Source organism: Carcharodon carcharias, chromosome 11, assembly GCF_017639515.1.
Source record: "Carcharodon carcharias isolate sCarCar2 chromosome 11, sCarCar2.pri, whole genome shotgun sequence".
Classification (NCBI taxonomy): domain Eukaryota; kingdom Metazoa; phylum Chordata; class Chondrichthyes; order Lamniformes; family Lamnidae; genus Carcharodon; species Carcharodon carcharias.
In genome coordinates this window covers 89,836,075-89,908,163 of record NC_054477.1, presented here as the reverse complement: position 1 = coordinate 89,908,163, position 72,089 = coordinate 89,836,075, and the positions used below count along the sequence as shown (strand labels likewise).

At 41.1% G+C, this 72,089-nt stretch overlaps 1 protein-coding gene across 1 annotated transcript; it reads left to right on the top strand.

The window, feature by feature from the left end:
• Positions 1-28,215: 28,215 nt before the first annotated feature.
• Positions 28,216-70,060, top strand: LOC121284385 (cysteine and histidine-rich domain-containing protein 1-like). The gene is made up of 11 exons (XM_041199815.1): positions 28,216-28,421; positions 41,345-41,397; positions 44,274-44,330; positions 49,131-49,279; positions 50,614-50,717; positions 51,097-51,155; positions 54,209-54,279; positions 55,126-55,231; positions 62,965-63,084; positions 65,415-65,477; positions 69,497-70,060. Exons 1-11 carry the CDS (start codon positions 28,358-28,360, stop codon positions 69,653-69,655), a joined length of 1,005 nt encoding a protein of 334 aa, XP_041055749.1. The 5' UTR covers positions 28,216-28,357; the 3' UTR covers positions 69,656-70,060.
• Positions 70,061-72,089: the final 2,029 nt, after the last annotated feature.

Here is a 72,089-nt window from a genome sequence, read left to right as displayed (position 1 = left end):
AAAAGACGTGGTAACAGAACACTTGGAAAGTATCAACAGGATTAGACAAAGTCAGCATGGGTTTATGAAAGGGAAATCATGCTTAACTAAGCTACTGGAGCTTTTTTTTTGAGGATGTAATTAGTAGAATAGATAAGGGAGAACCAGTGGATGTGATGTATTTGGGTTTCAAGAAGGCTTTTGATAAGGTCCCACGTAAGAGGCTAATGGGCAAAATTAAAGCATATGGGAGCCAGAGTAATACACTGGCATGGATTGAGAATTGATTGACAGACCGGAAACAGAGAATGGGAATAAATGGGTCTTTTTCCGGATGGCAAGCGGTAACTAGTGGTGTATCGCAAGATCAATGCTTAGGCCCCAGCTATTCACGATATATATTTCCAAGTTTGCTGATGACACAAAATTGGGCAGGTGTTTGAGTTGTGAGGAGGATGCAAGGGGTTCCAAGGCAATTTAGACAAGTTGTGTGTGTGGGCAAACACATGGCAGATGCAGTATAGCATGGATAAATGTGAAGTTATACACTTCGGTGTGAAAAACAGAAAGGCAGAGTATTATTTAAATGGTGATATATTGGGAAATGTGGATGTACAAAGGGAGCTGGCTGTCCTTGTACACCAGTCAATGAAAGTAAACAGGCAGATGCAGCAAGCAGTTAAGAAGGCAAATGGTATGTTGGCCTTCATTGCAAGAGGATTTGAGATCAGAAGTAGGGATGTCTTACTGCAGTTATGCAAGACCTTGATGAGACCACACCTGGAGTACTGCCATACAGGGAGTGCAGCGAAGGTTCACTAGGCTGATACCAGAGATGGCAGGACCGTTGTATGAGGAGAGATTTGTACCACTGGGCCTGTATTCACTAGGGTTTAGAAGAATGAGAGGGGTTCTGATTGAAATGCATAAAATTCTAACAGGGCTAGGCAGACTAGATGCAGGGAGGATGCTTCCTATGGTTGGGGAGTCTAGAACCAGGGGCCACAGTCTCAGGATATGTAGCAGGCCATTTAAGACTGAGATGAGGGAAAATTTCTTCACTGAAAAGAAGTGGTGGTCAACCTGTGGAATTTGCTACCACAGAAGGCTGTGGAGGCTGGGTCACTGGGTATATTCAAGAAAGAAATTGATAATTTTTTGGATTTTAGGGGCATCAAGGGGTATGAAGAGAGTGCGGTAATATGGCATTGAGATAGAGGATTAGCCATGATCATATTGAATGGCAGATCACGCTCGAAGGGCTGAAGGGGCTATTCCTGCTCCTGGTTTCTATGTTTGCACCTGCTGATTCTCCTCCCTATGGGTCCCCGAGGGCGCCTGGCTGACTCCTTGAAGAGAAGGGAAAGCTGGAGTGAGAGCAAGTTGCCCTACACCCCTCTTGTGTTGACACTGCTGGAGGCCAACTATAGCGTTAGTGATGGAGTTCAGCCCATGCAGCAGTGCAGGACCAATGTGCCCATGGTGGCCGCCATCCTACCAGTGTTGACCTCAGTGCATTGGCATGCTGGCGGTATCATCCCTCAGACTGAAGACAGATAGCCTCCTCCATTGTGCCTTGCAACATGAGGAGTGCAGTAGACATCCCTTCCTGATGTTCCCGAGCTTGCCTTTGCAGCTCCAGCAACTGAGGTATGACCAAGTCTAGAGGCTACTCATCTCACTCGCACTCAGCAGATTTCTGGTCTCCAGACCCCTCTGAGTGCCAGAAACCTGGGAAGTCCCTGCCTCCACCTGCTGTGGATCAGACAGTGTGATGTGCTCACCAGATTGTAACCCCAAGGCTACTCTAGAACTAGATCCCACCGAGGCGTGTGTCTCTGTACTGGTGGAGGGTGTGGGTGAGTGCTGTGACAGGTCTTCAATTAGGGTATCATCAGATTCTTCTTCTGAGGTGTCTTCAGGACTTGAGTCAAGGACCTGGCTCATGGGCCTCCTCGGCTGCTTCACAGGTGTGCTTGCAAAAGCAAGGAGTGATTGTGCATGGCAGGGGATTGCAAAATAGGGGAACTGACTCACAGGATGGTTGTCTGATGGATGTTGCACTGCTGGATCCCACTTGGTTGAGCACCGCTGACCTCACCGTCAGCACAGGAACGGTCCAGGTCATTGTGAGCCAGCTGAATGACTCTATTCTCTAAGGTCTGTGAGGACCTTAATGTCGGACATTTCTCCACCAGTCTGCGAACTCTCCCTTGTGTTATGTGCCAGCTTGTCCTGCATGAATACAGACGGAGCGAGTGTAAGCAGAACACCTGGCAGACCAGATGAGAAGAATTCCTGCCACATGTGTGTGGTGCATGGTGCCATGCATGATCCGCAGGGTAGATGAAGGCATGTTTGAGAGAGGGGGAATGGTGATTTGCCTTGAACTGGCAACGAATGAGATCCCTTTGGATGTGTGATGGCTTGAGTGTGTGAGTCGAGATTGTGAGAAAAGTGACTTATCCTGGTGGAACAGAGGAGATCATACATCCTCTTTTGGCACTGGGTGGCTGTCCCCTTTAAATATGGTGCCCAGATTACTGAAGGCCTGAGGTGGCAGTGGGGCGGGTGAATCAGAGCCCACCCTGCCAGCAATCCGGCGTGTTCCCAGGAATGGATTATTAATGAGGCAGGACACGCCAGTAATGGGACGATACAATGTGAAAACCTGCCATTGAGGCTGGAAAAGATATGTAGGAACATATCTTTTTTCTCATACCCGCTGCCACATTTTGTGCAAAACTGGAATGATTCCGCCCAAAGTTACTGGGCCATAACTTCTGAGCTCCAGGGCAGTATAACTGGGGGAGACCCCAAAGATGTGCTGGGTACCCACCCCCCTACCCCTCATGGAACTCTCCCCCCTCCTCCCCACAAACAACTCCCCCCCCACCACCCCCCCGGCAGAACTCCCCCCTTCCTTGCCACAGGATTCTTCAGCCCCACAAGTTTGGCTAGGGTTTGTGGATGTGGTGTCAATCAAGCAGGCTGCTTTGTCCTGGACGGTGCCAAGCTACTTGAGTGTTGTGGAAGTTGCTCTCATCCAGGCAAGTGGGGATTATTCCTGACTTGTGTCTTGTAGATGGTGGACAGGCTTTACGAAGTCAGGAGGTGAGTTACTCACCACAGGATTCCTAGCCTCTGACCTGCTCTTGTAGCCACACTATTTATATGGCTAGTCCAGTTCAGTTTCTGTTCAATGGTAACCCCCAGGATGTTGGTAGTGAGGGATTTAGTGATGGTAATGCCACTGAATATCAAGGGGCAATGGATAGATTGTCTCTTTTCGGAGATGGTCATTGCTTGGCACTCATGTGGTGCAAAAGTTATTTGCCACTTGTCAGCCCAAGCTTTGATATTGTCCAGGTCTTGTTGCATTTGAACAGGGACTGCTTCAGTATCTGAGGAGTTGCGATTGTGCTGAACATTGTGCAATCATCAGCGAACATTCCAACTTCTGAAGGAAGATTATGGAGGAAGCAGCTGAAGATGGTTCCGCCGAGGATACTACCCTGAAGAACTCCTGCAGTGGTGTCCTGGAGCTGAGATGACTGACCTCCAACAACCACAACCATCTTCCTCCGTGCTATTTATGACTCCAGCCAGTGGAGAGTTTGTCCCGATTCCCATTGACTCCAGTTTATCTAGGGCTCCTTGATACCACACTGGGTCAAATGTGGCCTTGATGTCAAGTACAGTCACTCTCACCTTACCTCAAGAGTTCAGTTTTTTTGTCCATATTTGAACCAAGGCTGTATGAGGTCGGGAGCTGAGTGGCTGTTGGCGGAACCCAAACTGGGCATCAGTGAGCAAGTTATTGCTAAGCAAGTGCCTCTTGAAAGCACTATTGATGACCCCTTACCAATGATCGAGAGTAGACTGATGGGACAGTAATTGGCTGGGTTGAATTTGTCCTGCTTTTTGTGTACAGGACATACCTGGGAAATTTTCCAAATTGCCGGGTAGATGCCAGTGTTGTAGCTGTACTGGAACAGCTTGACTAGGGGTGTGGCAAGTTCTGAAGCACAAGTCTTCAGTACTATTGCTGCAATATTGTCAGGGCCCATAGCTTTTGCACTATCCAGTGCCTTCAGCCATTTCTTGATATGACATGGAGTGAATCGAATTGGCTGACAACTGGCATCTGTGATGCTGGGGATCTCCAGAGGAGGCCGAGATGGATCATCTACTTGGCACTTCTGGATGAAGATTGTAACAAATGCTTCAGCCTTATCTTTTGGACAGATGTGCTGAGCTCCTCCATCATTGAGGATGGAGATATTTATGGAGCCTCCTCCTCCAGTTGTTTAATGGTCCACCATCATTCACTTCTAGATGTGACAGGACTGCACAGCTTAGATCTGATCTGTTGGTTATGAGATCACTTAGCTCTGTCTATCACTTGCTGCTTATGCTGTTTGGCACGCAAGTAGTCCTGTGTTATAGCTTCACCAGGTTGACACCTCATTTTTTGGTATGCCTGGTGCTGCTCCTGGCATGCCCTCCTGCACTATTCATTGAACCAAGGTTGATTCCCTGGCTTGATGGTAATGGTAGATTTGGGGATATGCTGAATCATGAAGTTACAGATTGTGTTCCAGTACAATTCTGCTGCTGCAGCGACTCATGGATGCCCAGCCTTGAGTTGCTAGATCTGTTTGAAATCTATCCCATTTAGCACAGTGGTAGTGCTACACAACACGATGTTGGGTATCCTCAACGTGAAGGCGAGACTGTCTCCACAATGACTGTGGCAGGTGCTCAGGGAACCAACAAACCATGTCCTTTAGAACTTGGCCTGCTCGGTCAGTAATGGTGCTACTGAGCCAGTCTTGGTGATAGACATTTATGTCCCCCACCCAGAGTACATTCTGCACCCTTGCCACCCTCAGTGCTTCCTCCAAGTGGTGTTCAATATGGAGAAGCACTGATTCATCAGCAGAGGGAAGGCGTTCATGGCATCAGGTCAAACATGGGCAAGGAAACCTCCTGCTGATTATCATGGGGTCCGGAGTCAATGTTGAGGGATCCCATCAGGGCTCCTCTCTCGACTTTATAGCATTGTGGCCCCACCTCTGCTTGGTCTGTCCTGCCATTACCTATAAGATATGATTCCGTGAGGATGACTATGTTAGGCTGTTGCTTGATTAGTCTGTGAGAGAACTCTCCCGATTTTGGCACTAACTAGACGTTAGTAAGGAGGACTTTTCAGGGTCGACAGAGCTGAGTTTGCCATTGTTGTTTCCAGTGCCTAGGTCAATGCCAGGTGGTCTGTCCATTTCATTCGTTTTTTTCAGACTTCATAGTGGATTCATGCAACTGAGAGTCAATCACATTGCTGTGGGTCTGGAGTCCCTGAATGTCCCTAAAGGGCATTAATGAACCAGTTTTTGCAAAAATCAACAATGGTTTCATGATCATCATTAGGCTTTTAATTCCAGATTTTCATTGGATTCAAATTCCACCACCTGCCTTGGCAGGATTCAAACCTGGGTCCCCAAAGCATTACCCTGGGTCTCTGGATTACTAATCCAGTGACAATACCACTGCGCCATCACCTTGTACTATTGTGTATGTCTGACGGGACAAAGTTTAAGCCAAAGGTGATATTCAAATGGAAAACCCTCCAAAAACAGCAATTTCCAAAAGGAGTAATCCACATTTATGATAAAGGATGGATGAAGGTGGCTTGAAAGTATGGCTGATGTAAGTTTGGAGTTTCCAACTAGGAAGATTACACAAAGAAAAATCTGGGACATGTTTAGATCACACCTTGTCAATGGTGTTGCTGAAGTTAGATTGCAAACAGTGATATTGCAGTGATTCCTGGTAGTCTAACCAGCCTTGTTCGACCATTGGATGTCTCTCTACACAAGCCCTTCAAGGAGAGCATGAGTAAAAAGTAGAATGACTTGATGATTGGAGAAGTGAAAACATTCAGCACTGCCTTGGCTCCCACAGCATACAGGTCCTGACATTAGTAGCCCTGTGTGAATGGGTTGTAAAGGGCTGGGATGTAATCAGAATGAGATTGTTATCAAATCATTCAAGAAATATGAGACATGCAAGATGGCACAGATGATCATTTGTGGAATAATATGGCCAATGACAACATAATTGCTGATGGAGGTAGAGAGAGGATACAGATCATTGTTTGCCCACAAGATGTGGTGACAGCTTCTGAGATGCCATTTGGTCTCTTCACATTTTCTTTCTCGTTTCTTTATTGTTTTTCCCTTGATGCTTCTTGCAACACAATATTGTACAGCAGCATTTATATTGGGGAAGACGAAAGCAAAATACTGCAGGTACTGGAAATCTGAAAGAAAAACAGAAAACGCTGGTAGTGCTTAGTGGGTTAGGCAGCCTTTCAAGTCAATGAATGTTCCGACGAATGTACAATAAAATAATCAATTGTAATGGTAGTTGTTGTTAACAGAATTTATTTTATGCACTATGATCTATGTCAGTTTATTTCAATTTTAAATAACATGTTGATCTAAATTTTTTTGTAGCCTATAGTCATACAGCATGCATTATCAACACAAAGTACCATACTGCACCCGATGATGAACACTACAAGAAAAAGGAAAGTGAATAATGAGTGTTGGACTTTCAGCAAAGAATGACATGTAACATTTTTTTTCACAAATGTATGCCTGATTTGTCAGGAGAACATCATGGTATACACGGAGTGCAGTTTGCATTGCATTTCTCAGTGAAACATCTCAGTTGTGCCAGCAACTTAACAGTTGAGGAAAAAGCAAAGAAAGTTGAGAAAATTGCCACTAACTTAAAAGTTCAGCAAAACAATTTTGCACAACAGGCTACACCTCAGGAAGCCACTGCAAAGGCAGGTTATGCTCTGGCATTCAAAATCACTAAACAAGCCTATTGCTGAAGGGTTATTTTTGAAAGTATGCATGGTCGATTTTGCTGGTGTGTTGTGCCTCGAAGATCAAAAAAAATTCAAAAGCATTAGTTTTTCATGTAGAACTATTACTCGCCATGAAGAGGTGATTGATGTAGAGTTGGCTTCTGAGTTGCACAAGAAAGAACAGTGCTTCACAATATTCTCATTATCTTTCAATGACAGCACAGCTTTTGATTTTTGTCAAAGAAATTAATGATAAATTTAAAATCTCAGAGATAATTTTATCGATGGAATCAATGAAAGGCATTGTCATGAACACTATTCATAGAAAATGGTTCATCTTCAAGGGCTAAGGACATTCCAGAAGAATCTGTATTTTAAAAGGCACTGTCTCTTAAAGTGTTAATGAGAACTTTGTTTGTGGACCAGTGCTGAGATACTAACTGCATAACCTGGACGCCACTTCACCATCTATCCTTTGCCTTTGAACCATTGACTTTTAAACTTTGGCAGGATTCCTCCATTTCTATTTTTATTCCATTGCTTGTGAGTATATGTACGTGACTTAAGGTATCTCGAAAGAGTAATTACTATAATTTCATATTCCATACTGTATGTTGATAAGCTTTGCCTTTCTATTTGACAACTCTGATTTTATAATAACCAAATAAGTTTTTTGTTTATTGAAAGAGCCTGGTCAACGTCTCTTTTATTCTGGGTACCAGTAGTGAAGGTAAACAATTGGCCATTTTGGTGAGTAAATTAAATTTTAAACTAATGGTATGAACTGTGGAGTTGTGGGGCTAGAGCAACTACGCACTCTTCCCATCCCGGTCGTATCAGCATTACAAAGGGATCAGATTTGTATGAGAGGGGTTCTGGTTGTCTTGGATGTCTGAAGCTCCCCTGAAATAAACTGGCAATGGACCACAGGTGGATCACCAAATTTAACTCGGATAACCATGGGACTTTTAAAAAGAATTGATGACAAAGTAAAAGAAGACGACCCAGAGAAAGACACAATTTTTCTGCACTCTATTAAACATCAAGAGTCCTCTGCAAAAATGTCCTTGACATTGATCATGTTGTGCGCAGTGGTGAAAATACTGAACTACATAACATAATCATCGGCAATTCATTTCTCTTCTTGAAGACACAAAGGCCAAACATCAGGACTTGTACTAATGCCCTACAACTAAGAAGTGAGCATGGAAGTTTAGGGATTACATTCAGATTTTTTTTTGCAGGGGAAAGATGATGTATTGGGTCCAGTGCCCCTGGTTTGTTGGGGCTAAAAGATCTGGGTTGCACACTTATTTCGGGGTGACCGAGTTGGTACCAAGATGGAGAAGATCAGTAGACCGTTCTTAGAAGAAACACATTCTGTTTATTTACAAAAGGAACTCAGCAGCTACACTTGTGTGCTTACAACTCAAAACTCTGTCTTTACTCTTCAGGCTCTAACTCAAGACTACTGACTACAGAGGTAGCCCATGCAACTCTGCTATTGGGTTCCAAGCTCATGTGATCTTACATTACAACATTTTTCTTAAAGGTATCCGATTACTACAAGGTGATTTCCCTGGTTTAAGAAATTCCAACTGGGTGTGTGATCTTGATTTTGGTGTGGATAGTGTGGCACATTTAAGTGGGCTTAACGTGAAGCTGCAAAGCCAGAATGTGTTCCAGTATGAAAGCTTTCAAGGCTAAAGTAGTTTTATTCTCAAAACAAATTAATAATAGAGTTAGCTCACTTTCCAAATATTTGGAAGTGTCATCAGAGTACAGAGAAGTACAGCAAAATTTTGAGTCGCTTGCACAGAGATTTTTCTCATCAATTCTCTGGCCTTGAGAAGATGGAGAAGACACTGGAGCTGGTGTCATGCCCACTATCAATTGACTATGAGAAGCCTTGCAAGACTTGCAACTTAAGCTCTGAGTTTTATGCTTCCTTGAATGACTCTGGTTCTCAAATATCTGCAAGGTGACATGGAAAATCCTTATTTGGTTCGGCTCCACCTATGTGTGTAAACAAATATTTTTCCTATTGAAATACAACAAATCTTGCTAGATACCAGTTAACTGAACAATTCAACCTCTTACTGTGGATTTCCTTAATAAGAATGACACCAGACTTTGATGCCAATGTAAGGGGGATAAGCAACTGCATTGTTCACATTAAGCCAGAAGGTGTGAAAAAGAGGATAGTTTGGTTTCCTTACTGTATGTAATGCATTGTTATGATGGTATAATAATAAAGGCTTTGTGTTTATTTGTACCAAAATTTGTCTTTATTATAATTGTTCATTTCTTGAGAATTTATGGCTGCAACTCCCCTACTCACCCATACAATTTTCATACTTAGACATGGCCCTCCAAACCAAAAGTGAGGTTTTCAATGGAGAGCCCTCCTTTTCTTCCCCCCCTTCCTGCCTCAACCTCTCCATTCCCTATTTATGTTGCTGAACAAGTGGAACTGTTTTTCAGCTTTTTCTGTGGTCAGCAGAAATCTCCAAATTGCTCCAGGAACTTGCCACAGTGCTTCTACAAACTTTGCCTCAGCACAAGTAAGGCAAAAGTATCTCAGTTACAATTTATTGAGTGGCTCTTCAGCTTGCCTCAGAATAGGACCTTCTTGTTTCAGGAATAACTAAAATGCTGCCTGACAGTCGTTGTTAACCCGGTGTTGCATCAGCCCTTTAAAGTTAGTGACATCATTCCATGTCTTGGGGCACATGCATTGTTGTGCGTTACTCCATGGGCCATGTGGGAAGTGGCCAATGATGAATCGCTGGCATGGAAAATTTAGGCCTTGATAGCATTGCTGCTTTTTCACATCCTAGGTGGTTTGTTGTGCTTTATGAGGAAACGGGTGCATAGCATCATTTGGTGCTTATGCATACAGAGCTAAGATGGCTGTCTCAAGGCGGAATGCTTACCTATATACTTTATTTCAGGGAAGAGGTATGTAATTTCTTAGCTGGTAAGAAACCTGAACTTGTTGAGGTGCTAAACATGTGGTTGGCTAAACTCACAGACCTATTCAGTGAAATTAATAAATTGAATGAAACAATGCAAGATGAGGGAGCTGATTTATTCACCCAGCAGGAGGAATTGACCTATTTGAATGGAAACTGCAAGTTTGGAAAGTTCTTACCTGCAGGATCACTACAGATATGTTTGAGTTCCTATATTCTTTCATTCAAGTAAAAGCATTGACCTTGACATAAATAAACCACAGTTCATAGTGCACCTTTCTGGTTGATGCAAAAAATTTAATACTTCTTTCCAGAGCTCACAACAGAACAATCTGCAACACACCAGGGGTACAAATCCCTTTAGCGAGAATATCAAAGCTAAATTTCCACCCTTTGTCCCAACAAACCTATTAGAAGAGCTCATTGGCATTTCATCAAACAGTCCCCCCAGAACCAAGTTCAGTGAAATGTTACTGGAGATATTTTGGTATATATGCTCTGATGAATACAGAACTACTTCTTTTGCAGCATTGAAAATGTTGTTCCCATTTAGCACAAGCTACTTTTGTGAAGTTGGATTTTCAGCAATGACAGCAATGGAAATAAAGTACTGAGCCAAGATGAACATTGACTATGATATGCGTGTAGTTGGCGAAGACACCTCGACTCTTGATAGAATTGTGACGTAGCACCAGCAACCAGTTTCAGATTAAGTCAAAACAGTAATAATAAATATATATATAAAAACAAAAAACTGCAGATGCTGGAAATCCAAAACAAAAACAGAATTACCTGGAAAAACTCAGCAGGTCTGGCAGCATCGGTGGAGAAGAAAAGAGTTGACGTTTCGAGTCCTTATGACCCTTCAACAGAACTAGGTGAATCCAAGGAGACGGGTGAAATATAAGCTGGTTTAAGGTGGGGGGAGGGAGGGGGGGTGGGGGGCTGACCACCCCCCCGCAACACACACCCCCGCTCCCCCCTAACCCCCCACCCCCCACCTTAAACCAGCTTATATTTCACCCCTCTCCTTGGATTCACCTAGTTCTGTTGAAGGGTCATGAGGACTCGAAACGTCAACTCTTTTCTTCTCTGCCGATGCTGCCAGACCTGCTGAGTTTTTCCAGGTAATTCTGTTTTTGTTAATAATAAATATATGTTTAATTGTGTAACTAATATTTATAGACAATATACTTGTTTTGGGTTACAGGGGTTCCATGGAATTTTTATAACCTGGGGGTGGGGGGTGTTGGGCTGAGGGACCCTCAAGGTCAAAAGGATCATGAATCACTGATTTAGCACTTAGTGCCCCTTTTCATTCTTCTTTCTGAAATGCATCACTTTACATGTTTCTTCATTATATCTCATCTAGCATTTGTCTGGCTATTTCACTAGTCAATGTCCTCCTGAAGTCTGCTATCCTCCTTTCTGCTTACTACATTTCTAAGGTAGTGTTGTGCAATACACTCATCACTCGCCCCTGCCTTCTTAACAGCACTGTGAGTGTACTTACACCGCATCGGCTGCAGTGGTTCAAGAAGGCAGCTCACCAGAGCTTCCTCAGACAATTCGGGATGGTCAATAAATGCTGGCCTTACCAGCAGCACTCACATACAAGAACGACTATAAAAAAAATTGAACAAGGAAGAATCAACCACATTCCTGTTGAAAGAAATCTAATGAACGGTCATCATTGACCCAAAATGTTAACTCTTTTTCTCTCCATAGATGCCTGACCTACTGAATATTTCCAGAATTTTCTGTTTTTATTTTAAATACATAGGCCAACAGCTCAAGCTACAAAACCTAATAAAACCAATTACTTTCTCTCACACATCACTGTATTTTAAGTCAGCTTTTGCTATTTTTCTAGAGTGGTACTTTTGCAATGGAATCAGCTTCTATGGACCAAATGGACTTATCTCTAATTTGGTTTCAGGTCCTGATTGACTTCATCTTAGGATCTTAAAAGAAGTGACTGCTGAGATGCTAATGCATTGGTTTTGATTTTCCAAAATTCCTTCGATTCTGGAAAGGTCCCATCAGATTGGAAATTAGCAAGTGTAATTCCTTTATTCAAGAAAGGAAGGAGGCAGAAAGCAGGAAACTACAGACCAGTTAGCTTAACATCTGTCATAGGGAAAATGCTGGAATCTATTATTAAGGAGGTTAATAGCGGAGCATTTGGAAAATCTTAATGCAATCAGGCAGAGTCAACATGGTTTTGTAAAAGGAAAATCTTGTTTAAATAATTTATTAGAGTTCTTTGAGGAAGTAACAAGCAACATGGATAAAGGCGAATCTGTGGATGTGGTGCACTTAGATTTCCAGAACGCATTTGACAAGGTGCCACATCAAAGATTACGACACAAAATAAGAGCTCATGGTGTGGGGTAACATATTAGCACGGACAGAGGATTGGTTAGCTAATTGGAAACAGAGAGTAGGCATAAATGGGTCATTTTCAGGTTGGCAAGATGTAACGAGTGGAGTGCCACAGAGCCTCAACTATGTACAATCCGTATCAATAACTTGGATAAAGGGACCGAATGGTTAGTTGCTAAATTTGCTGATAACACATAAGGAATCTGCAAAGGGAGATACATAAGTGAGTGGGCAAAAATTTGGCAGAGTGGGAAAATGTGAACTTGTCCACTTAGCACATGGAGATAGATTGCAGAACTGAGGTACAGAGGGGTCTGGGTATCTTGGTACATGAATCAGAAAAAGTTAGTATGCAGCCAGGTGCAGTAAGTCATTAGGAAGGCAAATGGAATATTGTCGTCTATTGCAAAGGGAATATAATATAAATGTAGGGATACTTTGCTACTGTTCTACAGGGCATTGGTGAGACCACATCTGGAGTACCGCGTACAATTTTGGTCTCCTTAGTTAAGAAAGGACATAATTGCATTAGAAGCAGTTCAGAGAAGGTTTATTCAACTGATTCCTGGATGAAGGGGTTACCTTACGTGGAAAGCTTGGGCAGGTTGGGCCAACATCCATTGGAGTTTAGAAGAATGAGAGGTGGTCTTATTGAAACATTAAAAGGTCCTGAGCTGACTTGATAACATGTATGCAGAGAGGATGTTTCCCCTTGTGGGAGAGACCAGAACCAGGGATACAGTTTAAAATAAGGGATTTTCCATTTAACGTGGAGATGAGGAGAATTTTTTTTTCTCTGTCAGCAGTTCATGTGTCTGTGTAACTCTCTTCCCCAGAGTGATAGAATCAGAGTCATTGAATATTAAGGCAGAAGTAGGTAGAGTCTTGAGTAACAAGGGAGTAAAGGGATATCGAGGTTGGCAGCAAAGTGGCATTTAGGCCACAATCAGATCAGCCATGATCTTAATGAATGGCGGAGTGACTCAATGGCCTGAATGGCCTATTCTTGTTCTTAATTTGTGTGTTCATAAGTATGTTCATAGTTTCTCTGGAGCTGAGAACCCAAACTAAAAACTAATCAAATAGCACCTGTTAAGATGAAAGCAAAATATTGTGGATGCTGGAAATCTGAAACAAAAACAGAAAATGCTGGAAAAACTCAGCAGGTCGAACAGCATCTGTGGAGAGAAAAACTGAGTTAATGTTTCGAGTCCATATGACTCTTCTTCAAAACTAAAGAGAAGTAAAAATCTGATTAAATTTATACTGTTTAAGGTGGGGGGATGCGGGTGCAGCTGGATAGAAGGCCAGCAATAGATGGGGGCAAAGGAGAGATTGACAAAGATGTCATGAAGAAAAGGGAAAAAGGTGTATTAATGGTGGTGGTACTGGCTAAATGAGGTGCTGATGGTGGCATTAAGGTCAGAAAGCAGAATGTGATAATAGCAGGACAAGGGTAAGCACTCTGGAAAGAACAACATGAACAAGTGACAGATGGCCCTTGTGTGGGGTGGGGTGGGCTGGGGGGAGGGGAGGGTGGTGGGTAAAAAGATTGAAAATAGGATAAAAGGTGGGGATAAAACAATGAATAACAATGAAAATAAATAAAAAAAATGGGTGGATAAAAAATAAAAATTAAAAAATCAAAATGAATATTGAAAAAAGGGGATAAAAATGGGTTGAGGATGGAGGAGAGAGTTCATGGTCTGAAGTTGTTGAACTCAATGTTAAGTCCAGAAGGCTGTAAAGTGCCTAATTGGAACATGAGGTGCTGTTCCTCCAATTTGCGTTGGGCTTCACTGCAACATTGCAGCAGGCCAAAGATGGACATGTGGGCATGAGAGCAGGATGGTGTGTTAAAATGGCAAGTGACAGGAAGGTCTGGGTCATGCTTATGGACAGACCGAAGGTGTTCTGCCAAGCGGTCACCCAGTTTGTGTTTGGTTTCTCCAATGTAGAGGAGTCCACATTAGGAGCAGCGAATGCAGTAGACCAAATTGAAGGAGATGCAAATGAAGCACTGCCAAAGCCCTTGGACAAGGAGGAAGGAGGTAAAGGGGCAGGTGTTGCACCTTCTGTGATTGCATGGGAAGATGCCATGGGAGGGGGATGAGGTGGTGGAGGTGGTGGAGGAGTGGACCAGGGTGTGCCAGAGGGAATGGTCTCTACAGAATGCTGACGGGGTGGTGAAGAGAAGATGTGTTTGGTGGTGGCATCATACTAGAGTTGGCGGAAATGGTGGAGGATGATCCTTTGAGTGCGGAGGCTGGTGATGTGAAAAGTGAGGTGAAGGGGGACCCTATCATGGTTCTGGGAGGGAGAGGAGGGTGTGAGGGCAGAGGTGCGAGAGCAGCACTTCACTTGCACCTCCTGCAATTTGGTCTACTGTATTCGCTGCCCCCAATGCGGTGTCCTCTACATCGGGGAGACCAAACGCAGACTGGGTAACCGCTTTGTGGAACACCTTTAGTCTGTCCATAAGTATGACCCAGACCTTCCTGTCACTTGCCATTTTAACACACCATCCTGTTCTCATGCCCACATGTCCATCTTTGGCTTGCTGCAATGTTGCAGTGAAGCCCAACGCAAACTGGAGGAACAGCACCTCATCTTCCAATTAGGCACTTTACAGCCTTACAGACTTAACATTGAGTTCAACAACTTCAGACCATGAACTCTCACCTCCATCCTCACCCTTTTTTTAAATCCTTTTTTTCAATATTTATTTTAATTTTTATTTTTTATCCACCCATTTTTATTTTTATTTATTTTCATTTTATTCATTATTTTATCCCCACCTTTTATCTTATTTTCAATCCTTTCTCCCACCACTATCCCCTCCCTCCACCCCACCCCCACAAGGGGCATCTGTCACTTGTTCATTTTGTTCTTTCCAGAGTGCTTACCCTTGTCCTGCTTTTATCACATTCTGCTTTCTGACATTAATGCCACCATCAGCACCTCCTTTAATCAGTACCACCACCATTAACACCCCTTTGTCATTTTGTTCATGATATCTTTGGCAATCACTCCTTTTCCCCCACTTATTGCTGGCTTTCTATCCAGCTTCATCTGCTCCACCCCTCCCCACCTTAAACAGTGTAAATTTCATCAGATTTTTACTTCCCTTTAGCTCTGAAAAAGAGTCATATGTACTTGAAACATTAACTCTGTTTTTCTCTCCACAGATGCTGTTAGACCTGCTGAGTTCTTCCAGCATTTTGTTTTTGTTTCAGAGAACTCATTAAGAAATTAGTTCTGGAAGTCCTGCTATTTGTCACAAAGTATAACATCAGCCTTTCAATGGCTGTGCTAGACTGAGACTGAATACAAGTCCCCCTGATGAATGGATCTTTCCCGCTCGGAACCTGCTCCAGGTTCCAACACAAAGTTCTTGAACAGTGCCGGCTCTCTGTGCACGTGTGACCCTAGCCCCGACAGCATAGAACCAGCTCGAATGTTCGAGAACAAATGCGGAAGCGCCCGGGAATTTCCAGAGATTCCGAAGAGGAAACGTGGAGCGGAGGGTTGAGGCCGTGCAGGCAGTCGCTGCTCGATCAGTGAGTATTAGAGGGGTGGTCTGGCTTGTTTAAGATTTTCTCTTGCAGCTTTCTGCAGGGAAATGTCTCTCGTGTGTTACAGCAAAGGCTGCGGATAGCGTTTTGATCCTGACAGAAACAGCGATGGTAAGACGAAGGGAGCACAAGTTGTGACATTTGAGTTGTTTTAGCCAGGATCTGGACTAACTCAGGTGTGAGCTGGTGAGGGCCCAGCTCGGACAGGGACAGAAGCTGTCTCCAAATCCAAAGCACCTTCCTTTTGGTTTGCTTCCGTTCATCTTCACATTCCTTATGTTGATGATGAAGTAAATCAGAGCTGTATTTAGTTTGGTTTTAAATTACGTTTTAAATCGGGTTGCTGTGTGTGATTTATCTTGGGGTTCTGTACTCTTTATCAGTTATTAAGAATTGTCTGTCTACATCTGCATGGGAGCTGCTTATGTACACTTCCTACCCTCACAAGAATATAGTGTGTTTCATCTGTGAACTGGATACTGAAAAATAGATATTGAATTATATTCATATGCACCTGGTTCAGTTACCCCCTGGCCTCGACCCTGCTTCACTTAAATACCACACTTGGACCAGATTTCCTATTGAAGTGTTGCAAAAGATTTATGCAATGATGCTAAATGCTACTCTTCTTGTTTCTTTAATGTTGCCAGACCCGATTAATGAGTCAGAAGTAAGTAGTGGGTTCAAAAAAATAAGCCGGTGGAAAGAATCCAAAATAAGTGACTGGTTATCTAAATACTATGAATTAAATGTTGAAAATAAGACTCCGCGATTGTTATTTCTCCAAATTAACTTGACAAATGCTGTAAAAACTCAGCAGATCTGGCAGTATCTGTGGAGAGAGAAACAGAGTTAATGTTTTGAGTCTGTATGACTCTACATTTAGAGAAGTAGAAATGTGATGGATGTGATACTGTTTAAGAGAGGTAGAGCAAATTAGAAGTTCAGCGATAGGTGGGAACTAAGGAGAAATTTGACAAAGATGTGATGGACACAGGGTAAAGGGAGTATTAATGTAGTATTTAAGACTAAAGAAGGTGCTGATAGTGGCATGAAGGTAAGATAGCAGAATGTGTTAATAGCAGAACAAGATTAGTGCTCTAGAAAGCAAAATATAAAAACAAGTGACAGATTGCCCAAAGATAAAAAGTAAAATACCGAGGATGCTGGAAATCCAAAAGAAAAACAGAAAATGTTGGAAAAGCTCAGCAGGTCTGGCAACATCTGTGGAGAGAGAAAGAGTTAACTTTTTGCTTCAGTATGACTTTTCTTCAGAGCTCTTTTCCAGCATTTTCTGTTTTTATTTCAGATTTCCAGCATCCGCAATATTTTGCTTTTATCTTGCTTTGATAAATTTAAAGGCTGATTGGTGAAAGTAAACTGTTTTCCTTAGCAGAGTGAACCTCACTGATTTAAGGGGACCAGTATAGTCTTGCCAATTAAGTCAAGATAGTAGGAGGCCATTGATAAACCAACTGAAGCTGGCTGGTCTAAAGATGCGGTCATGAGGAACTCACAGTTATGTTTGCTGCAATGATTGGTCCGTGGCAGCCACAGCCATATTTTTTGGTATTAGGTATGACACCAATCACTCTTAACCCCACATTGACTTCAAATTTGCCAGAGCTACATGATGCCATCCTGGGCTGAATGCTGCCTTGATGGTGCAGATACTTACTTGCACCTCTGCTTTGACATTCAGATTTTGAGTACACTTCTGCGATTAGATCAAGAGTTGAGCATCGCTCTGCATCATTGAGCAGATTGAGTAGGTGTTGCTTGCTCATAGAAATTCATGGTGCAGGAGGACATTCAGCTCGTTATGTCCCTGCCAGGTACAAAACAAAGCTAATCAGCCTAATTCCACTTTCCAGCTCTTAGTCTGTAGCCTTGTAGGTTAGGGCACTTCAAGTGCAAATGCAAATGCATTTTAGTTGGAATGAGGTTTCTGATTCCACCATCCTCTAGGGTAGTGAGTTCCAGACCTCCTCCCACCCTCTGGGTGAAAAAAATTCTCCTTAACTTCCCTCTAATCTTTCTGCCACTTACTTAAAATATGCCTGCTGGTATTGACCTCTAACAGAAATAGACCGTCCCTGTCCACTCTAAATGGGCACCTCATAATTTCATACACCTCAATTAAATGTCCTCTCAGCTTCCTCTGCTCTAAAGAAAACAACCCAAGCCTATCTTTTTTTCCTCAAAGCTAAAATTCTCTAGTCCTAGTAGCATCCTAGTAACTTTCTTCTGTACTTTCCAGCATCCTAGTAAATTTCCTCTTCACTCTCACTAGTTCAATCACGTTTCCTGCAATGTGATGACCAGAACTGTGTGCAATGCTCTAGTTGTAGCCTAACTAGTGTTTTATATTGGTCTAGCATAACCTTCCTGCTCTTATATTTTATGCCTTGATCAATAAAGGAAAGTATCCCATACCTTTCTGACCAGGCTGCCATGTGTAAGCTTGTCAAAAGTCTTGCTAAAATCCATATGAACTACATCAAACATTATATCCGCATTGCCCTTTTTTACCTCCTCAAAAAATTCAATCATGTTAATCAGACTCAATCTTCCCTTAATGAATCCAGGCTGATGTTCTTGATTAATCCATGCTATGCTAAATGGCAATACTGCCCCTTGGAATTTTTCCCAATTATTTGCCCACTGCAAAGTTTAGGCTGACTGGCCTATAAATTATAGGATCTATCCTTCGCTCTCTTTCTAACAAAGGTGCAACTTTAGTTCTCCAGCCCTCTGGCACTGGACCTGTAGCGAAAGAGGGTTAGAAAATGATGGCCAGAGCATCTGCTATTTTCACCCATGGCTTCTTTTAACAACCTGGAACGCATTTAATTTGGGCCTGATTTATAAAACATCTATGGATTTTACCTGCCATTTTTTATACTCTCTCTTTGCTTTCCTAATTTTCTTTTTAATTTCACCCCATCACTCTATATTCGTCCAGGCTTTCTACAGTATTGTGCTCTCGATATCCAACATAAGCTTCCCCATTTTTTTGCCTTATCCTACACTGTATGCTGCTTGAGTCCAAGGGGCTTTAGATTTGTGGGAAAGTATTTGTTATGAACTTATTATCTCCTCCTTGAATACCTCCCACTCGTATGCCACTTAATTACCTTCAATTAGATGTAGATAAGATGGTTCCCCTAGCTGGTGAGTCTAAAACTAGGGGACATATCTCAGGATAAGGGGTAAGCCATTTAAGATTGAAATGAGGAGGAATTTCTTCACTCAGAATCTTTGGAGTTCTCTATCTCAGAGGGCTGTGGAAGCTCAATCATTGAGACAGAAATCAATAGATTTCTGGAGACAAATGACATCAAGGCATATAGAGAAAGTGCAGGAAAGTAGCATTGAGGCAAGGGCAGATAAAGTGGCATTGAGGCAGGTGTGGAGAAAGTGGCATTGAGGCAGGTGTGGGGAAAGTGGCATTGAGGCAGGTGTGGGGAAAGGGGCATTGAGGCAAGGGTGGGGAAAGTGGCATTGAGGCAGGTGTGGGGAAAGTGGCATTGAGGTAGATGTGGGGAAAGTGGCATTGAGGCAAAGGCGAAGAAAGTGGCATTGAAGCAGGTGCAGAGAAAGTGGCATTGAGGCAAGTGCGGAGAAAGTGGCATTGAGGCAAGGGTGGGGAAAGTGGCATTGAGGCAGGTGTGGGGAAAGTGGCATTGAGGCAGGTGTGGGGAAAGGGGCATTGAGGTGGGTGTGGGGAAAGTGGCATTGAGGCAGGTGTGGGGAAAGTGGCATTGAGGCAGGTGTGGGGAAAGGGGCATTGAGGTGGGTGTGGGGAAAGTGGCATTGAGGCAAAGGCGAAGAAAGTGGCATTGAAGCAGGTGCAGAGAAAGTGGCATTGAGGCAGGTGTGGGGAAAGTGGCATTGAGGCAGGTGTGGGGAAAGTGGCATTGAAGCAAGGGCAGGGAAAGTGGCATTGAGGTAGGTGTGGGGAAAGTGCCATTGAGGCAAAGGCAAAGAAAGTGGCATTGAGGCAGGTGCAGAGAAAATGGCATTGAGGCAGGTGCGGAGAAAATGGCATTGAGACAAGTGTGGAGAAAGTAGCATTGAGGCAGGTGATCAGCCATGATGGGCTGAATGGCCTACTATTGTTCCTATGTTCTTAACAGTTTACCTCAATGCCTCTTAATAGCTGTTTCCAGTCCATTTTTGTTAAATCACATGTTAGCTTAGTAAAATTGGACATTCTCCAATTATAAACTTTTGCTCGTGGTCTGTCTTTTTGTCCAATTCCATTACTGTGTTAAATATAACTTAATTAAGATCCCTATCATCAAAATGCTCCCTCACTGAAACTCCATGCACCTACCCAGTTTAATTTCTTAAAGCTAAGTCTAGAACTGCCCCTCCCCCTTCTGGGTTTGCTTGGTAGAATCATACAGTCACAGAATGTTTACATCACAGAAGGAAGTTGTTTGGTTTGCCATGTCCATGTCTGTTCTCTGCAACAGCAACTCACCTAATTCCACTCCTTTGCCCTTTTCCCCCATAACACTGCAAATGTTTCTATTCAGATAATTGTCTTGTTCCCTTTTGGCAGCCACAATTGAATCTGCCTCCAGTGCACTCTCAGGTAATGCCTTTCAGATTGCAACCACTCATTTAATACCAAAAAAAGCTTTTGCTTCACGTAATCTTTAATTTTTTTTTGCCATCTTGATTTGGTTTTCCCTATCTGCTCGGTCCAGATCCCTCATGATTTTGAACACTTCTATTAAATCTCCCCTCAACCTTCTCTAGCAGTCTAGCCCCAGTTTCTCCAGTCTGTTTACATAACTGAAGTTCCTTATCCTGGAGCCATTCTTGTAAATCTTTTCTTCACCTTGTCTAATGCCATCATGTCCTTCTTAAAGTGTGCTGCCCAGAATTGGACACAGTTGAGGCCAAACCAGCATTTTATAAAATTTCAACATAATCTCCTTGCTTTTGCACTCTATGCCCCTATTTATAAAGCCCTAGATCCTGTATGCCTTATTAAACACTTTCTCAACCTTCAGTAATTTATGCATGCTTACCCCACCCTCCAGTCCCCTTGCTTCTGCACCTTATTTTTAGAATTGTACCCTTTATTTTATATTTCCTCTCCTCACTCTTCCAGCCAAAAAAGTATCACTTCATACTTCTCTGCATAAAAATTTCGCTTGCTACATGTGTAACATTTGCAATTCTAAAGTCCTCAACCACTACACCATTACCTATTGGAAGATAATGGCCAGTGACTCTGTAAATTCCACCTTTACTTCTCTCAGTATCCTCAGATCATCTGATCCGGTCCAGATGACTTTTCAACTTAAAGTACAGCCAGCCTTTCTAATACCTCCTTTGAGTTAATTTTAGCCCACCCTGTGTCTCACGAGGGTTTGACAGCATCCTCTTTCTTGGTAAAGACAGGTGAGAAATACTATGTGTGAAATACATCTGGCTGTATCTTCTGCACCTTATTTTTAGAATTGTACCCTTTATTTTATATTTCCTCTCCTCACTCTTCCAGCCAAAAAAGTATCACTTCATACTTCTCTGCATAAAAATTTCTCTATCTTCATGCATAAATTGCCTTTTGGGTCTCTAATCACCCTACTCTTCTTACCATCCTTTAACTATTCATATGTCTATAGAAGACTTTTGAATTCCTTTTTTATGTTAGCTGCCAGTCCCTTTTCAAACTCTGCTTCTCATTTCTTTTTGCAATTCTCATCTGAACTTTCTACATTCAGCTGGTTCTTTATTATCAAGTTGACATCTGTCATACATATCCTTTTTCTGCTTCATCTTACTGTCTATTGCTTTTGTCATCTAGGGAGCTCTGGCTTTGTTTGTCTTACCTTTCCCCCTCGTAGGAACGTACGCAAACCATGTGCAACCTATTATTCTGTTACAGTTTTGCCTGCCAATTTTAGCTTCTAGTTTACCTGGGCCAAATTTGTCCTCACCCCTGTTATGAAAGTATAATAATTTTCATATTTTTCTGGTTTATTGTAAAGTAGGTTTATGGGTCATTTGGGGTCAGACTGCAATCTTGGAATTATTAAAAGACATTATGTGTAGAAATATGCTTGAAATGCTAATGAGTAAACATGGATGCTGGTTTAGCATGTAAGGTGTGAAGGAAGTTGCATTTTCAGATAAGTGAAGGGATTGTTTGGATTGCAAAGGGGTGTTAATCTGTTTACAATTAGCCAGATCAGCAAGGCTAAGGAATGTGTTTATCTTTCCCAAAGGTTACTGACAATATTGGCAACATGAAAAGATTTTATATTATGGGAAAGGTACCATTCTAAAGACATATGGAACAATAGAATTTACATATTAAAGTACAGCAAATAATTAAGAAGGCTAATAGAATGCTATCCTTTATTACGAGAGGGATTGAGTATAAAAGTAAGGATGTTATGCTTCAGTTATACAGGTCATTGGTGAGACCGCACCTCGAATACTGTGTGCAGTTTTGGTCTCCTTATTTAAGGGAGGGTGTGAATGCTTTGGAGGTGGTTCAAAGGAAATTTACTGGATTGATACCTGGAATGAGTGGGTTGTCTTATGAGGAAAGGTTAGACAGACTGGGCTTTTTTCCACTGGAGTTTAGAAGAGTGAGGGGTGATTTGATTGAAGTATACAAGATCCTGAACGACCTTGACAAGGTGGACGTCAACTGGATGTTTCCTCTTGTGGGTGAGTACAGAACTAGGGAGCACCCTTTTAGGACAGAGATAAGGAGAAATTTTTTCTGAGAGTTGTGCAATTTTGGAATTCTCTGCCTCAGAAGGTGGTGGAGGCGGGGTCATTGAATATTTTTAAGGCAGAGTTAGATAGATTCTTGTTAGGCAAGGGAATCAAAGGTTATCGGGGTTAGATGGGAATGTGGAAATCAAAACACAAGGAGATCAGCCATGATCGTATTGAATGGCGGAGCAGGCTGAAGGGGCCAAATGGTCTACTGCTGTTCCTATTTCTTATGTTCTTATGAGAAATATATACGAAGGAGAATTTAAGGCAATGTGGGGTGAGGGCCATGTAAGATCTAACAGGAGTGTGTGAAACAACCTTCAAGGAGCCTCCAGCCATTTGTGCATAAGTCAGCTGTGTCCAGTAACTGAAGTTGGAAAAGGCCATTTGGAATTCCACTGTGTTAAGTTGCTGGTTTTGTTTTAAATCTAAAATCTATTTTGGACTGTTGCCTCAAAGGGGGTGTGTAACTTGTGGTCAGGTTAATTAGGAATTTTAGGAGTTATAGTAGTAAGTAATTGTAGTCTTATGTATGTGCTTGAAATCTTTTATTTTGTTGATAAATATTTTAAAACCTCTAAAGGTCTTGGTGGACTCATTACTTCTGAATTCAGTGCACACATCTTCTCGTAATAAATACAAATTGCAAAACTGTTGTGACGACCAAGTATCCCTTGTGGATTTGGTCCGCCTGGCACACATCATCTGCCACGTCATAACACCCCACTGAAATTGGGCTTCCTGCAATTAGGTATTGTCACTCTGGATTGCTCCTTGTCCTTTTCTATAGCTAACCTAAACCTTATGATAATGTAATTACTGTCCCATAAATATTCCCCTTCTGACACTTGATCCACTTGACCCACTTAATTCCCCAGCACCATATCTAAGCTAGACCACCTTCCTCATTGGGCTGGGCATATCCACAAAATTTTGCTGAACACATATCAACAATGCTTCTTCCTCTCTGCCCTTCTGCACTATTATTGTCCCAGCCTATATTAGGATAATTAAAGTCTCCGATATAACTACTCTATAGTTGTTGCACCTCTCCCATTAGTTGTGGCCTATAGAATACACCCGATAGTATAATGGTATCTCTTCTGTTTCTTAGCTATACCATCTCTCTAGTCACACATTTATTTGCTCTGTTCTGTTTCTATACTCATGACTGGCACTGGGAATGCTGTTAGGACAGGAGTACCAGGATTTTAAACCAGTGACAGTAAAGGAATGACTTCCAAGTCAGGGTGGTGTTTGCCTTGGGGGGCACTTGTAGGGGATAGTGTTCCCATGCATCCGCAGCTCTTTCCTCCTAGGCAATAGAGGTCATGGGTTTGGAAGGTGCTATCGAAGGAGCCTTTGCGAGTTGCCGCAATGCACATTGTAGATTGTGCACACTGCCACTATGCATTTGTGATGGAGGGGGAGAATGTTGAAGGTGGTGGATGGAGTGCCAATCCAGCAGGCTGCTTTGTCCTGGATGATGTCAGCTTCTTGAGTGTTATTGGAGCTGCACTCATTCAGATCAGTAGAGAGTATTCCATCACACACCTGACTTGTATCTTGTAGATGGTGGACAAGTTTGGGGAGTCACTTTCTGCAGGTTTTGACCTGCCTCTGAGTGCCTCTGACCTGCTCTTGTAGCCACAGTATTTATATGGCTGGTCCAGTTCATTTCTAGTCAACAGTAACCCCCATTATTAATAGTGGGGAATTCAGTGATAGTAATGTCATTGAATGTCAAGGAGAGCTGTTTAAATTTTCTCTTGTTGGAGATGGTCATTGCCTGGCACTTGTGTGATGTGAACGTTACTTGCCACTTACTAGTCCAACCCTGAATATTGTCCAGGTCTTAGTTTCTTTCTTAGCCTAAAGTAGGCCTGCAGGACCTCATCCCTTTTTTTACCTTTGTCGTTGGTACTGATATGGACTGTGACTACTGGATGTTTGCTCTGCACATCAGCCCATCACCGCCCCTTCCCCCTAGATTGCTCTACAGCCGTTCAGTTATATTGTTGAGCCTGGCTTCAGGGTTGAGTAATGAAACTACCATCTTGGATTCATGTCTGTGTCCTGTCTGTTCCCCTAACTATAGAATCCCCTGTCACCAATGCTTTCTCAATGTTCTTCCTGCATGCCGTGGACTTGCTCCTGCTGCACTCCCTAGAGAAGCCATCACGCTAGAATTCATAACTGAATACTGGTTGGAGAACAAATTGCACTCTGGGGACAACATGCCTGGTCATCATTGAATGCCTGGTGTTCACCCGTTCCCTCTCTGCCTGCACTCTCTTAATGTGTAGGTTAGCCACATCCAGGAACATGCTATTCATGTAGCTCTCAGTTTCGTGGATGTGCTACAGCAACTGCAACTCGAGTTCTGAAAACCAGAGCTCCAGCTCTTCCAGCTAACATTTTCTGCACTTATGTTTGTCCAAGATATGGGGAGTGTCTTGGAGTTCTCAGGTGGCAGAAGATGGAAGGTCTACCCTGTCGTGCCTCTATTTATTAGGCTACTATTTAAACTTACAGAAATAAACCTACGACTTAACAATGATCTAGTTGAAAAAAAGCTTACCAGCTCTTTCTCTTTTGCTGATGCCACTTCGTGTTTTTTTTTTAATTTCTCTACTCTCACGACTCCCTTAAATATTACAGTCTAAGGAAAATAATATTTTTCACTTTTAGGATAGTTGATTATTTAGGTAACACCAAAGACAAACCCTAACCAATAAATTTATTTGTAACTTAATCTGTGTCACTGCACACCCTGCTGACTGTAACATCACTTTTTGAGTTTTCCCTATGTTTCTTTGCTGTCTGTGGCTCTATTCCCGATAGGACCAGCTGCAGCTCTTCTGAGCTTTTTAAATCTGCCGCTCTGCTCCTGAAAATCTCCTGCTGTCGGCCCTCATGTGCTATTTAAATCTGCTGTTCTGCGCCCAATAGGTTCTGCTCTGATATCTTTTAATTGTCATGCTTCATAATAGGTCACGTTGTTAAACAGAAGTGAATACTTGCTCTCAGAGTTCTTTTTGGCACATCTGTGCATTTGGCTATGATTACGTTCAGTAGCAAAGTCTAAACAAAATTATGCATTAAGCTTCAATGGGTATATTAAAAGTCCTAAAATAATATGCTGTAATCTGATTTTGGAGTTTAGATGGTTAGTTTATAATACTAATTGTAATTACCCTGATCTGTCTATATTCTTCAATACCGTGAACTGCTGTTCACCCAGTGAGGTAACATCAAAGAAATAAAATGATGGGGCGCAATGTCTCTGTGGTCAAGGACCAAGGCTTAGAGCACCTTTACGGGACCAACACTTTCAATGCTGTAGAAAAATCAGAGATGTATTATTAGGGCTTTCACACAAAGTATCTCTAGTGGTGGTTCACGAAACTCAGTTGAGGGAGCTAACTGGTGAAATGCCAACAAGCTCCTCCAAAAGCTTTAATGAGACAGGGTGTGTCAGTTTAGCTTCAATATTCTCAATATATAGAATTGCTAAAGATTAAACAGAATGTACCTGTTCAATGTAATTATCAAGAGCAGCATGCCCATGTCCCTCTAGATATACACCAACAATTTTATGTCACCAATGTATCAATTTTTTTTTGTCTTCATGCTTCATTAATGTCGTTCATGATTTTTTGTCCTATACAAGTACATTTTCTTATTATTTCACAGTTTGTGGGCTTCCTGGCTAGGCCAACTTTTATTGCCCATCCCTATTTGTCCTTGAGAAGGTGGTGGTGAGCTGCCTTCTTGGACTGCTGTAGTCCATGTGGTGTAGGTATACCCACAATGCTGTTAGGGAGTTTCAGGATTTTGATCCAGCAACAGTGAAGGAACAGCAATATAGTTCTAAGTCAGGGTGGTATGACTTGGAAGGGAGCTTGCAGGTGGTGGTGTTCCTGTGAATTTGCTGCCCTTATCCTTCTAGGTGGTAGAGGTCGCAGGTTTGGAAGGTGCTTTTGAAGGAGCTTTGGTGAGTTCTGTAATGCACCTTGTAGATGGTACACACTGCTGCCACTGTGCGCCAGTAGTGGAGGGAATGAATGTTTAAGGTGGTGGATAGGGTGCCAATCAAGCGGGCTCTTTGTCATCATTTTCACAATGCCTGTTTCTCCTGTTCATTCACTTGCCTTTTTGTTTCTCTTGCCTTTCTGGTATGTTTTCATTGAGCATGTTTTTGTAAGTTTTATCTCATTATCACCTCACTTTTAATAATTTATAGAATCATGCAGCAAGAATGGGACAATTTGATCCATTGTGCTTGAACTGGCTCTTTAAAAGTGATGTCCAATTAGCTGCACTTTCCTATTTCCCCATAGCCTTACTAATTTTTCTTTTGTCAGTAAATATCCAATTCCCTTTTGAAAATTACTACTTAATCTGCTTCCATCAACTGTCAAGGAATGGAGAATAATCCCAGGTTATCTAATCTCTCTACAGAACTATATCCCTACAACCCTTGTATCATTCTAGTAGGTCTCCTATGCACCTTTAAGTGTTTAACATCCTTCCTGAAATATGAAGTCAGAATTGAACATTACACCACCCGAGGTCTAACCAGTGATTTACAAAAGTTTAGCATAACTTCCTTGTCTGTGTAATGTGTTATAAAGCTCAGAATTTTGTATGCTGCTTTAACACCCATATCAACTCGTTCTGTAACCTTTAAAGATTTGTGTATGTGAACTCCTCGATTGCAGTTTCTGCATTCCCTTCTAAATTATACCATTTCATGTTTCTCTTCATTCTTCTTTCCGTAATGCAGCACTTCACAATTGTCTGCATTAATTTCATCTGCCATGTATCTGTCCATTTCACCAGCTGATGTCGTTTCAGAGTCCATTACACTTTTAAATTCAGTAGTTTAACCCAATAACACCATGTGTTCCAAACTCCCACCCCATCTCTTAATTTTTCCTACCCTTACCGAAATCCATGTTCACACTTGTTTTCAATTCTGTTCGCAGTTGTTAACTGAGCTACTGTGCTCTGCTGGCATGTTGCCCTTTAAAACAAGAAATGCATAAGCCCACAGTTCGTTACAAAACCCAATAACCAACTACTAGCTCTCACACAGCATTTCCATTTAACTCAGAACCATTCTTATCAGTTTTTGCTATTTTTCTGAGGTGTCACTTTTGCAATGTGATCAGTCTCTATTAACCGGAAGGGCTTAGCCCTAATTTAGTTGCTCCAAAGCTGAGAACCCAAACTAAAAACTAAACAAACAGCACCCATTAAGAAATTAGTTGTGGACGTCCCGCTATTTGTCACAAAGTACAATTGGCCCATCATTGGCAGTGCCAGGGCTTGGCCTAAATAGCCAAGTGGTTATGGTACTGGGTTTGTAACCCCAAGATCAAGAGTTCAAATCTCACAATGGCAAACTATGGAACAATGTAACTTCATCTGAAACAGATGGAAACGGATTTACTCAAAAGAGTATCAAGAGTTCAAATTTCACAATGGCAAACTATGAAAAATTGGCAGTGCCAGACTGAGACTGAATACGCGTCCCACTGATAAATGGATCTTTCCCGCTCGGAACCTAAAGTTCTTGCACAGTGCCGGCTCTCTGCGCACGCGCGGCCCTCGCCCCCACAGCAGAGAACCTGCTCGAATGTTCGAGAACGAATGCGGAAGCGCCCGGGAATTTCCGGAAATTGCCGAAGAGGAAGCGTGGAGCGGCGGGTTGAGGCCGTGCAGGCGGTTGCTGCTCGATCAGCGAGAGTTAAGGGGGTGTCTGGGTTTGTTTAAGATTTTCTCTTGCAGCTTTCTGCAGGGAAATGTCTCTCTTGTGTTACAACAAAGGCTGCGGACAGCGTTTTGATCCTGACAGAAACAGCGATGGTAAGGCGATGGGAGCACGAGTTGTGATGTTTGAGTTGTTTTAGCCAGGACCCGGACTTAACCCGGGCGTGAGCTGGTGCGGGCCCAGCTCGGACAGGGACGGAATCCGTCTCCAACTCCAAAGCACCTTCCTTTCGTTTGCTTCCGTTCATCTTCACATTCCTTATGTTGACGATGAAGTAAATCAGAGCTGTATTTGGTGTTGGTTGTAAATCGGGTTGCTGTGTGTGTGATTTATCTTGGGGTTCTGTTCTCTTTGTCAGTCATTAAGAATTCTATGTCTACGTTTGCATGGGAGCTGCTTATGTACACTTCCTACCCTCACGAGAATATAGTGTGTTTCATTTGTGAAGTGGATACTGAAAAATAGATACTGAATTACATCCATACGCACTTGGTTCAGTTACCCACTGGCCTCGACCTTGCTTCACTTAAATACCACACTTGGCCCAAATTTCCTGTAGGAGTGCTGCAGAAAAATTATGCAGTGATACAGCAACGGTTAAAGACACTGACAACACCCTGAAGACTTTTGCTCCACAACTTGCCATACACTTAGCCAAGCTGTTCCAGTGCAGCTACAACACTGGTATTTACCAGATAGTGTGGAAAGTTGTCTAGATATGTCCTGTCCACAAAAGGCAGGAGAAATATAATCTGGCCAATTACTGTTTTATCAGTCACCCTCCGTCATCAGCAAAGTGACTCCCACAGCTACCTTGACTACAGCTCCTCAGACCCTACTTCCTGTAAGGACTCCATTCCTTCTCTTAGCTCTTTCGCCTCCGTTGCATCTGATTCAATGTTGCCACTTTCCAAAATGGCACTTCTGGCATGTCTTCCTTAACAGGGGGTTTCTTCCCCCCATCTCCCCCGTGGTTGAGAGGGCCCTCAACTGTGTCCGACCCAGTTCCTGCGCCTCTGCCCTCACACCTTCCCCTCCCTCCCAGAGCCACGATAGGGTACCCCTTGTTCTCACTTTTTACCCCACCAGCCTCCGCATTCAAAAGAACATCCTTTGCCATTTCCACCAACTTCAGCATGATGCCACCATCAAACACATCTTCCCCCTCCTCACTCCCCACCACCCCGTCAGCATTCCGTAGGGGTGGTTCCCTGTGGGGCACCCTGGTCCACCCCTCCATCATCCCCAACGCCTCAAAGGCACCTTCCCACACAATTGCAGAAGGTGCAACAACACCTCCCTCATCACGTTCAAGGGCCCAAACACTCCTTTCAGGTGAAGCAGCACTTCACTTGCACTTCCTTTAATTTGATCTACTGCATCCGCTGCTCCCAATATGGTCTTCTGTACATTGGGGAGACCAAATGCAGTCTGGGTGACTGCTTTGCAGAACACCTCTGGTCTGTCAGCAAGCATAACTCATACCTTCTGGTCATTTGCCATTTCAACACACCATCCTGCTCTCATGCCCACATGTCCGTCCTTGGCTTGCTGCAATGTTCCAGTAAAGCCCAACACAAACTGGAGGAACAGCACCTTATCTTCCAGGAAGGCACCTTACAGCCTTCTGAACTTAACATTGAGTTCAACAACTTCAGACCACTCATCCTCACCCCCTTTTTTAATCCCCTTTTTTTCTACATTCTTTTTAATTTTTTATCCACTTATTTTATTTTTATTCTCTTATCCGTGGTTTTATCCCCTTTTTTAATCCCATTTTTTTATCCTTATTTCTCCACCACCACCTCATCCTCCTACCCCATCCCCCACAGGGCCACCTGTTACTTGTTCCATGTTGATCTTTCACACAATGCTAGGCTTGTCCTGCTACAATCACATTCTGAGCTTGGCCTAAATAGCCAAGTGGTTATGGTATTGGGTTTGTAACCCCCAGATCAAGTGTTCAAATCTCACAATGGCAAACTATGGAACAATGTGACTTCATCTGAAACAGATGGAAACAGGTTTGTACTCGAAAGAGTATCAAGTGTTCAAATCTCACAATGGCAAACTATGGAACAATGTGACTTCATCTGAAACAGATGGAAACAGGTTTGTACTCGAAAGAGTATCAAGAGATCAAATCTCCCAATAGCAAAACTATGAAATGGAAGAGACATTGAACAAATATTTAAAAATAGGCTTGGCCTAAATAGCCAAGTGGTTATGGTACTGGGTTTGTAACCCCAAGATCAAGAGTTCAAATCTCCCAATAGCAAAACTATGAAATGGAAGAGACATTGAACAAATATTTAAAAATAGGCTTGGCCTAAATAGCCAAGTGGTTATGGTACTGGGTTTGTAACCCCAAGATCAAGAGTTCAAATCTCACAATGACAAAACTATGAAATATCATCAAGAGTTCAGGATTGTTCAGCAGGTGCTACCCAATCACAGAATCACATCCAACAGCAGATGTTTGAAGGGGGTCGGGAAGGAGGAGGACCTCCTCATGAACCTGCTCCTGGGCCTGGCCAAGTTGGCCATTAACAGGTCCAGGCAGCGGGCGATCGACGGGGGAGTCCCGCCCGATTGTTTGTCCCTCTTCCGCGGCTACGTTCGCTGCCGGATGTCCCTGGAGAAGGAGCACGCGGTGTCTGCTGGCACTCTCGAGGCCTTCCGTGCTCGGTGGGCACCGCGGGGACTGGGGTGTTTTGTTGACCCCTTTAATCACATTTTGATTTAAAGTTTGTAAGTTTCCTTTAAACTTTGTTCTTGGTTTTACAGCTGACCTGAATTAGGGGCTGTGCCTGATTTATCCCAATTTTGTTGATTTGGTTTTCATTTAAAAGATTATCAAGAGATCAAATCTCACAACGGCAAACTATGAAACAATGTAACTTCATCTGAAAACAGATGGAAACGGGTTTGTACGCGAAAGAGTTACAATCACATTCTGCTTTCTTACCCTTATGCCACAATTAGCACGTTTTTTAGCACTAACCACTACTATCAACACTCTCTTTCTCCTTCAGTTCATGACATATTTGTCAATCCCTCCTTTGTTCCAACCTGTTGCTGGCCTTCTATCCAGCTCCACTTGTCCCACTACCCTTGAACAATATAAATTTCATCACATTTCCACTTCTCTTCAGCTCTGAAGAAGTCATATGGACTTGCAGCATTAACTCTGTTTTTCTCTCTCCACAGATGTTGTCGGACCTGCGTTTTTCCAGCATTTTCTGTTTTTCTTTCAGATTTCCAGCATCTGCAGTGTTTTGCTTTTATGTTATGATAGAAAGTGTCATTGACCTTGCTATTAAACAACACCTCTAACTGTTATGACATGGCAGATGATGTGTGCCAGGCATACCAAATCCACAAGGGAAACTTGGTCGCGCTATCACAACGGTTTTGCAATTTATTTATTAAGAGATGTGTGCACTGATTCAGAAGTAATGAGTCCACCAAGACTTTCAGAGATTTTTAAAATTAAATTATTTATTAAAACAAAAGATTTCAAGCACATGCGTAAGACTACATTTATTACTAGAACAAATCCTAAAATTCTTAATTGACCTGACCCCCAGTTACAGTAGTCCAAAATAATTTTTTAGATTTAAAACAGAACCAAGTTAACACAAAAACAAAAATTGCTGGAAAAACTCAGCAGGTTTGACAGCATCTGTGGAGAGGAAGACAGAGTTAATGTTTCGAGTCTGCATGACTCTTCATCAGAACTAAAGAGAAATAGAAATGTGGTGAAATATAAGCTGTTTAAGGCAGGGGGGAAACAGGTGGAGCTGGATAGTGAGCCAGTGTTAGGTGGAGACAAAGGAGAGATTGCCAAAGAAGTCAAACAAAAGGTCAAAGGGGTGTTGACGGTGGTGTCATTAGCTAAAGGATGTGCTAATGGTAACAAGGGTAGAAAGCAAGATGAGCAAGTGACAGATGGCCCTAGTGGGGGTGGGGTGGGGGGGAAGGGATTGAAATAGGCTAAAAGGTGGAGATAAAACAATGGATGGAAATACATTTTTTAAAAATAATAGAAATAGGTGGGAAAAGAAAGTTATACATATTAAAAAAATAATAATTATTACAAAAAAGGGGGTGAGGATGGAGGAGAGAGTTCATGACCTGAAGTTGTTGAACTCGATGTTAAGTCCGTAAGGCTGTAAAGTGCCTAATCGGAAGATGAGGTGCTGTTCCTCCAGTTTGCGTTGAGCTTCACTGGAACATTGCAGCAGGCCAAGGACGGACATGTGGGCATGAGAGCAGGATGGTGTGTTGAAATGGTAAGCAACAGGAAGGTCTGAATCATGCTTGCAGACAGACAAGGTGTTCCGCAAAGCGGTCACCCAGTCTGCGCTTGGTCTCTCCAATGTAGAGGAGACCACATTGGGAGCAGCGATTGCAGTAGACTAAATTGAGGGAAGTGCATGTGAAGTGCTGCTTCTGTTGAAAGGAGTGTTTGGGCACTTGGATTGTGAGGAGGGGGGAAGTAAAGGGGCAGGTTTCGAACCTTCTGAGGTTGCATGGGAAGGTGCCGTGGGAAGGGGGTGATGGAGGAGTGGACCGGGGTGTCCTGGAGGGAGCGATCCCCACGGAATGCTGGGGATGGGGGGGTGGTTGGTGGTGGCATCAAGCTGGATTGGCGGCAATGCTGGAGGATGATCCTTTGAATGCGGAGGCTGGTGGGGTGATAAGTGAGGAAAAGGGCCCTATCATGGTTCTAGGAGGGAGAAGAAGGTGTGAGGGCGGATGCGCGGGAGATGGGCTGGACACGGTTGAGGGCCCTGTCAACCACCATGAGTGGAATACCAAAGTTAAGGAAGACATGTCAGAGGAACTGTTTTGGAAAGTGGCATCAACGGAACAGATGCGACGGAGGCGAAGGAACTGAGAGATTGGGATGGAGTCCATACAGGAAGCATGGTGTAAGGAGCTGTAGTTGAGGTAGCTGTGGGTGTGGGTGGACTTGTAATGAACATTGGTGGATAGCCTGTCACCAGAAATTGAGACCAAAAGGTCAAGGAAGGGAAGTGTGAGTGATGGACCACGTGAAAATGATGGAGAGGTGGAAATTGGAAGCAAAATTAACCAATTTTTCCAGATCCAGATGAGAGCATGAAGTGGCACCGAAGCAGTCATCAATGCACCAGAGAAAGAGTTGTGGGAGGGGGCCTGAGTAGGACTGGAACGAGAAATGTTCCACATACCCCAAAAAGAGACAGGCATCAGCGGGGCCCACGCGGGTACCCATGACCACACCGTTTATCTGGAGGAAGTGAGACGAGTTTAAGGAGAAATTGTTCAGTGAGAGAACAAGTTCCTCCAGGTGGAGGAGAGTGGTGGTGGATGGGTATTGTTCGGGCCTCTGTTCAAGGAAGAAGTGGAGAGCCCTCAGACCATCCTGGTGGGGGATGAAGGTGTAGAGGGATTGGATGTCCATGGTGAAGAGGAGGCAGTTGGGGCCAGGGAACTGGAAATTGTTGATATGATGTAGAGCATCAGAGGAATCATGGATGTAGGTGGAAAGAGACTGGACAAGGGGAGGGAGAATGGAGTCAAAATAGCAAGAAATGAGTTCCATGGGGCAGGAACAGTTAACACAATACCTACTTGACAGTGGAATTCCAAATTTCTTCCCCACCTTCAGTTACTTTACATAGCAGACTTATGCACAAATGGCTGGAGGCTTCTTAAGGCTGTTTCACACACTCCTCTTAGATCTTTCATGGCCCTCTCCCCACATTGTCTTTCTTCTTTTATGTATGTTTCTCTCTTTAATATGTGAATTTATTTTTCCATATGTCTTTGAAACTTATGTTCCTCATAATATAAAAACTTATATGTTGCCAATATTGTCAGTAACCTTTGGGAAAAATAAACACATTCTTCAGCCTTGCTTTTTTGGTGAATTGTAAATGGACTAACATCCCTTTGAAATCCAACAATCCCTTCATTTATCTCAAAATGCAAATCCTCTTCACACCTTACGTGCTAAGCCAGCATCAATATTTACTCATTTCCATCTCGGGCACATTTCAACACCTAGCTTCTTTTGGTGATTTCAATCTTGCAGTCTACTTGACTCCAAATGTAATTAAATCATACAGACAGAACCTTCTGTACTTACACCCATAAACCTACTTAACAACAAAAAAAATTATTATACTTTCCTCACATAACACAGCAATAACTTGTTCACTAGTCCTTAATTTGAATTTTATTAGGCCACTCGGTTCCTGATACATTACAGCCTTGGATAAATCATATTTCAAGAGAGGAGTTGAAATTGACTGCCCTTGATATCAAGGAAACGTTTGACCAAGTGAGGCATCAAGGAGCCCTAGCAAAATTGGAGTCAGTGGGAATCGAGGGGGTAAATTCTCCACAGGTTGGAGTCGTAGACAGCACAAAGGAAGTTCTTTGTGATTGTTGGAGGTCAATTGTCCTCAGTTCCCGAACATTGCTGCGGAAGTTCCTCAGGGTAGTGTCCCAGGCCCAATCATCTTCACCTGCTTCATTAATGACTTTCCCTTCATCATAAGGTTAGAAGTGGAGATATTTGCTGCTAATTGTGCAATGTTCAGTACCATTTACGACTCTTCATTGAAGCAGTCCATATCCACTTGCAGCAAGACCTAGACAACATTCGGATTTGGGCTGATGAGTAATATTCCTGCCACACAAGTACCAGGCGTTGCCATTTCCAACAAGAGAGAATCTAATCATCTCCCCATGACATTCAGTGGCTTTACTATCGCTGAATCTCCCACCATCTACAACCTGGGGGTTACTATGGACCAGAAACTTAACTGGATTAGTCATAGAAATACTGTAGCTGCAAGTGTAGGTCAGAGCCTGAGAATTCTGTGGTGAGTAACTCACCTGACTTCCCAAGGCACCTCCACAATCTACACAGCACAATCAGGAGTGTGATGGAATATTCTCGATTTGGAGGTATTCCACAGGCCAACAAATAGAGATGTAGAGATGGAGGAGCAAATATACAGAGAAATCACAGATGTGCAAGATGTATAGAATGGTAATATTGGTGACTTAAATAATCCAAACATTAATTGGGATAGTGTTGAAGTAAAGGGTAAGTCAAAGGGGGAATTTCTGTAATGTGTTCAGGAGAATTTCTTTCATTAGTGTGTTCTTGCTCCAACTAGGAAAGAGATATTGCTGGATTAGGTGCTGTGGAATGAGGTGGGCCAAGTGTCTGGGAGAGTACTTGGGTAAGAGTGATAATATTAAGGTTTAGGTTAATAATGGAAGAGCAAGGAGCAATCTAAAGTAGAACTTCTAAGTTAGAAGAAACTAACTGCAATTAGATGAGAGGGGGTTTAATCAAGGTAAAATGTAACCAAAGTTTCACAGTAAAAGCTGATGAAGAAATGTTTCAGGTAAAGGCTAAGTACATTCCATTAAGGTGGAAAAGCAGGGGAACCAAAGCTAGGGCTTCTTGGAAGATAGAGAATATAATGAGTCAAAAAAAGAGTGTAGGATACGTGCCGGGTGGATTATTCAAGTGAGAACCAGGCCAGAGAGTATGAAAATAGACTATTTAACATAAAAGGTAATCCAAAAATCTTCCACATGCTACTATTTACATGCTGGCAGTAAGAGGTGTGGTTCGGCTTATAGGGGACAAAGAAGGTGATATGTGCTTGGAGGCACAAGGCAAGGCTAGAATACTTTGTGTAGGCATTTTTTATTTGAAGAAGAGAATGCTGACAAAGTATCAATAAAAGTCGAGATGATAGAAGTAATAGATGGGGTGAAAATTGATGGACAGCATGTACTTGAAAGACTGACTGCGCTTAGACTGGAGAAATCACCTAGACTGGATGGTTTGTATCCCAAGTTGCTAAGGAAAGTACCACATAAAAGGCTGATTGGTGTTCCCCAAGGGTCATTTCTGGGACCACTGCTTTTTTTGATATGACTTGGATATTGGAATACAGAGTAAAATTTTAAAATTTGCTGATATTGTTGCAATCCCCTTAGAGACCAATAACTTTTAAAACGAATTTCCCAGTGACTAGCTTAAAGGATCGCATGACAAGATTTCATGTTTTAAGACTTGTACTATAACAAACTAAAATCCACATTGACTAAATAGAGGAATGATGTCAAAGCTTCTCATCTTGCATTCATCAGGACAGGTGCAAGAATACCAAACCTCAAAGGGAACAACAATTTTCGCTTAGCAATTAACTGTTCCCTGGTGCTTTCTCTGTGGCAATGCCTCTACAAATCAGAGTCCTCTTGTCAAACAATCAGCACCCTCTTCTCATGCAGTATAAATTGTTGTTCCTCTTGAGATTTACTATTCTTGCATCTGTCCTGATGAGTGCAAGAGCAAAAGCTTTGACAGTATGTCTCTTTAATCAGCAATATTCAAGTTTTGTACTGCCAAGTGACAATTGACTAAACGTCACTTAGTAAGCAACTAATATATTAAACCACAGAAAGAGTATCTTCCCAGAAAGAGTACCTTCCCTTTATCTTAACAGAAAACCCCACACCATGGTTATACGTTATACTGGACTCTCCATAGATATGAAATCTTAATGTTGAGAGGAGCTTTAAATTTATCAGTATACCTTCTCCATGCTTCGTCCAGGGGAATTTTCCAGTGGCCTTTTAATCCAAGTCGTCACTCAAATAAAAACAGAAAATGCTGGAAATACTCAAGTTAGGCAGCATCTATGGAGCGAGACCTCCTGTGGCTAAATTCGTCCGGCATTTGCAGTATTCTGCTTTTTGATTAGTGTCCTCTTCACTCAACCCTTTGAGCATAATCAAATGGACCTCCCATTGTAAGATTCTATGCTCTCTTAACATTTCACGATCCTTGTTTCCTCGAACGTGGGTTCCTTCTTCACCAGCCCTTCAGTGGGCGGTTAACCCAAAAGCAGCCCTTGTCTGCTGCCTAGCATAGCAGCAACTGTTGAGAGTTCTCTCACCCCAACTCCATTAGTCTGACTGAATTTGAGAGTCTGCAGTAGCAAGGCCAGCTGCCTTTTCTTTCATGGCCAGGTGTAAAGCTGCACCTGCCTTTAAATAAGTTTTGAACTGGGCCCCCTATACCCATGGCAACCAAGTCACATGGGTTTACACTGAGCAGAGTTCACAACATTCTCCCCGTTCCAAGGCACTCTGCTTTACCTTGAATTAAAGGAGACAGTTTAGAACATATCCTTATAAAGCCTAATGGTCATAACAATACCAAAAACAAATGGCAAGTAGAATTTAATGGAGAAGTGTGAGGTGGTGCATTTTGGCCAAAGGGATGAGGAGAGGCAAAATAGGCTAAATTGCACCATCCTAAAGAGAATGCAGGGGTAGAGGGGACCTTGGAGTGCATGTTCATGGATCTTTGAAGGTGGCAGGACATATTGAGAGGGTGTTTAGCCTAGCATATGGGACCTTAGGCTTCATAAGTAGAAGCATTGAACACAAAAGCAGGGAAGTTATGCAAACCTTCATAAAGTTTTTGTTAGGTCTTTAAGTATATTCAAGGCTGAGATAGACATTTTTAATCAGTAAGGCACTCAAGGGTTATGGGGAAAAGGCAGGAAAGTGGACTTGAGGATTATCAGATTAGCCATGATCTCATTGAATGGTGGAGCAGACTCGATGGGCCAAATGGCCTACTTCTGCTCCTACGTCTTATGGTCTTATAGCTTATAGGTCACAACTAGAGTCTTGTGTCCAGTTCTAGTCATCACACTTTAGGAAGGATGTCGGGCTCTTTGAGAGGGTGCAGAGGAGATTTATCAGAATGGTTCCAGGGATGAGAGATTTTAGCTACAAGGTTAGGTTTGAGAAGCTGCGTTGTTTTCTTTGGAGTGAAGGAAATTGAGGAGAAATCTAATTGAGGTGTACGAGATTGTGACAGGTTTAGGTAAAGTAGCCAAGGAAAATTTCTTCCTATTAGCTGATGGTACAGAGACGAGACAACACACATTTAAGGTTTTGGGCAAGAGATATGGGAGGGATGTGCCTAGGAGATTGGCGGAAATGGAGATTATGAATGAATTTGAAATGAAGTTAGATAGGTACTTGCAGGGCTTGGGGTGGGGACCGTTGGGTGTTTAAAAACAGGAGATGGACTAGATTTCTCTACATTGCATGGACTCAATTGGCCACCTCTGCTGTAGTGACCCAGACTCTGATCCTTGCTTTATTATATGTGAAAAATCACATTTGTCACTCATTATAGTGCTTTTTGACATCAAAGCATAAACCCATTAAACAAAAATAATGCTGACATGTTTTATGGATATACACTAATCTATCATCCATAACGCTTGGGACAAAGGCATTTCTGGATTTCAGAATTTTCTGTATTGTAGAATAATGTCAGAATTCCTGATAAATGTGTGAACTGAATATAAATATGTACCTGAGACATAAAGCAATGATAAAATATTATGAAGCACTAACTAAAATTATTTTATTTATCCAAATACTGTCTTCCATGTTTCCAAAGCACTGCATTATACTAAAATGCTAATTAGCTAGTATACCCTCAGCCTTTATGCCATAATAGGGGGAGGATAGGACATGAAAAAGGATAGATTGGAGGCCCTATCACCTTAGGTATCCCACACACAAGTACCCACTAACCAGGGTCTACCTGGTTAGAATGACCAAGAAGTCATTAAACTTTGACCATTGCTGCTTCAGAAAACTGTACTTCTGCCAGATCCTATTGGGGGGAAAATTACCAGCAGTCTGAAGGGCTGCTGCTCGCTTATCACAGGAAATATTTTTGCCTCTATCACCTAAGGTTACCACTGTCTTAATTTCTTGATGGCTAATTCATAACTTTCCCAGTTGAACCATCGAAATAAAAAAAATCACTTGACTGAGTGGAAAATAGCTCCCTGCATTAAAATGAATTCAAGCCTTTAAGCATAAATGTGGCATTTCACAAGAGTGCCGCAAGGTTCTTATTTTGGTAATAATTGATTCTTAGTGAAAATGAAACTGAGTCAATCTGAATAACTTATTAAGAGCGAGATACCGTACAGAGATTTTACTTTCACAAAGTTAGTTTTGAATGTTAGGAGGAAGGGGAATGCTAGCCACCTGGATTCTTTTTTTCCTTCAAAATGTTTCCTACATAAATGCCCCAGAGTTAATTATCATCAGAACCTGACTGTAACATGGGAAAATGTGAGGTTGCAGTTGAATTATTCATTGCACTCTAAGAGTTGTGAGAGCTGCTTAAAAAAATTCCAGACAATATGTTTCTGGATTTGGAGTTCTTGGCTCCAGAAGTTGCTGTGTAGGTGTTTGGAAAATAAGTTTAAAAATTAGACATGGGCATTTGATGGAATACACCAGCTGCCTCCCTGCATGCTTTTTTTTCTTGCTTAATCAAGTTTCATTTTCTCGATTATTTGCATAGTGCAAAGTAGTAACATAAGCCTTGCTGTTAGTCCATTTCATTGTAAGTGATGACAGTCTGTGTATTGTTTGAATGCATTTGTGAATACAGGAGAATATTGGCTTGCGGAGAAATAATGCATTTCTATTACATTCTTGTTTGCATGGAATTGTGAGAAATGGCATGTTCTATATTATTGTGTGTGTAATAATATGATTTAGAATATTAATTATAAAATTTGATTAATATTACAGTCTAGAATCTTTCTCATCTAAGAAATAAATTGTGGTATGTGTCATACAATTGTAAAAAAATAGTCTCTTTGCCTATTTCATCTGCTATAAAACAAATAATGCTAAATATTATTCAAAAGTTATCCTGTAGGAACTAATAGTGTAGGCTGAGCAGACATATGCAACTCTTCCTAGCTCCTTCTGGTCGGCAGCAGGAGTTAGTGTTACTTAGTTCTGTTGAAAGGTCATTCGGACTCTCCGCAGATGCTGCCAGACCTACTGAGTTTTTCCAGGTATTTTTGTTTTTGTTTTGGATTTCCAGCATCCGCAGTTTTTTTGCTTTATTTTAGTGTTTCTTTATTCCCTCTCCTTTCCACAAGCAGATCTTTAGAAAGTTCATAGATTAAAATGTAACCTACATAACTTCCTATAGAGGTGTTGACTGATGGTCATGAGGGTGATATCAGAGAAATGATTCTCTGTAGATGGGGAAGTCCTGAAATAGTAGGTTTACATCCAAAAGAGAATATTTAGTTGTGACAGAGTACTGAGTTTCCTGTTTGCAGACTTCTAGACAGGCTGAAATATATTCAATTTTATGTATTAAGGCTGGAAATACAGTTCCATTGAAACTTTAGCAATGTTTAGTATGAGCATAAATGTTTTACAGCAGTAACAAAAATGTTAAAATGCTTGATGCTTCTGAGGTGCAACTTCTCAAAGTAGCTTGTTTTAATCTTTTAAGTTCCCTACCTAAAATAACATTAGAGGTTCCATCTGAGCCCATTTACTCAACCAAGTTTGTACTTTTGACTTGACGTAACACAGCTGCATTGTAGCAGAATACTGCATTATGGATTAGATGGTATAACACTCTTACACCACCTTGTACTCCGATTTAGGTTGTTGGCTACAAGTCTGGCAATGCCTCAATTATGTGATATCCTCCTTGTTTTCAAGTTCTTCTTTTTCCTCTCCTACAGCCCTACAATATTCCAAGATCTCTGCACTCCTCTGACATCTTGCCCATTCCCAGTTTCCACTGCTTCACCGTTGGCAGCCATACCTTTTGTTGCCTAGCCCTTAATCTCTAGATTCCCCCTCTAAACCTTTACAGCTTCTACCGCTCTCTTTTCATGAAAATACACTAAGCTTAGCAGTTTGACTTGTCCTAATATCTCCTTGTGTGATTTGCAGTTTCAAACAAAAATTGATATTTTCTGTAATGCATTTTACTATATTAAAAGTGCTATATAAATGCAAGTCATTAGTGAATTACCACAATCAATGACATGGGAGTTCCACTAGTTCAGCAATAATTATTTTCCTTAAAATAGCTCCATTAAATGATTGATATTTTTCTTTTTTTCAGAAAATGCTTGTACATACCACCCCGGTGTACCTGTGTTTCATGATGCATTGAAGGTAGGAAATCTGTTTTCTAAAATGTTCAGTTTTAAGAATGAATGGTTTGTGTACAGCTGTTGGCTGCCGAAGTTGAAATGTTGACTACATGATGGTGCAGGATCACTTGCATGAGATGTTTTAATTATCTTTGAAAGGTTGACTGAAGTGATAAATATCAATGTTAGTACCTGGAAAATTGTGTTACACCGGTTGTCCAAATCAGGCAGTGCATCTATTAGAAATGCTAGTCATGGCATGGCAGCAGGAGTGCCACTTTAAACTTTTGGCTTACCCCAATAGTGTAGTGTGTAAAGTCACCACCTATCTAATGTCAAAGCATACAAAAATATAATGACAGCAACCATAAAACTAAATTTCACAATAATGGCACCAATTTTCCATAAGACAATATAAAGATGAGAAATGGTGGATTCAAAATTCAAAGCTGAGAGGTGATGTGGCTATGTAGGGTCTCTTCTCATGGCAGATAACTCCTGGAAAGGAGATACTTTTACCTGCTTCTCAGGAGGGAGATCTGATCCTGCCTGCTGTGTCTGGGTGGGATCATACTTGCTGCTGGAAGGTTTGATTCCAGTCTAAAACTGCTCCTGCAGATGTGGAAAGCATTTTGCCCGCACCCGTGGTCCTTCCAATTGGTTTTAGATCCACAGTCTCACTCAACGACAGGAGCCAAATCCTGCAAAGCCTCAGTTATCCTTTTTGATGAGACTGACAGCCATGATTTGGGCTGCCCTCTGATCTTTTAGCCTGAGAGCTGCAGTCTTGATTTGTCCTTCTTTGTCTCCTATTTGGAGATTTGTTGCAGGGCAAATTCAGCCACCACCTGCTGCATTGGTTGACACAATTCCAACATTCATTGCTTGATGCTTGCATTTAACATCATTGCAGACCTGAAACCAGATCTGTAAAAAGCTTCAAGTTGCTGTTGAGGGATCTCAGGGCTCCAATAATATGTGAGGCTTATACCTGTCAGCTTGGAGCCCCATGACTCAATAGTCCAAGACTACCTTCTAAGCCAGTTTCTCTTTGAGAAGTGGTAAGAATCAATCCAGTTACAGTCTCCCTTGTCCCCAGAATTAGCATATTGAACTGGTGAGTTCACTGACCTTTAGTTCCTGGCTTAACTCAGGGCTATGCCTCCACGTTGATGCTTGCAGTGAGTAAGCTGGGTGACTCTGATTCTGTTTTGGTGGAGCCTGATGGTGACGAGGCGAATGCACTGTGCAGCACGAAGGGAGGAAGGTGGTTTTAGCCTTTCTTTTCCCCTCGTCTGCCAGCTTAGTAGGGGAAGGTGATTGAAAATGGCAAGATGCTCTTCCTTCTCCTCAGCCACCTGCTCCCACTCTTTCACCTATGTCCCACGATCCACCGCCTCTTGGGCCACGGTCTTACTGAACCTGGACCTCTTGGATTGCAGTCTCATTGTGAGGAATGCGGGGATGGCTGGGCTCCTGTCACAGCGTATGGAATGATAACATTCAGCAAAACTCCTTTAAAGTAGCAATAGCTTGTCTCCACTATCTTGACATGCACAGTACAAAAATGATGAGACATTCTTTTGAAAACTCCGCTGTCTTCAGCAAATTGCTTTTCAAACTGTTCTGTATGGAGAACCCTGCAGATTATTCCTTTTTATAAAAATTACATCCTAATTTCTGAGAAAAATTAAGAATTTGTCAAGCTACTGAATGAAACAGCACTGCCATTGCAGAAAGTTTTTTTTTAAAGTAGTAAACAACTGTGCTGTCCTGAAGACAGTGGAGGTGCTCCACCTGGCTTCGTTGGTTACTTTAAATCATGTGGGTTTATCACACACAGCTTGCATTCCAGCATCATCTGATTTTCCATGTGCATTTTGCCACAGGCAGTACATATTACTTTCCCATGTAATTTTGGTATAACTTGGAAATTTAATGCTATGATTCTGATACCTGGAATTAGCACTCGTGAAAATGTAGTTTTGTGCTGAAGTATAATTCCTCCCAAAAAATTCAAACTAAAGGATGCAATGCAAGTTGAAGATGCCAGTGAGTGGATATATTTAAAATATTTAGGATCAAAGGTAATTCATTGGACAGTAGTTACTTTAAAAGCTATTCTGCCTCATTGCAGTTATGTTTGAAAGATCAATGTGACTTGATATAGTAAAAGTCAAATTTATCATATATGGTTTAAGATTTTTCCACCTGGGATCAATATTTTGCATGTCTATTTAAATCCGACATTCTTCTGAAACCAATTCCTTATTTTGTGTTACGAAAGGAAAGTCAAAAGATTTTGATCAAAGACAGCGTGGTGAAAATTTTGATCGTGTGGAATGCTACTATGCCAAGAATAAATTTAGGTAGACTATCAGTTTAAGTTGTACACTTGATAAAGGATAGTTAATGTTTGTGCTGTCAACTTTTGTATCTCTCTCTTCATGTTGCATCCTCAGTTGTCCATAGGTGTTAATCATGGCTCTCCACATATCTCTTATCCCTAGCAACCTTTCTATGATGCCATGATATCGCAATGGGGCAGGTAGAAGAGGAAGGCCCCAAGAATTACCTCAGCCTGTATGGGGAGTGAACCTGCACCATTGGGTTATTGAGCACAACCTTTAACCAACTGAGCTAACTGACCCTGTTTTTGTATCTGCCTTCCCATATGGCAAAGCTAGAGACTTGGGTGGGTGGGGGTGTATGTGGCAGTCAGCAGGGGAAGGAATGAACCAGTTGTTTCAACAGCCTCTGTGTTTGTCATAACATTTTATATGATAGTGGCAGAAGTTTGTGATCATTATGGAAATGTTTTTCAAGTAAATTTAGCAGACAAAAATAACTGTTTTTCACGTTCTGTTATGTAACTTACAAGTTTTTTTTGCCCCATAGGGTTGGTCTTGCTGTAAGAGACGCACTACAGATTTCTCAGATTTCTTAAATATTGCGGTAAGATTCTTTTTGATGCTGCTGAAATCATTTCATTCCTTTGCTGTTTGATTTGAAGTAATTTACTCCTTGACCTCATGACAGTCTGGAAATATGATACTGATAAACTTGTGGGGCAAAATGTAGCTCTGCTGATGTATTCTTAAATATTCTTAAAGGAGAAATTAAATGCAGGGACACGATTTTCAGCATGAAACCTGGTCCTAGTTTGTGGCTTAACACAATTAACAATTAAGTATGTTAGTACAAAATTAAACTCCTATCTGATTTCACTTTATTCAAAAACTACTTGATTCACTTCTCCCTCTCCTGATTCCTGAGAGCCTGTAGTGGGGGCTCTCAGCAGAGATCCAAACTTACCAAGTGCTACTTCGTGTTGACAACAGCACAACGTTGCCCACTAAAACTTTGTATTTTATTGTGTTCCAATTTAAATATGTTTATGATCATTGGTCTAGAGTGACTAATTACTTTCACTTTATTGAGTCTAAGCATTGCTATTTGATTATTTCTGCTTTGCCAAAAATTAGGTGAATTTTATCAGTAGTGGTTTCATGACATTGGGGGAGAAATTTTACTTTTAGCTCTGGTTTATAGCAAAAATATATTTTGCATTGGTTGATCCTTGCATAAGAATGCAAACTTCAGTTTGAGACTGAAATTTGCATTCTAATGCATGGTGTGAATTGGATAGCGTACTACAGGGCAAACAATTAATCTTTCACTGCCATTTCAAACACCCCAGAACATGCACAGGGTAAAACTAATGTCAATTTTATTTGCAGGTAATACAGTTGTAGATATGTAAAATAAAAAATCACGACACAGTGCAATATTTTACATGATGGATAAACTGTTGCAAAATTATTAAGAATCTTGAGCCATTGACAGTTTTTTTCAAGACCTTTTTGAAAAGAGTCCCTGACAAAAGTTCCAGAGAAGCACCTTTTGACTTGACTGCTGGAAATAAACAGTGCAAACCAGGACATTGAAGCATACAATTTTCTGGTACTTTCAAAGACTGATTATAAACACTCAAGATTAAAGTGTTCTTTTCCAATAGTCTTTCAGTTAGCATGTTAGTCATTTCCACCGCTAAGGATGAACAAAAGATGCTTGTGGTCATTTGTTCTGGGCTAACTGTAATCAAAATAGTTCTAAGTGTCTCATGTTTTCAGATATTAATGTTTCTAAGAACTAATTTTAACTAATAGATATCTCTAGACAGTGTTATGTATGTGTGTTTACCCCAAACAATGAGACAAAAGAATCACAGAGAATCACAGTCACACAGTGCAGAAGAGGCCATTCGGCCCATCAAATCTGCACCAACATGTGAAAACCACCTGACCTATCTACCTAATCCCATTTAACAGCACTTGGCTCATAGCCTTGAATGTTATGACATGCCAAGTGCTCATCCAGGTACTTTTTAAAGGATGTGAGGCAACCCGCCTCCACCACCCCCCCAGGCAGCGCATTCCAGACCGTCACCACCCTCTGGGTAAAAAAGTTTTCCCTCACATCCCCCCTAAACCTCCTGCCCCTCACCTTGAACTTGTGTCCCCTCATGACTGACCCTTCAACTAAGGGGAACAGCTGCTCCCTATCCATTCTGTCCATACCTCTCATAATCTTGCACACCTTGATCAGATCACCCCTCAGTCTTCTCTGCTCCATCAAAAACATCCCAAGTCTATACAACCTCTCTTCATAACTTAAATGTTTCATCCCAGGCAACATCCTGGTGAATCTCCTCTGCACCCCCTCCAGTGCAATCGCATCCTTCCTATAATGTGGCGATCAGAACTGCACACAGTACTCCAGCTGTGGCCTCACCAAGGTTCTACACAACTCCAACATGACCTCCCTACTTTTGTAATCTATACCTCGATTGATAAAGGCAAGTGTCCCATATGCCTTTTTCACCAACCCACTAACATATGTCCCTCTGCCTTCAGAGATCTATGGACACACTCGCCAAGGTCCCTTTGTTCCTCAGAACTTCCTTCTGACATACTGGTCATTAAACACTTCCTTGTCAAATTACTCCTTCCAAAGTGTATCACCTCACACTTTTCAAGGTTAAATTCCATCTGCCACTTACCTGCCCATTTGACCATCCTGTCTATATCTTCCTGTAGCCCAAGACATTCAACCTCACTGTTAACCACATGAACCTATATGAATTCACAGGATGTGGGTATTGATGGCAATTAATTGCCCATCCCTAATTGCTTTGAAAAGGTGGTGATTAATAGTGACATTGACTGGATGCAGAAAGGTGGAGTGATGATATATGGATCTGAAATAGTGAGGGTGACAGAATAAAAGGGGAAATCAGAGGCAGGATCAATTATTCTAGTAATATGAGAGGTAGTTGATCTGAAGAGAAGATTGCATTCTTTTCCTCCATCTGTGACATTATAACAGTGAGTCAACTCTGACTTAGTTTGAATTGTCACCACCTGGGATTGCATTACATCAAGGAACTATGTCCCATTGACGCACTAAAGGGGGCATTTGTTGTGTTTTGGAGATTTGAAATTTCAACACTGAGCTGCTAGTGTTTACTAATATTAGTATTGCATTATGGGAGTATGAAGGCACAACATTCAGACATATTGTCTGCCTGTAGAGGGGAAAGCTTTCAGGCCAGATGCTAAATAATCTTAAAACAATTATGGACAACTTAGAATGTAGTTCTTTTAAAGCTTGAACAGCTGTAGTGCAAGCAAAACAATAATTATGTGTGTGAGTGGCTATACTTTTGGGGGATTTTAGACTATTTTTCCATAGAAAGATTTTGGAATAGAATGACATTTCAATGTTGGATTTTTACATAAAAGATTGTTCGCAAGTTTTTAATGCATCAGAGATGAAAGGTAGTTAAGATAGTATTGAGCTAGGTATTGAAGTTGTTTTCCCAAATATGAAAAACACTTTTTATTATCCTATCTCCATAATTGATTTACACTTCATACCTCCTGTTGGGATGTCGCTGCCACTAGGTGCTTGGCAGGGGATTTTCTGGTATACACCTTGCCTTTTGTTTGTGAACTCAGAGGTAAGGTAAGGACTTACATGTATTATCAGTTTTATTTAAAAGGACAGCTACTAGGGCAGGTTTTCCCAGAAGGTTGTAGATTGTAGGAGGACCGTTCAAAGTTATATTGTTCAAATCAAGCAAGGCACTGATGTGGGAGAATGTGGGATGTTCATTTGTTTTATTATTACCAAGAATCTGTACTGATTAACTAAGAGTCCAGTCGGAACTATCACGGTATTTCTCATCTGTACTGAGAAATTAACCAACTTTGTGATTTGTATCTGGAATTGTCTTACTAAGTGTTTTCTTGATTTATTTTTAAATATATTGGAGATGCAAAAGTGTAAAAGACTTAAGTATCCAATTCAGATCTCAGAATTGCAAGAATAAAAACCTTTTGAGTTATCAAATTGTATAGTTAGATATTAGGTAGTATTAAGCACAGCTTTAAATATAAGCTGCTCAGACTGCTTACAGAAGTGATCAGCACCGCTATATGAAGAAGCTATCCAGGATAAGGCCTGAATTAGTAATATTGCCATTACGTTTTACCGGAACGGTTTGCCACTTAGACTATAGCCTGGAATTTAGGGTTGCAACAACAGCAAACATTGGCAGTTCCCTTTTTTTTGGTTCTTTCATGGGATGTGGGCATCATTGGCAAGGCCAGTATTCTTGTCCATCTCTGAATGCCCTGGAACTGAGTGGCTTGCCAGGTCATTTCAGAGAGCAGTCAACCGCATTGCTGAGAGTCTGGAGTCGCATGTAGGCCAGACAGAGTAAGGATTACAGATTTCCTTTCCTAAAGGAAATTAGTGAACCAGATGGGTTTTTAGGACAATCGGTGATAGTTTCATTGTCACCACCACTGAGACTAGCTTTCAATTCCAGATTTATTTTTATTAATTAGCTGAACTTAAATTCCACCAACTGCCACATGGTGTGATCTGAACTTGCATATCCATGGAATTTGCCTGGCTCTCTGGATTATTAGTCCAGTGACATTAACACTTCTCTCCCATGTCTCACGCTCATTACTGTGTAAGACTGTCAGCAGCTTCAGACATCTGCAAATACAAGGTTAGACATGGGAATGTGTAAATTGTTGTTAGTGATATCCTGCTCCTTCACAGGGTACACCCTGGTTATCTCAGCTACCATCAGCACAGAATCAGTGACTTGTCATGAACGTCAACTTCTTGTGCACTATTTTCACTATTGAATGATGTATGATTGAATTTTTAAGAGTGTACTAAGTCAAAATTACTGATGAACAACCACTCTGGTCCTGGAAAACTAATGTTAGAAGTCTGGACTGTCATTCTCTTCGTTCTATAATAGCTTCCATAGATTTTTAAAGATATTTATTTTTTCTAGTTTGATATTTCAGTTTCTACTTTAATTCCATGTGTATGTCCTGATCTTTATTTTGCCCTCTGTAAATGATTAAAAAGTGAATGGTAATCAGTGCTTTTTACTTCCTGGTTTGAAAGCTCTGAGAATTCATGTCAATTAGCTGCTCAGCCTGCTTGACTTCCCTGCCGTAGATACCAGAGATCCCCTGTAGCTGGAGCCAGGTTGAAATTAACATCAACATATGGGAAGTCCATAAAATGAGCTAATTCTTTGTGGCCAGTTCTCTTTGAGGTCAGCACCATCCCTTTTGTTACTGACTGCAACATCTGAGCCAGTGTTTTGAGGAAAACCAAATAACTTTTATGCTTGAAAGCCAGTATTTGTTACTTTTTTAGGGTTGTACAAAAGGAAAGCACTGCGATGAAAAGCCTCCTGAGCCTGTCAAACCTGAAGTGAAGACCTCATCAGAACCACAACTAAAATCTAATAGTAATGAATATGTTATGCAGAGCCGAAAACCAGTTGAAGCAGTTATAAGGCCAAGGTAAACCTTTTACCTAAAATAGAAAAAAATAAATACAATCCTACTCTGTTAGTTTGGGAACGATATCCTTTTAACCAAAATTATAATTGAATCAAATCAGTGTGAGCAATTGAAATCTGTAATTGAGTTTTATTGTATTTATACAGTTAAGTTTATGCTCCTTCCCAAAATTCTTCAGTCATGCTCTGTACAAATACCACCTCCATAGGCCAGTTTGTGCTTCCAATGAACTGAAACTTGTACCAAATTTCTTGTATAGTGAGCCGTAGGGTGAACAATAAATTCTTCTACTATTGGAATATGCATTAGAAATGGTATGAAATACCAGCTTATACTCCTGATCTCTCCAAATCAAAAGAAACTTTATAAAATTCATAAACAACAACTGAACTAATTTGATTACTGACTTCATACACCGTGAAGTGGCCTTATTTTTACTTAACCAGGTTTTCTGAAGGCCTTCTAACTTTTTTTATTTTTATTTTTGCAGTCACTTTTTTCTTCTCCAACTATATTTAGACTTACCTACTAAAATCTGCAGCTGCAGTGTTGTGACACCGAAGCAACTCTTTTTTAGTAGCTTTATTAACATAATATTAATCAGGAATTTTGTTCACTGTAATATTAGTTGTATTTTTCTTGTGTTGGGATAGGGGCAGGAAAAGTTAGTCAAATTTCCTGTTTCTGCCTGTTGGCATTGCTGGTAGGCTGTACATGGAGGTTGAATAGGACAGAATAGACCTTTTCTGCAACATCCTCTGATATTCTGCAAACAGCTCTAAGCTGAAGAGTAGCAGATTTTCTATCTGATGGAACAATCCTTTTGCCTCAGGACAAGAGCAGGAAAATCTAAGACAGGAATAGATAATACATTTGCTCACTTTTTTGTATTGTTTTAATCTGTATTCGGAATAAAATATGCTCACTTTAAAACAAAAAAGAATACTATATATTTTCCTTGTTTCCTCTTGTGTTGGCTGTCTATTTTGAATGTGAGTGCCATGTTCCAAATTGGCCTCTGGCTGTAAACCAGGAGGATTAAAAAGTATGATCACTTTTGACTGGCTCTTGAACCTTTTAAGATGAGCCTGTTGCTGCTTGAGGGTTTATTATGCCAATGCCCTTGGTGGTGCAATTATACTTGGGAAAGCTTGCCACAGGTTTTTACTGAGAAAGGAACACAGGGGTGGTGGTGATGGGGGGGGGGGGGGGGGGGGGGGGGGTGGGGGGGGGGGTGCGGCGGGCAGGTGAAATGGATTCAGTTTGCATTTTTAAAAAACTGAATGTACTCAAGTAACAACCAAAAAAAAAAATTCTTTTTTTGTTCCGAATAGCCCAGATGCCCCTTTGGTAAGACTGGAACAAAAGGTTTCTTCTTCATTGAAGCAAGCGCTAGAAAAACTCAAGTTAACTGCTGACAATGGACCCACAAATAAAGGTGAAACATTTTGGAGATTGCAAGCTGCAGTACAAAGTTTTAAAGTTGTTCCTTGCACCTTTTAACTTGTATTATGGGTTGGTAGAAATGTTTAATCACGATTGTCACTGATGTGGTTTCTTTTGAAAAAGAAAAATTAATCCTATTTTTATTGGCTGTCACATAAAATGTCATGGTGGCAACAATTGATATAAAATCAAGTTTTTATTATTTGTTTAGAATTCAGTGTTTGCTGTTGACATGAAAGGCAGGAGTAGCAGCATAATGAAAATTACAATATTGAAATGCCCATAATGAATTACAAAAATGTAATTTTCCTTGCTACCCATTCCCTCAATATCGAATAGTTGTATACTAAAATAAAAATTCTCTTTTATAGAAGAGGATAGTAATGAAGTGAAGGTTGGGACCACATGTAAAAATGCAGGTTGTAACAAGGTAAGCAAATTCAAGGGAAACTAAACCCTGCTGTCAAATGTATTGCTTTTTTGGTATATGCTACCTTTTCTGATTTAAAGGGTACAGTAAAGAATGAGTGAAAGAAATAATTTGAAACCAGGTCACTATCAAAATGGCAGTGTAGCAGTCTGAATTTCTTGAATAGTTCTCGAGGTGATCCTGTTCTCTGTGAATTATGTTAAATTCCTTTACTGAATTAAGATTGCTAATTTTTTAATAAATGCAGATCATAACTACAGCTGATATGAGTTAATATTAGTTGGTTAGCGTTGTGATATTGCACACAAATCAGGAAATGGATGACATAGAGGGAAGAAAATAATTGAATATGGTGCACAGATATAATTCAGTCTTTAAAGTCATATAATCAGTCATTTTAAATATAATTTTGCTAAGAAGCAACAACTTGAAAAGCAGAGAAATGGAATTGGTGAAAAAGAACCTTCTGAAGTAAAGACTGAGGAGCTGAGAGATACGAAACTGACTTGCTACAGTGTCAGTTTTGGAGGGATGATGAATTGGTGTGGTGTCATAACTGAAAACCTAGAAATTTATAAAACCTGATAGAAAATGTGCACAGATATAAGCTTTCATTATATTAATACGGACTTAAGGAATATTTCAGTTCTGACTGACAGTTAGTTTTTGAATCTGAGAGATCAGCTATCTAAAATAAAGGATGTCCTATAATTTTCTGTGGTTTAAAAGAGCCTGTTTTGATTCTTGACGTTCTGTGTTTTCTGAAAGAAAATAGTTGGCCGTTTGACTGCATGATAGCAATATTCAAGTCTTGTATTAGAAATGTGGGCAGCTTAAAAGTGCTTGACACTAAGGGAAATGTTGTATATAGTTGTAAATACCTAGTTTGTGGTTCATAGTAAGATTTTAGATGTAAATTTTAGTTCTGGGGAGATTCTAGTTTAACTGTAGAACATGAAATAAATGCAACTAAAGCAACTTGAAGACTATCTTTTATACTTAAAAGATTGGGGCTATGTTGGCTTCAGGGGTTAACAGCTAGAAAGGTAAGATCATAAAAGAGCAGGTGGGCTTACTTAGCTGGAGAATTGGAGACAGGAAAAGTGTTGCTGTTAGCTATCTCTGTGTAGTTGGGGCTCAGGAGGAATCCCAGGAGCCAGCTGATAGCTCTGTGCAGTTCGGACTGACGAAAAGTCCTGGGAAGTGGAGAAGGTGGCAGAACGTCACCGGCTCTGTGCTGGAAAGGATTAGGGCTCAGAAGATGCCCTGGGAACTATTCATAACTTTGTGTAACTGGGCAGATTGGAGCTTGGTGAAATCCAGGGATAGTGCCAGCCTACTGAAGCTAGCCAGCTAGTCAAGAGTTGAAATTGCACCAGTAAGTAAGAGGCTGAAGTGCAGACGTCCAGGGGAACGGAGTCTTGGGAGATGAGATTGAAGCCCTGGGAGGCATGCAATTGTTGAGGCATTCTGAGTTGGAGTGGCTGTGAGGGGATTCAGAGGCTTGATCTTCGAAACTGAAACATTTGGAGTCCTTTGTGAGGGCTACAGAGTTTCACCGAGATTGGTTGACTCCGTGTTTATTGACATCCGGGTAGGTTGCTGAGAAAATGTCTTGGTTGCGTTTGCTATTTATTGTGCAGTGTTGTGTATTCGACCACAGTTTGCCTGTTAATTCACATGCACCTCATATTAACCCTGAATGATAGAGTACAAGAGATATTGTAAATTGTTTTATCTTTCTGACCTTGTATAGTGAAGTTTGTTTTTGTTTGTTCAAAAACCCATGGAATCTTGTGGCTTTATTTTCTTAGCAAGTGTCTAAAATCTCAATCTTTGTCTACTTTGAACAGAAAATTACTGGTCCCTAACCAGATCATACCAGAACTTGGGGGACTGGTCCAGGACCACAACAAAATGTTTGAAAGCCATATGTAGAAGATTATTTATTAGAGCAGCATACCTTTCTTTATTCTGTTTACTTGAGTGAGGCAAGACAGCCCACTGTAAATTAACTTGTGTATCACTTACATTATTCACTTCTATATTTAATACATCTGGTTCATACTTTAAGCAAAGCCTGCTCTACCACTTTTGAAGATTGAAAGAAGGCCGTTTGAAGGCATGATGCTCCAGTGCCTAGGATTTTGTAGTTGAACCAGAGGAAAGTGTATTTCATATATGGCTATAGTGAAAAAAGTTCTTCTTTACCCTTGTTGATGAAGGGAAAAAAGATCTTCAGTAATTTACTTTCACTTACCTTCTACATTCTTCCCCAGTCTTGTAGTGAGAATATTTTAACTTGTGAGCTATCACTTTTCGGAAATTATCAAAATATTTTTATTTTAAAAAGCTTTTATTGTGGTTGTTATTAAGAAGGAATAGATGAATTAACAATACCATTGTACCAGCCTAATGGGGGTTCGGTTGACATTTTGCTGTTAGATATTTTACTTACAGTATTTTGGCACATATTGACACCAGTGTGATTTGTCCATTGTCACTCTCTCTGCTATCAAACTTGTAAAGGGGTTTACTCTTTCTGGGTTATGGAGGATTCTTTAATGTAAGAAATGGGGAATCTTCACTTAGAAAGTGGTGTGATTTTTATTGTTTTGCATACTGAGCACTGATTCCAGTTGAACCTCTGATGTTTATGCACTTCTACCTCTGTTTGAATCTAGTAGTATTTTCTCTAGAATCCTGGTAGTATGAAATAATTGTGGCCTTGATTTCTCTTTAGATGCCAATATAAATTAAAAGCAATCAGAATTACTATAATTTAAAAATGAATTCAAATGTGTTTATTCACTGCATAGTTTTTAATGGGTGATTCGAGAATAGTGAAATTGCCACATTCAAATGTAATTTGATGTAGTATATTCTGTTAATTTGCTGTTTAGCCAATGTAATGGCGAACTTAAATTTCTAATAGTCAAAGCGAGAACCAGTTTGGAGGAATAAATTTTCAAATATGTTTTTTACTAGCTCAGTCTGAGGTTTTTTCTGGTTTATCTTCTTCTTTAAATTTTGCCCTCATTTACCCTCTGAAGACTTTTCTAGATGCAGGCAGCAATGAAGAGGTATGTGTTTATCACTCTGGAGTGCCCATTTTCCACGAAGGGTATGTATGGTTTCTCTTTGCTGTGTTCCACATCAATAATACAGTAGGGGCTATGATTATGGGAGCAGAAAATCATCAATAGAAGCATTGTACGTGATTTTCTGGGTGAGAATGAGGCTTATACTGTTCCATGAAAGAAACCTGATTAGAAGCTGGGATTTTAAGCATTTGGGGACATGGTGAGGTGGTTTCAACATGCTGTGAAACTTCTGATTTGCAAGATCATTGTTGGATGCTTGTACAGCCTGGAGCACAGCACTCAATAGGTACAGTGTCTCCAGAAATGCTTTCTTGTACCAATTAAAGCCAGATCTCTCTCAGCCAGGTAAATATTAGTGTTAGTATTTTATTTTTTCATTTTCTTTTGTTAGATTTATTTTTGTTCACTTTTTAAAATTCTGTTCCAGAGTCAGTCATTTTTGTTTATCACTGCAATGCACAGAACCTCCTACTTGTAGGTTTGGCATTCTTTGGGCAATGTTGGCCAGCCCTTACCAGCAATGCCTGCCTTCCATTCGAATACATTTTGAGTAAATACTTAAATAATTCACACTAAAATAAACAGATAAGGGAATAGATAATTGCACTCAAGTGATACAAATGTTTTAGGGAACTTGTGTATTAATTGTCTGCTGTCAGACTGTCTCCAGCAAGTGGTTTCAGAGTTTAAATGTGAAAGCTGCTGATAACTGTACAGCTATCAAATATCAAGTATCTTGTGCCAATTCGGTAGAAAAAAACATGTAATTGCATTCAAATTTAATATTCTTTCTTGACTGATGAAGTTTTTAGTCTCAATTTTTCAATTCATTCTTTAAATATCTACCACTAACCATTTTCTCCCAGAATGAAATATTGGAGCTGTTGTAAGAGAAAAACTTCCGATTTCAATTCTTTCATAGCCCAAGGGGGCTGTACACAGAGCAAGCATATGTGGACCAAAGCAACTGCAGTAAGTTTGGTTCAGTTTTTTACTTTGACGGACTATTTAGAAGCACTTCCTTATAAAGGGAAAAGTGCTTCATTCTCCAATGTGATTATTCACAATAAGTATAAAATCAGAATATATAAAGATCTTCAAACTATTACAGTATCTAGTTACTTTCTTTGCCATATGATACAAAGGTGAACAAAATACTTTTGATCAACTCATTTGTATAGCATCTTCAAGCATCTAAAGGGGAGTAGAAAAACTAACTAGAATTAAACAAGGGTGCATACATCAAGAAATTAGTGAATGACAGTTTTTTGAAAAGATTTGTTTTAAGAAGGCCTTTGAAGGTGGACCGAGAAGATGTGACATGGCTCTAGGGATGGAATTCAAGATTCTGCTATTAACATGATGAATTAAAAGGAGGGGTTCCAGAGTTGGAGGATGGTACGGTGCAGGAGTTAAATACAATTCTGGAGGAAATTGCTGAGGTTCGATGGGGCGAGGTCATGGAGGGATTGGAGTACTTTAAATTGAATGCACTGGGAGTCAGCCAGCCAATGTAGATTAACAAAGATGGAGGTGATGGGTCAGCACTTTAATGCCTGATCGATGCAGGTGGCTGTATTTTGGATGAATTGAAGTTCAATGATGATGGAAGCCATAATAGAGAACATTAGAGAAATTGAGCCTAAAGGTGATACAGGTATGGGTAAGGTTATCAGTAGCAGTTGGACTGAGGTGGAAGTAAGCAGGATGTATGATTTAAAGCTTATCTCGAAGTCGAACAGGGCACCAATATTTTGCATGGTCTTATTCAGTCTGAGCAAATGGTCAGAGTAAGGGATGGAGTTAGTGATAAGGGAAGGTGCAAAGTGTGTACCAGAGACCAAAAGTAATGAGTTTGTTTTCATTCTGGTAATCAATTGAATAAAACAGAATAACTAGTGTGTAAATTTGGGATCTCATGTTTAAGTAGTACTCTTAATACTGCATATTGAGACTCTAGTATGCTGTGCCACAGATATTGAGACTCTGATTTTCTACCTCAAGAGTGTTGATAAGTACTCAGTGGTGGGGAAGCTTCTAGAAATGATAGCTCAGGACAAAATTAATAGTCACATGGCTAAATGTTGGTTAATTAAGGAAAACCAGCGTGGATTTATTAAGGGCAAGTTGTGTTTAACTAACTTGCTGGAGTTTTTTGAGGTAACGAGAGGATTGATGAGCATAATGCTGTTGATGTGGGTGTACATGGACTTTTAAAAGGTATTTGATACAGTGCCACACAACAGATTTGTGGGCAAAGCGAAAAAGAGTTCATGGAATAAAAAGGATTGTAGCAACATGAATATGAAATTGGTTGAGTGACAGAAAACAGTAGTGGCTAATGGATTGTTTTCAGACTGGAGGAAGGTTTATAGTGGAGTTCCCTAGGGGTTTATATCAGGAAGACCAAGGGTCCTGACACAGGTGTTAAACATAGACTTTGGTGCATCAGGCACAATTTCAAAATTTGCAGATGACATAAAACTCAAAGCGTCGTGAACTGAGGAGAATAGTATAGAACTTCCAAAGGACATAAATAGGTTGGTGGAATGGGCTGGCAAGTGGTGGGGGAAATTTAATGCTCAGTGTTAAATGAATTGGTAGAAAGAATGCGGAGAAAAGATATAAAACAAAGGGTACAATTCTAAAGCGGTATAAGAACATAGACACCTGGGTGTACATGTGCATAAGTCATTAAAGTTGGCAGGACAAGTTGAGTGAGTGATTAATAAAACATACAGCCTCCTAAGCTTTATTAATAGGGACATAAAGTGCAAAAGCAAGGAGGTGATGTTAAACTCATATAGGACACTGGTTTGGCCTCGACTGGAGTATTGTGCCCAGTTTGGGGTACCATGCTTTTAAGAAAGATATGAAGGTATTAGAGTGCAGAAAAGATTCACGCAAATGGTTCCGGGAATGAAGAACTTCACTTCCCTAGATAGATTAAAGAGGTTGGGAGGAGATTTGATAGAGGATTTAAAGTCATGAGGGGTCTGGACAGAGTAGATGAGGAAAACTGTTCCCATTGGTAGAAGGATTGAGAACAAGAGGGCAACTATTTAAGGAAATTTGCAAAGAAAACAATGGAGGCATGAGGAAAAACCTGCAGCAAGTGGTTGGGATCTGGAATGCGCTGCCTGAGAATGCAGTGGAGGCAGATCCAATCGAGATATTTGAGGAGGAATTGGATTTTTATCTGATAAAAGAATGTGCAGGGCTGCAGGGAGAAGGCTGTGGAGTGACACAAGGTAAACTGCTCTTTCGGAGAGCCAGTACACACATGATGGACTAAATGGCCTCTGTGCTGTAACTATTCTGTGAAGTGTTCCTCAAGGGAGAATTACCTTGGTTTGCTGTTGCACAATTCTCAAGGCAACATTGGCAGAGGTTTAGGAGAATGTTTTTCATACTCTGACCTAATGCAGTTGTGTGACAGGGAACTAAAGGGAATGATCAAATCTACCTTTTAACAAAGCAAAACCACGCATGATGATTGCTTTAATTTTTGTAATAGTGAGTATTGAATTTGGAGGTTGTCAGCATCCTTGTTTAGAAACTATGTTGATGCTAACTATCAAGACAGATTGGTAGATTTATTATGTAAGGGATACAAATGAAAGCAGGTAAATGGAGTTAAAAGTACAGATCAGCCATGATCTAATAAAATAGTGAAATAACAGGTTCAAGAGACTGAATAATCCAAACCAATTTCTATTGTATAATACTGAGTAAGATGTATGGATCTGATGATTTAACATTAGTTTTGTATGAACATGTGGAACTAGATAATGTTGCCTGTAAAAGCTTGTGCTATTAATATTACTTAAAAGTAACGTTATGCTAAATAGTATAACTAAACATGATTTGTAAAATTGGGATTGAAAATTTCCATTACAATAAATAAAGTTTTTTTTCAGGGGTTTAAAAAAAGAGAAGCTTCTTTCACAGAACTACTGATGGCACCACTGCATGCAATTTTTAAGTGTTAGTAGTTCAATTAATTTTTCAATTATCTAATTAAAGGAGAAGTCTGGATTGGTACTTAAAATCCTGAGGGAGACCAGTAACTTTAAAAAAAACTCAAACTCAGTTGTTTACTAAAAGAACTATGTTACAAAGGTTCATGTTTTAACAAAATTCTTTACAATAGTTAAACAAAGGAAGTACTAATACAATTGTATTTTAAACTGGAAAATCTCAACAGACCACTAGCCATTCTACTTTTATTTCCACCCAAGAGGTGCCCTATACTTTATAGGACCTTGTGGGTGCCTTTGCATCTCGTGGGGCCAAACCAAGGTGTGCCACATGCAGCTCTCAGAAATTCACTTTGATTCTCCTCTGAGGGATAAGATTTCTTGCAGTCCTTCCACTAGTATCTGGCTAGGCAACACTGCTTAAGCACCTCCTGGTTATGGACACTCAAGCTCAAGTATGGGCCTTGCTGCTTTCTTACTCAGTGACTCCAAAATCAGAAAATCCTCCTTGTTTCTGATAGCCCTCTGCTTCTCTTTACAGCTTTTGGCAAATTCTTTCTGCTTCTCAAAGTTACTGTCAGGCTCCAACTGCAACTGTTGGCAACTTTCTCTTTCTTTGCCTGTTTCCAAGCTATTCCAGTTCTAGATATAACTGCCTGTTTTCAATGAAAAATCTATCAGATAAACCCAAATCAAAAGGGGACCTCCCTGCAACCTATCTCTATGGCAACATGGCACACTTGGGATGTGCAAGATAGAGATTTCAACTAATGAACTTTAATTCCCAAACCTGTCCTTTGATCTGAAAAATATATGGGTACTTCAAGAATTACTGTTTTTCATCAGTTGCTTTCCAGCCTTATTTTGATCTTGGAAATTAGATGAATAATTTGTATCTCTAATAGGAACAGCTGCAATCCCTATAGGCTCCACTACAAAGCTAAGAGAGGATCAGCTATTGTTTATTGTTTTCATATCTCTAACCCCTAACCCCTTGGGACTGAATTTGGAACTGTAATTATCCCAGTCTCCCAAATCAGCTGCTTCAGTTAGCTTACCTTTAAAACTTCAACCCCAAACTAAAAGTTATATCGTGAAGGGGAGGTGGTGGTGTAATGATATTGTCACTGGACTGGTAATCCAGACCCTCCCAGGGTAATGCTCTAGGGGACCCGGGATCAAATCCCACCATGGCAGGTGGTGGAATTTGAACTCAATAAAAATCTGGAATTAAAAACTCACCTGGTTCACTGATGTCCTTTAGGGAAAGAAATCTGTCATCTTTACCTGGTCTGGCCAGACGCACAGCAATATGGTTGACTCTTAATACCCTACTCAGTTGTATCAAACCGCTAAAGGGTACATAAGGATTGAAACTGGACGGACCACCTGGCATCAACCAAAGCACCGGAAATGACAGCAGCAAAGTCAGCCCTGTCAATTCTGCAGAATCCTCCTTACTAATATCTGGGGGCTAGTCCCAAACTGGGAGAGCTGTGCCTCAGTCTAGTCAAGCAACAGCCTGCCATAGTCATACTCAGGGGATAATACCTTACAGATAATGCCCCAGACACCAATATCACCATCCCTGGGAATGTCCTGTTCCACCGGCAGAACAGATCCAACAGAGGTGGCAGCACAGTGGTGTACAGTCGGAAAGGAGTTGCCCTGGGAGCCCTCAACATCGTCTCCGGATCACATCAAGTCTCATGGCATCAGATCAAACATGGGCAAGGAACCTCCTGTTGATTACCACGTACCATACCCCCCTCAGCTGATGAATCAGTACTCCTCCATGTTTAACACCACTTGGAGGAAGCACTGAGGGTGGCAAGGACACAGAATGTACTACTGAGTGGGCTACTTCAATGTCCATCACCAAGTGTGGCTCGGTAGCACTAGTACAGACTAAACTGGCCGAGTCCTAAAGGGCATGGCTGCTAGACTGAGCCTGCGGCAGGCAGTGAGGGAGAAACATACTTGACCTCGTCCTCACCAATCTACCTGTCCGTGATAGTATCAGTAGCAGTGACCACTGCACAGTGCTTGTGGAGACGAAATCCCATCTCCAAATTAAGGATACTCTCCATAGTGTTACGTGGCACTGCCGCCTTGCTAAACGTGATAGATTTTGAATAGATCTGGCAACTCAAGACTGGGCATCTATAAGGAACTGTGGGCCATCAGCAACAGAAAGAATTGTACTCAACTACAATCTACAACCTCATGGCCCAGCATATCCCTATTCTACCATTGCCACCAAGCCAAGGGATCAGCCCTGGTTCAATGAGAATGCAAGAGGGCATGCCAGGACCAACACGAGCATACCTAAAAATGAAGTCCTAACCTGGTGATGCTACAACACAGGACTACTTGCGTACCAAACAGCATATATGCAGCAAGCAATAGACAGAGCTAAGCAATTCCACAACCAACAGATCAAATCTAAGCTCTGCAATCCTGCCACATCCAGTTGTGAATGGTGGTGGATAATTCAACAACTCACTGGAGAAGGAGGCTCTACAAATATCCCTATTCTCAATCATGGGGGAGCCCAGCACATCCGTGCAAAAGATAAGGCTGAAGCATTTGCTACAATATTCAGCCAGAAGTGCTGAGTGGATGATCCAACCTCACCTCCTCCAGAGGTCCCCAGCATCACTGATGCCAGTCTTCAGCCAATTCGATTCACTCCTCATGATATTGACAAATGGTTGAAGGCACTGGATATTGCACATTCCAACCCAGCCAATTACCACCCCATAAGTTTACTATCCACCAGTAAAAGGATGGAATCGATCATCAAAGTGCTATCAAGTGGCACTTACTCAGCAATAATGTGCTCACTAACACTCAGTTTGAGTTCTGCCAAATCCGTTCAGTTCCTGACCTCATTACAGCCTTGATTCAGACATGGACAAAAGAGCTGAACTCCAGAGGTGAAGTGAGAGTGACTGCCCTTGATATCAAGGCAGCATTTGATCAAGTGTAGCATCAAGGAGCCCTAGCAAAACTGGGGTCAATGGGAATCAGGGGAAAACGCTCCGCTAGTTGGGAGTCATACTTGCACAAAGGGAGATGGGTGTGGTTGTTGGAGGTCAAACATCTCCGTTCCAGGACATCACTGCAGGAGTTTCTCAGGATAGTGTCCTAGGCCCAATCATCAGGTGCTTCATCCATCCTTCCTTCAATCATAAGGTCAGATGTGGGGATGTTTGCACAATGTTCTACACTTGTTCGCAATTCCTCACATACTGAAGCAGTCCATGTCCAAATGCAGCAGGACCTGGACAATATCCAGGCTTGGGCTGACAAATGGTAAGTAACATTTGCACCGCACAAGTGCCAGGCATTGACCATCTCCAGCAAAAGAGAATCTAACCATTGCCCCTTGATGTTCAGTGGCATTACCATTGCTGAACCCCCCACTATCAGCATTCTGGGGGTTACCATTGACCAGAAACTGAACTGGACTTGCCAGATAAATACTGTGGCTACAAGAGCAGGTCAGAGGCTAGGAGTGCTGTGGTGAGTAACTCACCTCTTGACTCCCCGAAGCCTATCCACCATCTAAAGGGATAAGTCAGGAGCGTGATGGAACACTGTCCACTTGCCTGGATGAGTGCAGCTCCAACAACATTCAAGAAGCTTGATACCATCCAGGACAAAGCAGCCCGCTTGATTGGCACCTCATGCACGAATAATCATTACCTTCACCACCAATGCACAGTAGCAGCAGTGTATACCATCTACAAGGTGCACTGTAGGAACTCACCAAGGCTCCTTCGACAGCACCTTCCAAACCCACGACCTCTCCCATGTAGAAGGAGAAGGGCAGCAGACAGATGGCAAAACTACTACCTGGAAGTTCCCCTCCAAGCCACTCACCATCCTGACTTGGAAATATATCACCGTTCCTTCACTGTCGCTGAGTCAAAATCCTGGAACAAACTCAGCAGTAGTACTGTGGGTGTACCTACACCACATGGACTGCAGCGGTTCGAGAAGGCAGCTCACCACCACCTTCTCAAGGGCAACTAGGGATGGGCAACAAATGCTGGCCCAGCCAGCGATGCCCCTATCCCATGAACAAATTTAAAAATAAGTCCAAAAACATAGTATTCATGAAGTTAGACATTTTCACAACAGGGTGCTCCTTTTCTGAATATAAAATTAATGAGACATATAGGCATCTGATTTTTGAGCTACTAAAGCCTCCTTACGGTGCGTCCACGCTAAGTCACTGATGGCATGAAATGGAACATCAAGAAATACCCCCTCCCCACATGAGTGCAAAAAGTGGGGAGCGGGCTGTATCCTCTAACCGATTTGAGTACAGATGCAGAGGCACCCAGCTCTGACAAACCAGCCTTCCAACTAGGGACACTGGATTGCCAGCCAATAACATGGTTTCCCAAGTTCGGATGCCATTGAGCTGACTCTCCACGACTGCTGTCATGTCATGTTCGCTATTTTTAGTAGAATTGTTCCAAGGTGCATGTAGTGATTCCCTACTGTTGGCATTATCTCACAGCTGACTAGCGGGAGCCTGACTAGTAGGTCCCAAGCCTACTAAGTTTGTGATTTTTAATAAAATAAAACCAGTTCTTGTAAGTAGGTCTATTCTCACTATAAAATGGGGGAGTTCTTTGATCTTTAAGCTGCATATTTGTTGGACTTTTATATGCAGTTAGTAGATTCATTATATGATTTTTATTTTAACAGGTCAATAAAGTTGTACCATGCCGGCATGATTGGCATCAAACTGGAGGACAAGTCATAATTACTATTTATGCCAAAAACTCGATCCCAGAGCTGAGTTATGTTGAAGCTAACAGCACAGTGGTATGTGTAACTCTGCTTTAGCTTTTACAATGAAATGATTTAAGTAAAAAAAAATTGAAAATAGTTTGTCTACATAATTTAAGCTATTTTATTTTCTACATTGTTGTGTTTCATGAAAAATGTTCTTAAATATTCTGCAATGTTGATCCGTGTCAGTGTACTCAATTTTTAATTACAGCAAATTCAAGTGTTTATACAATCAACTTTAGGACTGGCATGTTAGATACCAGACCTGTATAAGGAGCCAATGCATAAGGCGATTTACCTCTTAAGAATAGCTATTTTATTGCAAGAGTAATAATAGCTCTTTTGCAAGTTGAGCTAGAATTAATAAGGAACATTCAAATTTCCTTATTGCAGGCTCTTAAATGCATAGCTTAACATGAGTTACGTGAAGATCTTAGTGAATATCCTGTACATGTAGTATGCTTATATTAAATAAAAGTTGCTTCACTATTTAGGGTCATTTAGCACCTCAGCTTTTCACTATAGTAATTATCAGAGTGTAAGTCTTTTTAAAAGGTATGCATCTCGTCGTGGACCACTTGCATTATCTTTGATGCATGCTGTGACCTCTTGCAATTAAAGCATGAAGTGAATAGCCTTCTTGAAGATTATTGGCTACCCCTGATGCATTGCAAGAGAGCCCTAAAGGATAATGCCCATCAGTTTCTCCTATCCCTACCCATTCTGGGTGTGAAGTCAGTTTTGTTTCTGTGCAGCAGCATGGCTGAAGACAGAATTGTAGAAAGTGGAGAAATCAAAGCAGCATTCTGTGGGGGTGGGGTGCGGAAAAGCTGCTTCCATAATGATAATGGCAAACTGGAGTTGAGTGGCATTGGTTTGCAGATCTAAACAATATAAGTGCTTGAGCTATGCAGCTGTCTTTCCGGCGACTTTCCTAAAGTTAACAACACAGGTAGGTATTGAACTGTATTGGCAGAATATAAAATGCCTAGCAAGGTTTTTTTTTCAATGTACACGGAAACTGTTTTGTGCAGTAATTGGACTGTGTCCGGATTAATACTTTTTAGCTGAGCTAACTATATTCCATTAGATAGAAAAACTGCCAGTAAATATTGAACCAACTTAATTTATGATAATAAGATCATAGAATGATGTAACAGAGGAGGCCATTCAGCTTATTGTGTCTGTGAGCTGTTCAGTTAGTCTCACCCCCCCCTGCTGTTTCTGTGTAGCCTTGCAAATTTTCACCCTTAAAATATTTATCCAGTTCTCTTTTGAAAGTTGTTATTGAATCTGCTTCCACCACTCTTTCATTCTTGATTATCATAACTTGCTGAGTAAAATGTTTTCCTAATGTTGCCTCTGGTTCCTTTGGCCAATTATCTTAAATTTGTTTCCTGTAGTTTCTGACTTGTTTTGTCAGTGGAAACACTTTCTCCTAATGATGTAAGGTAGGCAGCAGGCATATGTTTCTGACATGAGGTTTTAAGTAGGGAAAGAAAATTTAACTTTGATTGTCTGATCTGGAATTGAGTTGAAATGAGTTTTTTGATAAACTTTATTGAAATTTAAACCTTAAAAAATACATTTTTCAATAAATTGATTCTCAATTTAATGTATAAATGGCTATACCAATATGGCAATAAATTTAATAAATAGAAGTCATAATAATTAAAATTATCTAGCAGATTCAGATTTTCTATTTGTACAAGTGAGGCATCTTTGCTTGAAGTAATTTATTTTTCCATCTGTTAGGTTATACCTTTTAAACAAAATGAATCTGAAAATACAGTAACAAATAATATTTTTAATCATCTGCAACCAATTTTAATTTATCTGTGCATAGGTGCAACTAGTTGCCTGTTTTGCAGGCCCATGCAAATGTTTCTCTAAGGACACCATGAGGTAGAAGTGCCTGATCCAATAGCTCTTTAAGCACAGCTGAGATATGGCACTCTGATTTGGAATCAAATTTCTATTTCAGTGCTTCCTGCATTGATGCTAGTTTCTTTTTTGCCTGTTATCAGCCGATAATTGCAGAGCCTGTTCTTTGCTAAGCATAGTTCTTTGGCATTCTCAATACCTAAATTCAGCACACTTAAATTGGATTTTATTAAATATAATTGTTCACCTAAGAACATTTTGACAAGTCTTGTGTGTTGCTAACAAATGTGCTTTACTTGACGATGCAGCACTTTGTTTATATTGACTATCACTACAGAGTTGCACTGTCACAGTTGCAACACTGTGAAGCAGAAGTATGACTGCACTTTCAATGACCTTTTGAAAAATAATTTCTTTTTGTGTGTACATTCCAATGTGTTCTAATACTACAAATCAATATTATCTTTTAAATGTTGCAGCTGAATATCCACATTTTATTTGAAAGGGAAAAAGAATTTGAACACAAAGTGAACTTGTGGGGTGTAAGTATAGATCCTATTATAAGTTTTTCATGAGTGATTGGTGCACTAACTTTGATTAAGAAATGCCACTATCATAACTTCCTTTGTGTAAGGTTGTTTCCTTAAAATTAGGACTGAGGTTAATTCAGTTGTGGTTCTCTGCTCGTTATTGATTGAATTTTTCAAACTTGGCTGCAACACTAGAACCTGTTTCATGTAATAATTACTGAAAATCTATGCAGTCTGCTTGATTTGAGTTAATACCTTTCATGCTGTTCATTACAGTTGCTTAATTTAAGCAATTGGATACTGGGGTGGTATTTCCACCTGTTCTGAAGCTCTGGATTCTAGCTAGATATCTAATCGTGGGGCCATTTACATGCAGGAGCTGGGCTCCAGGAAGTATTGGTTGTTTAGCGATAGGCATTTGTTTTTGCATCAACGGCATCTGTTCCACCAAAAATCTGAACATTGAATGAAGGGGCTAAGAAGCAGCCCTTGTGTCCAGTGTTCAGAGAGTGGGGAGGTTTACAGTTTGTAGTTTTCTCTAACAGGTCTATTCTCCCAGGATATTGTGGTAAGGTGAAACTGTAATGAGTTGTTTTCTGCCTTTGTCCCAGAACCACCAAAAAATTGGTGGCAGAAAACCTAGACCACGATGTTTTGGGGAAGTGGTTTTATTCTGCAAGCGAGTTGTAAGGAGCTTGAGCTAAATTTGCAGTAAATTGGGTTCAGACAAGAGGTTGGTGATCGTATGTTTTAATTAAATCCACTGAAGCTTTTGCCTTCAAAATTGTGTTCTGGGATGATGCTATCCTAATACTTGCTTTGCCTGCAGTAATCTGAGTAACCCTGATACTTCTTTCTCTCTATTTTGCTCTGAGACCGTTTTGAACAGTATGTCCCATCTCTGCCCTTCCTGTCACCCAATCATTTTACCATTCATTTCTTTCCTCAGTATGTTTGCATTAGTCCCCACCTCAACCCATCACTATTCCTTCACTTTCTTGCTCTTGCCGTCGTCCTAATCTTTAATTTTCCTTGACGTTTTTTTATTCATTCATGGGATATGGGTGTTGCTGGCTAGGCCAGCATTTATTGCCCATCCCTAACTGCCCTTGAGAAGGTGATGGTGAGCTGCCTTCTTGAACTACTGTAGACCATGCGGTGTAGGTACACCCCACAATGCTGTTGGGAAGAGAGTTCCAGGATTTTGACCCAGTGACAGTGAAAGAACGATGCTATAGTTCCAGGTCAGGATGGTGTGTGCCTTGGAGTGGAGCTTGTATGTGTTGGTGTTCCCATGCATCTGCTGCCCTAGTCCTTCTAGGTGGGAGAGGTCGTGGGTTTGGAAGGTGCTTTGGTGAGTTAGTGCAGTGCCCTTCGGACTAAGCCCATAGTTACCCTTGTGTCTCTTGGCATTCTCTGAAGGGCTTATCAAGGCATTTTTTGCTGTCTCCTTAAAAGCAGCAATCCTCACTACCCTACCCTGTCCTCTCTGACTGACCTTCCAGTCCGATGTACTTGTTGGAGGCCAGTTTCGTCAACCTTCTGCCCATCCCATTTATCACCCAGCACTGCCTCTTGGATTTTGTAAGCAGGCCAGTAACCACCTTTTTCCTGTTTCTTTCCAAAATGTCCATGCAAAGAAGCCTATGACTTCATTGTGGTTGATTACATTGACATCATGGAACTTTGGCTTGAGGGTAGTGACACCTTCCCTTTACTGAAGCCTCCTTACCTGGCTATACTTTCCACCACCTTATGAACTTCACTCACTCCCACCCTGGTCAGTGGACCCCGTTTAGCCCCCATCTTTGCTCTGCAGATCCAGGGATGCAGACTTGAATGAATCTGGATCAGAACTACTTCATCGCTAGGCCTAGCTGGACCACTGTAAGTACTGTCAGACCATACTGTTCTCCGCCAAAGTTACTTGCCACTCCACAATCATTTTGGAATAGAATGTAACCTCAAGCATTTTTTTCCACTGTTTCCTTAAACTCCTTTTCTTTGCCCCTTCTCCTTTAGCCAGAGTAAGTGCAAGGTGCTCATGAACTTTGTCACTGAGATTGAGACCAGCTGGTTATCTGCTTCTGCTGCGTTCTACTTCCCCATTCCCACCAAGCCCTTAAGCTGCGTCTTTCTCTACCTTCTCTCCTGTCTTCATTCATGTTGCCTTCAAGCTGATCTTGGATATCAGACTCATCTCTCTCGAGTCCATTCCTGTCAAACTGCTGATGCTGAATTCCTTTCCTGGTCCCCATGCTATATTTATAACTGGTGCATATGGTTTCCTGTGCTCTAGTACTGCCTGCTCCCATTTTCATAATCCACTTACTACACCCAACTACCCTTCCACAACCTCTGTCCCTTTAAGAGAAGTCCCTGATGGCAATTTCCAACCTCCCTTTTTCAGTCATTGATCACATTGCCTCTCAAATCTCTTCCCATCTTTCTTGGAACTCGATGCTTTCATCTCTCCAATCAGGTTTTTACCCTTGCCACAGCACTGAGACAATCCTAATCAAGGTCAGACATGCACTATCCCTCCCCATCACTGTCTCCCTTCACCTCTATACAGTCTTTGAACTGGCTACCATTTTTTCTAATGCTCTCCACCTTTGGCCAGTTGAGAGGGACTGACTGCACTTAGTTCCATTCTCACCTATCCAATCATGTTCAGAGAATCTTCTGCCATGTCTTCCCTTCCTACTGTTCTCAAGTGTTCCATGAATCCAGACTTAGCCCCCTCCTCTTCCTCGTATGCATGCTACTCTTGTTGATGTCATCCAAAGCCATGCACCAAGTTTCACATGTATGTTGACAGTTCTCACTGTCCACGACCTATCTTGACCCATTCCACTACATGTAGTGTCAGACTACTTATCCAGAATTGAATTCTGAATGAGCCACAGTATCCTCCAGTAAACAATGGGGACATTAGTATCATCTTTGGCCCAAACCACAAATTGGTCACCTTCAAATCTCTTTCCCCTACCCAACCACTGTCCTGGGAGGAAACTGATTCTTAACAGCCTCAACATTCTAATTGACCCCAAGCTGAGCTACCAACCCCATAGACTCTCTCAAAAACCATTTTGACCCCTTCTGAAACCATCCTGCATTTCTTTATCGCTTCCAGGTTTGGTCATTCTAATGTTCTCCTAGCTGGCTTTCTATCTTCCACCTAAGCTCATACGAGCTGTGCATATCCTAACCCATACCAAATCCTGCTCTCATATCACTCAGTGCCTCTAATGTAAAATGATCATTATCACGTTCAAGTTACTTCATGACTACACCTCCGTTCCAGCCTCTTCTAGTGCTCCAAGACTTTTGCGTTCTTTCAACTTACGCCTTCTACATACCCCTCACACCCTTTGCCTGACCATTGTTGGCCATGCCTTAAAAGATGCGGTTAGATCTAAGATCTGGAATATCTGCCAAAAACTCCTCTGCCTCACTACCACACTCTCCTCCTTTAAACCCCTTCTTAAAACCTACCTCTGACCATGCTTTTAGTAACCTTTCCTAATATCTTGTATTAGTTCAGTGAAAATATTAGACTGCCCACTCTTCTGTGAAAAGCCTTGAGATATCCTACATTAGAAGCATTAAATGTAAGTTGTTTCTCACTTTAACAAAAAAATAATTTCTACATCAACTCCATGGGTAAGAAGTCCTTTCTAATGAAAGCCTGATCTTGGTTTGATTAATGCTAGTTAGTACTAACATTTATAGTTTGCATGTTTTGTTGGGTACATCACTGTCGCTGAGTGAAAACCCTGGAACTCCCTAACAGCACTGTGGATGTACCTACACCACTTGGACTGCAGCGGTTCAAGAAGGCAGCTCACCATCACCTTAAGGGCAATTAGGGATGTGCAGTAAATGCTGGCCTAGCCTGTGATACCCACATCCCAAGATTGAATTTAAAAAACTTGGTGTTCTGTATGTTGTGCTTGTTTAGAAACTATTTTTTATTTTTTAATTAGATAAAAGCAATGAAATAATTTTTTTCTCTCTCCTCCCTGAAGGTCATTGATGTTAGTAAAAGCCAAATGAGTATGACACCCGCTAAGATTGAGATTACTATGAAGAAAGCTGAACCAATATTATGGGCTCGGCTTGAACTACCTCCACCGCAGCCTGAGAAAAAAGATCAAGCTCCAGATTCAAATGATGAAGACGATTAAAAGAAACTGGACCAATTTAAGAATGTGAAGTGGGTGATGGGAGGGAGTAAATACCGTTTACTGTTCAAATTAATCAATCGTGTAATGCGTCTACATTCTGTATCCTTGTTTTACAATTTTCATAAAATGACTGCTTACTGTATTTTGATGCACAGCTTTAAGATATTTATGAACAAGCTGTACTACATCTTGCATAGATTTATTTGTGTAACAAATGAACTGTATTATCCAGAACATTGATAACATGCCCAAAAGCATTGCAGCATCCTCACTGTTTCATTGAAATTGAATAAAGTCCACTTTTTCCAGTGTCTGGAACACTTACCTATTAGAATTCTATTTACATGACCTTGATAAAATCACATTTTATTCCTATTTTGAAAATAAAAGTGGTTAAGTAATGCATTGAAACTGCCTGTATATTTTAATATTTGAACTATCTCATGTATGAAGTTCCTAATTTGTTTTTCATTGAACAGCTAAGGGAAGATGTTGGTATATTTGAAATAAAACCCACAATTTTAGTTGCATGTATTTCTCTTGGAGGTATGGTATTCCCTCCAAGCTGTGCAGGAGGATTTCCTACTGCATGTTTCTTTTAGCCAGGATTCAATCACTTGCTTGTAACTTGTCTAGGAATCAACTAATAAATCATCTGTGGAAGGGATAGTGTTACATCTTGAAGTCAGCTTGTCTCCAACATGACACCTGACAATGAAAGATTGAAATCAAATCAATTTGGCACTCAGTAATCCAAAACATGAGCAAGCCTGCAGGCTGCAGCTGAACAGCTTATTGTCAGCTAGACTTGTCAGCACCTGAGGGGAGAAGCTTAAAGGATTTATTTTTAAATGGTAATTCAGTAAATAATGGGACTTAAGATCTTGGAAATTTGTCTATTCTGGAATTTCCATTCCAGATATTTAGTAGTACCCGACAGAGTGCATCATAAACAGTGCAAAAATTGGAAATTTGGTGCAGAGGGGGATGGAGGTGTTGCTTTTTGTCTTCCAGACTTGTGGTTCATGAAAGCTTGAGATGGCATTGTTAGGATCCAATTAGCATTAACATTTAAAGAAATCTGAGCACCCATTAATTAATCAACAGAACTATGGCACTCAAACTTTACTGTACATGAAAGAAATTTAAACAAAACAAGCAGTCTTAACACTAATTGTATAATATGCACTCAGTATTACTCCTTTCCCCCAGTCTTTTCATTCTAAGATACATCAGTCTTGAGGTTAAAGCAAAATACTGTGGGTGCTGGAAATCTGAAACAAAAATAGAAAATGCTGGATAAACTCAGCAAGTCTAGCAGCATCTGTGGAGAGAAACGGTTGAGTGTATATGACCCATCTTCAGAAGTTTCAATCTTAAGGTTATTTACTTCTGATTACCACAGTCCTATCTGTTCTGAGGTAAGACTTTTTCATTAATTCATTGGATGTACCCATCCCTATTGCCCTTGTTGAGAGGGCATTTAAAAATCAACCACATTGCTGTGGGTCTGGAGTCACATGTAGGCCTGACCAGCTAAGGACGGCAGATTTCCTTCCCTAAAGAGCATTAGTGAACCATTAATCGACAATGGTTTCACGGTCATCATTAGACTTTTAATTCCAGATTTTATTGAATTCAAAATTCCACCATCTGCCATGGCAAGATTTGAGCCTGGGTCCCCAGAGCAGCACCCTGGGTCTCTGAATTACTAGAACAGTGACAAATCCACTGCACTATTGCCTCCCCTTTGCCACCTCTGGTCTGTGGATGCCTGAATCCCTTATTCTGGTTGCCTCCTTAATACTTCCAATCTAATCTGCTTGTTGTTTTCTTTCCCCGCAAGAATGAGGACCCTGTATATTTCTCCTTTAGTTTCAAACTAGACAATTTTCCCGCTTCAGTTCTTTTACTTAATCTAAATGGAGATTAAGCCTCACCTGTATTATGAATTTAGGATATTCTCTGCTTAAACTGCAGGTCTAACTAACTGACATTTGCTTTGGCTATCCTCTGAGCTGCACCACAAAAAAAATCCAGGTTGCAACTAAAACACTCAACAAATCGTAAATAAATTGAAACCAGAGAACCTCCCTAAGCTCCAGCCATCTACAATAACATTCTTTGGAGAAATAAATGGACTTTGCAACCCTTCAGGGTTTACTAAATGTTTTTAAACTAATTTAACTCTCAAATCCCAAAGTAAAAACTCTTTGGTCTGCCCTCACTGAAATGATTGCAGATGTCGTGTTTCCACCAAAAGGCCCAAAGATAGGTCATCCATTATTTAAGTTTCTCCACCTGCTGTTTTATGATCCTACCCTTCTACCCAACCTTTTTAAGTCAACATGGCACAGCCTTTGAATCACATTTACATCAAATGTTTACCAGTTTTAAACTAAGTTTCCCCCCACCCCCTACAGTTTAAACTTTA

Excerpts from the sequence above, each read along its gene's own strand:
- LOC121284385 (XM_041199815.1), top strand. The coding sequence starts at position 28,358 with ATGTCTCTCTTGTGTTACAACAAAGGCTGCGGACAGCGTTTTGATCCT. Across the intron at positions 54,280-55,125 it reads GTGCCCATTTTCCACGAAGG|AATGAAATATTGGAGCTGTT; the intron begins GTATGTATGGTT and ends ATTTTCTCCCAG. Across the intron at positions 65,478-69,496 it reads ACAAAGTGAACTTGTGGGGT|GTCATTGATGTTAGTAAAAG; the intron begins GTAAGTATAGAT and ends TCCTCCCTGAAG.